The sequence below is a fragment of the Tachypleus tridentatus genome, chromosome 8 (assembly GCF_004210375.1).
Source record: "Tachypleus tridentatus isolate NWPU-2018 chromosome 8, ASM421037v1, whole genome shotgun sequence".
Classification (NCBI taxonomy): Eukaryota; Metazoa; Arthropoda; class Merostomata; order Xiphosura; family Limulidae; genus Tachypleus; species Tachypleus tridentatus.
Window position 1 is genome coordinate 51,150,096 of NC_134832.1, and position 72,089 is coordinate 51,222,184.

General features: G+C 36.0%; 1 protein-coding gene across 1 annotated transcript; it reads left to right on the top strand.

The window, feature by feature from the left end:
• The first annotated feature begins 16,039 nt into the window (after nucleotides 1–16,039).
• Nucleotides 16,040–28,823, top strand: LOC143224148 (homeobox protein orthopedia-like). The gene is made up of 3 exons (XM_076452595.1): nucleotides 16,040–16,146; nucleotides 16,604–16,935; nucleotides 27,846–28,823. The coding sequence occupies exons 1-3, from the start codon at nucleotides 16,110–16,112 to the stop codon at nucleotides 28,470–28,472; spliced, it is 996 nt and encodes a 331-aa protein (XP_076308710.1). The 5' UTR covers nucleotides 16,040–16,109; the 3' UTR covers nucleotides 28,473–28,823.
• Nucleotides 28,824–72,089: the final 43,266 nt, after the last annotated feature.

Here is a 72,089-nt window from a genome sequence, read left to right on the forward strand (position 1 = left end):
TGTTTTACATGGCCAAAGTTAATGTAGTCCATGTGTATATCTATATGTATTATTACACAACAAGAGTTAACTGGCTTAACATTTCTACATGCCAGATTTTACATGGAATACGTATTTATATCTTTACATAACAATACTTTACACGCATTATGCTTGTACATATTTACGTGTTCAGCTTTTATATAAATTATGTATTTACACTTTGACATAACCAAATTTTATTATTCTTATGCATGAAGTTCTCTAAAAGACCAGAGTTTATTTCGATTGTATATGCAGGCATATGTGCGTTTCTTAATGGCCCGGCATGGCCAGGTGGTTAAGGCAATCGACTCGTAATCCGCGGATCGTGGGTTCCAATCCCCGTCACACTAAACATGCTCTTTCTTTTAGCCGTGGAGGCGTTATAATGCTACGATCAATCCCATTATTCGTTGGTAAAAGAGTAGCCCAAGAGTTGGCGGTGGGTGGTGATGATTAGCTGCCTTCCCTCTAGTTTTACACTGCTAAATTAGTGACGGCTAGCGCAGATAGCCTTCGTGTAGCTTTGCGCGAAAAACAAACAAACTAACTTATTCTTCAGTTCCAGTCAATAGTGTAAGTATACTGTTTCCAATAGTCTACTGTTTCCATGAGTAGGATTTAATATGTTTTAAAATCACTCCCTTTCCTTTGCTGTCTTTAATTTGTTTTCTGGATAGTCCAAGTTTTTAGAGTATGAACAAGTGGAACTTTCAGCCAAACTTGGTTGTCTTGGATCCCAGTTTAAAGTGTGATCGTGGAGAAATGTTCTTTATTCCTTGGTAAACACAAAGAGCTGTCTGTGCTGAGCCTACCGCAAGGAATGAACTCCAGATTAAAGCGCTGTAGGTCCTCGCTCTTACTTCTTGACCACCAGAGCTGAGCTCTAGAAATAATAATGGTACTTTATAGATAACGTAGTAATGGTACTTTATAGATAACGTCACAGCTCTCACAAGTTAACCAAAGACTAACGTCCTTCCCCACTTAAGAATGGAAAGATGACACACGATACGTGTAAATATTATATTATAGACTGTAAAACTAATTTGTTATTGAGTTCGCTTATCTCGGATTAATTTGCGTATAAACACACATTAAAAAAAAAGACAACACCATTGATTCTTAAATTTACACGTGGCTCAATGTTTGTTTGGGTTTCAAAACCCACGGTTGGACAGTATTTGTGCTTAAGGTTAGCTTTTCTTTTATTTTTATGCATCTTAAGTAGACACCTAACGGTGGTCCTGCATGGCCAGGTGGTTAAGGCACTCGACTCGTAATCCGAAAGTCGCGGGTTTGAATCCCCGTCATACCAAACATGTTTGCCCTTTTATCCATGGGGCATTATAATGTTACGGTCAATCCCACTATTTATTGGTGAAATAGTAGCCCAAGAGTTGGCGGTGGGTGGTGATGACTAGCTGCCTTCCCTCTAGTCTTACACTACAAAATTAAGGACAGTTATTGCAGATAGCTCTCAAGTAGCTTTGCGCGAAATCCAAAACAACCAACTAGCAGCATTTTATATAAGTCGACTATTTGATTATTTGTATTAATCTCAGTACCAATAACTATTACATGTCGCTTCACTTAAATTTCCTTGTTTTTTGCTATCCGTGCTCCGTCTACCGCAGGTATCGAAAATCTAATCTTTAGCGTTATAAGTTTACCGTTAAGCCGTACAATTCAAATACAGTATGTATTTTATTTGGTGTCTATTGTTTGCGTGTGTGTAAAAAAGTAAGATAGTTACAGTTTAAGGGGAATTGTTTCTTTTTTATCGTATGTAATAGATAAAAATCTTCACTAATGTATTCGTCAAGTTTAATAGAGCAGTACAATCACGTAGACTTGAATGAAAATAAATGTTTTTTTTTGTTTTCTTCATAAACAGCGATGACGTATATTCGACGTAAAACAGCGGGGTATACATCGTACATTGGTTGGTCCGTAGCAATTGTTATAATACGGTTACTATCATTACGTTATCCACAACCACCCTCTTGCCGGAAATTGCTGCTGTCCGCTAGCCCTAATTTCCACCAGGCTTTACAAACTCGTGACGTAAAGAACTAGTTAGGCTCTTGTGGAACATTGAGGATTGATACTCTGGGTGGAGAAGATAGGTCGCCGAATTGTTAAAGTTCCATTCAGGAAGTCACAACCAGAAATATTGTGTTCTCCCAACAGGAGGTCTGTCACATACACACAGCACGTTTACTTAACGTCTGCACGCGCGAGATAAAAATCAGAGGAACTTTACCTCCAAATCTGAGTTTCTAGACTAGTTTGTGTTTCTTCACATAAATCCTTTAAGACTGTATCAGAGAAAAAGCTATTTCAATCACACGTATTTATTAGAAAAACGTACATTAGTAATGATTATTTGCTCTGAATTATACGTTCACACTAGACAGACAAACATGTATACACTACTTTCTGTTCAACTCGATTTAAAAATGTTATCGTTTGACAGACAAACATGTTTTCACTACTTTCTGTTCAACTCAATATAAAAATGTTATCGTTTGACAGACAAACATGTATACACTACTTTCTGTTCAACTCAATATAAAAATGTTATCGTTTGACAGACAAACATGTATACACTACTTTCTGTTCAACTCGATTTAAAATGTTATCGTTTGACAGACAAACATGTTTTCACTACTTTCTGTTCAACTCAATATAAAATGTTATCGTTTGACAGACAAACATGTATACACTACTTTCTGTTCAACTCGATATAGAAATGTTATCGTTTGACAGACAAACATGTATACACTACTTTCTGTTCAACTCAATATAAAAATGTTATCGTTTGACAGACAAACATGTATACACTACTTTCTGTTCAACTCGATTTAAAAATGTTATCGTTTGACAGACAAACATGTTTTCACTACTTTCTGTTCAACTCAATATAAAAATGTTATCGTTTGACAGACAAACATGTATACACTACTTTCTGTTCAACTCGATATAGAAATGTTATCGTTTGACAGACAAACATGTATACACTACTTTCTGTTCAACTCGATATAAAAATGTTATCGTTTGACAGACAAACATGTATACACTACTTTCTGTTCAACTCGATATAGAAATGTTATCGTTTGACAGACAAACATGAAAACACTACTTTCTGTTCAACACGATATAAAAATGTTATCGTTTGACAGACAAGCATGTATACACTACTTTCTGTTCAACTCGATATAAAAATGTTATCGTTTGACAGACAAACATGTATACACTACTTTCTGTTCAACTCGATATAGAAATGTTATCGTTTGACAGACAAACATGAAAACACTACTTTCTGTTCAACACGATATAAAAATGTTATCGTTTGACAGACAAGCATGTATACACTACTTTCTGTTCAACTCAATATAAAAATGTTATCGTTTGACAGACAAACATGTATACACTACTTTCTGTTCAACTCGATTTAAAAATGTTATCGTTTGACAGACAAACATGTTTTCACTACTTTCTGTTCAACTCGATATAAAAATGTTATCGTTTGACATACAAACATGTATACACTACTTTCTGTTCAACTCGATATAGAAATGTTATCGTTTGACAGACAAACATGAAAACACTACTTTCTGTTCAACTCAATATAAAAATGTTATCGTTTGACAGACAAACATGTATACACTACTTTCTGTTCAACTCGATATAGAAATGTTATCGTTTGACAGACAAACATGTATACACTACTTTCTGTTCAACACGATATAAAAATGTTATCGTTTGACAGACAAGCATGTATACACTACTTTCTGTTCAACTCAATATAAAAATGTTATCGTTTGACAGACAAACATGTATACACTACTTTCTGTTCAACTCGATATAGAAATGTTATCGTTTGACAGACAAACATGTATACACTACTTTCTGTTCAACTCGATATAAAAATGTTATCGTTTGACAGACAAACATGTATACACTACTTTCTGTTCAACTCCATATAAAAATGTTATCGTTTGACAGTCAAACATGTATACACTACTTTCTGTTCAACTCAATATAAAAATGTTATCGTTTGACAGACAAACATGTATACACTACTTTCTGTTCAACTCGATATAAAAATGTTATCGTTTGACAGACAAACATGTATACACTACTTTCTGTTCAACGCGATATAAAAATGTTATCGTTTGACAGACAAACATGTATACACTACTTTCTGTTCAACTCGATATAGAAATGTTATCGTTTGACAGACAAACATGTATACACTACTTTCTGTTCAACTCGATATAGAAATGTTATCGTTTGACAGACAAACATGTATACACTACTTTCTGTTCAACTCGATATAAAAATGTTATCGTTTGACAGACAAACATGTATACACTACTTTCTGTTCAACTCGATATATAAATGTTATCGTTTGACAGACAAACATGTATACACTACTTTCTGTTCAACTCCATATAAAAATGTTATCGTTTGACAGACAAACATGTATACACTACTTTCTGTTCAACTCGATATAAAAATGTTATCGTTTGACAGACAAACATGTATACACTACTTTCTGTTCAACTCGATATAAAAATGTTAACGTTTGACAGACAAACATGTATACACTACTTTCTGTTCAACTCGATATAGAAATGTTATCGTTTCTATTTCAACAGCTTTTAGCATTGAATATCTTTTTCATTAATTTACTTATCTGTTAATTTGTTTGTTTTATGTTTTGGGGGAATAATAGTTTTTCATTGGTTCAAGCTCTATGTAGAGTTTTCTCTACCCAAACCAGCCGTTTTTACATGTATATTTTTCTCTACAAGTGGGTTTTCTCGTCATCACGGATTTTCATTGGTTTGAAAATTAAAATTTCAGAGCTGTTTCAGTTTAATTTGATTCTAGAGAATTGTGTTCAATAAAAGTGTTTTACTTTTTGACTTACAAACATTTTTATTGGTAAAAACACGCAAAAGAAGTTTTATAACTGTTTTGATTATTCGTGAGAGAAAGACATAACAACAACTCTTCGGCTCGTTTGTTGTTAAGCCTAAAACTACATAACGAGCTATCTGTGATGTGCCCAACACGATGAAATAATTCTGATTGTTACGCCTAATTAGATAATTTAAATGTTTGTGATACAGTTACGAAAACAGATTTAACGAAACTTATTACAACACAACAACCTTTTATTTTCAACCACATGGGTTGAATTTATCCATGGTTTTCAAGATACTCATTCACTTTGGATCAATAGGAAACACTTGGGAAAAATCACCGAAAATGACCACTTCACTGTTCCACCTGCCCATTACCTGTTATTATGTCCAAGAAAAACGCTTGTATTAACAACAACTCCAAACGTTTTCAAAAAGAACAAACAGAGAAATATGTATAAGATGAGATGTTTGGTTTGTTTAGGCGCACGCGTTTACAAATGGTTGTCGAAGGTGTATCGTAACATGGATTGAATACTGAACTTTAGTGTTGTAAGCCTCCAAGCTTACAGTAGTACTATTTGGAAACATGAAAACATGTCTTACCTTATCACTAAAATAACGTTTATAATAAGATAAAGCACCTAAAAGAGGGTTTTCGATAAGGTAACACATACAAGAAGCAGATTTTTTATAAAATGATACCCGCTAAGATAAGGTTTTCAATAAGGTAAGACACACTAGAAGCAGGTTTCTAATAAGGTAAGACACACTAAATGAAGAATTTTTATATGATAATACACGCTAAATGAAGGTTTTTAATAAGGTAAGACACACTAGAAGCAGGTTTCTAATAAGGTAAGACACACTAGAAGCAGGTTTCTAATAAGGTGAGACACACTAAATGAAGAATTTTTATATGATAATACACGCTAAATGAAGGTTTTTAATAAGATAAGACATACTAAAAGAAGGTTTTTAATAAGATAAGACACACTAGAAGCAGGTTTCTAATAAGGTAAGACACACTAGAAGCAGGTTTCTAATAAGGTAAGACACACTAAATGAAGAATTTTTATATGATAATACACGCTAAATGAAGGTTTTTAATAAGATAAGACACACTAAATGAAGAATTTTTATATGATAATACACGCTAAATGAAGGTTTTAATAAGGTAAGACACACTAGAAGCAGGTTTCTAATAAGGTAAGACACACTAAATGAAGAATTTTATATGATAATACACGCTAAATGAAGGTTTTTAATAAGATAATACACGCTAAATGAAGGTTTTTAATAAGATAAGACACACTAAATGAAGAATTTTTATATGATAATACACGCTAAATGAAGGTTTTTAATAAGGTAAGACACACTAGAAGCAGGTTTCTAATAAGGTAAGACACACTAAATGAAGAATTTTTATATGATAATACACGCTAAATGAAGGTTTTTAATAAGATAAGACACACTAAATGAAGAATTTTATATGATAATACACGCTAAATGAAGGTTTTTAATAAGGTAAGACACACTAGAAGCAGGTTTCTAATAAGGTAAGACACACTAAATGAAGAATTTTTATATGATAATACACGCTAAATGAAGGTTTTTAATAAGATAATACACGCTAAATGAAGGTTTTTAATAAGATAAGACACACTAAATGAAGAATTTTTATATGATAATACACGCTAAATGAAGGTTTTTAATAAGGTAAGACACACTAGAAGCAGGTTTCTAATAAGGTAAGACACACTAAATGAAGAATTTTTATATGATAATACACGCTAAATGAAGGTTTTTAATAAGATAAGACACACTAAATGAAGAATTTTTATATGATAATACACGCTAAATGAAGGTTTTTAATAAGGTAAGACACACTAGAAGCAGGTTTCTAATAAGGTAAGACACACTAAATGAAGAATTTTTATATGATAATACACGCTAAATGAAGGTTTTTAATAAGATAAGACACACTAAATGAAGAATTTTTATATGATAATACACGCTAAATGAAGGTTTTTAATAAGGTAAGACACACTAGAAGCAGGTTTCTAATAAGGTAAGACACACTAGAAGCAGGTTTCTAATAAGGTGAGACACACTAAATGAAGAATTTTTATATGATAATACACGCTAAATGAAGGTTTTTAATAAGATAAGACACACTAAATGAAGAATTTTTATATGATAATACACGCTAAATGAAGGTTTTTAATAAGGTAAGACACACTAGAAGCAGGTTTCTAATAAGGTAAGACACACTAGAAGCAGGTTTCTAATAAGGTGAGACACACTAAATGAAGAATTTTTATATGATAATACACGCTAAATGAAGGTTTTTAATAAGATAAGACATACTAAAAGAAGGTTTTAATAAGGTAAGACACACACTAGAAGCAGGTTTCTAATAAGGTAAGACACACTAGAAGCGGGTTTCTAATAAGGTAAGACACACTAAATGAAGAATTTTTATATGATAATACACGCTAAATGAAGGTTTTTAATAAGATAAGACACACTAAAAGAAGGTTTTTAATAAGGTAAGACACACTAGAAGCAGGTTTCTAATAAGGTAAGACACACTAGAAGCAGGTTTCTAATAAGGTAAGACACACTAGAAGCAGGTTTTTAATAAGGTAAGACACACTAAAAGAAGGTTTTTAATAAGGTAAGACACACTAAAAGAAGGTTTTTAATAAGGTAAGACACACTAAATGAAGGATTTTTATATGATAATACACGCTAAATGAAGGTTTTTAATAAGGTAAGACACGCTAAATGAAGGTTTTTAATAAGGTAAGACACACTAAAAGAAGGTTTTTAATAAGGTAAGACACTAGAAGCAGGTTTCTAATAAGGTAAGACACACTAAATGAAGGATTTTTATATGATAATACACGCTAAATGAAGGTTTTTAATAAGGTAAGACACACTAGAAGCAGGTTTCTAATAAGGTAAGACACACTAAATGAAGGATTTTTATATGATAATACACGCTAAATGTAGGTTTTTAATAAGGTAAGACACACTAAAAGAAGGTTTTTAATAAGGTAAGACACACTAGAAGCATGTTTATAATAAGGTAAGACACTAAATGAAGGATTTTTATATGATAATACACGCTAAATGAAGGTTTTTAATAAGGTAAGACACACTAAAAGAAGGTTTTTAATAAGATAAGACACACTAGAAGCAGGTTTCTAATAAGGTAAGACACACTAAATGAAGGATTTTAATAAGGTAAGACACACTAAAAGAAGGTGTTTAATAAGGTGAGACACACTAGAAGCAGGTTTCTAATAAGGTAAGACACACTAAATGAAGGATTTTTATATGATAATACACGCTAAATGAAGGTTTTTAATAAGATAAGACACACTAAAAGAAAGTGTTTTAATAAGGTAAGACACACTAAAAGAAAGTGTTTTAATAAGGTAAGACACAGTAAAAGAAAGATTCTAATGAGGTGAGACATTTTATTAACTGGAAACTTCACGTGATCGGAGATCGAAATAAAACCGTATTATAGTCACACGGTCTTCACTATATGTGCTCCTTTGTGTTTTGTAAAGCTCACCAGTGGTAGTTAAACTTCAATGTAATTTGCTTGGCTAGTTATGCTCTTGAAGAAACGGCTTAACTATTCATTCCCCTGCGGAACTCCTAGCATTTCCAAATACAATGAATGAGATATCACTGCTCTTAAACAGTATAGTCTGTCTGAGACAATCCAACATGAAAACATTACGCTCTCTATTATTAAAGTATACTTAAACAGTCTAGTCTGTCTGAGACAATCCAACATGAAAACATTACGCTCTCTATTATTAAAGTATACTTAAACAGTCTAGTCTGTCTGAGACAATCCAACATGAAAACATCACGCTCTCTATTATTAAAGTATACTTAAATAGTTTAGTCTGTCTGAGACAATCCAACATAAAAACATCAAGCTCTCTACTATTAAAGTATACTTAAACAGTCTAGTCTGTCTGAGACAATCCAACATGAAAACATCACGCTCTCTATTATTAAAGTATACTTAAATAGTTTAGTCTGTCTGAGACAATCCAACATGAAAACATCACGCTCTCTACTATTAAAGTATACTTAAACAGTCTAGTCTGTCTGAGACAATCCAACATGAAAACATCACGCTCTCTATTATTAAAGTATACTTAAACAGTCTAGTCTGTCTGAGACAATCCAACATGAAAACATCACGCTCTCTATTATTAAAGTATACTTAAACAGTCTAGTCTGTCTGAGACAATCAACATGAAAACATCACGCTCTCTATTATTAAAGTATACTTAAATAGTTTAGTCTGTCTGAGACAATCCAACATGAAAACATCACGCTCTCTACTATTAAAGTATACTTAAACAGTCTAGTCTGTCTGAGACAATCCAACATGAAAACATCACGCTCTCTATTATTAAAGTATACTTAAACAGTCTAGTCTGTCTGAGACAATCCAACATGAAAACATCACGCTCTCTATTATTAAAGTATACTTAAACAGTCTAGTCTGTCTGAGACAATCCAACATGAAAACATCACGCTCTCTACTATTAAAGTATACTTAAACAGTCTAGTCTGTCTGAGACAATCCAACATGAAAACATCACGCTCTCTACTATTAAAGTATACTTAAACAGTCTGCTCTGCCTGAGACAATCCAACATGAAAACATCACGCTCTCTACTATTAAAGTATACTTAAACAGTCTGGTCTGTCTGAGACAATCCAACATGAAAACATCACGCTCTCTACTATTAAAGTATACTTAAATAGTTTAGTCTGTCTGAGACAATCCAACATGAAAACATCACGCTCTCTACTATTAAAGTATACTTAAACAGTCTAGTCTGTCTGAGACAATCCAACATGAAAACATCACGCTCTCTACTATTAAAGTATACTTAAACAGTCTGCTCTGTCTGAGACAATCCAGCATGAAAACATCACGCTCTCTACTATTAAAGTATACTTAAACAGTCTGGTCTGTCTGAGACAATCCAACATGAAAACATCACGCTCTCTATTATTAAAGTATACTTAAACAGTCTAGTCTGTCTGAGACAATCCAACATGAAAACATCACGCTCTCTACTATTAAAGTATACTTAAACAGTCTAGTCTGTCTGAGACAATCCAACATGAAAACATCACGCTCTCTATTATTAAAGAGTGAGGAAGTTTGCTTTTTTTTTTTCCTTAGAAACCATGATCGCCTATCCAAACAATTTTTGTTATGGATTTCACCGATTTTTCAAACACCAGTTTAAAATTCGGTGAGTTCTCGTTATCCATATAGTATTTAGTAACAAATATACTTACTAAGTATCAGCAACTTCTTATCAAGGATATATATTATTTATCAGTTCAATATAACAATAAGCTGACCATTCGATTGTAGAAACGACGCACACTGAATGTCTCAACAAATCTGGGACACACACTAAATGTCTCAACAAATCTAACAAGGAAGAATTATTACAATTATACGTAAACCTTGTTATTTCGTCATTACAGTTTCACTGGGACCAGTCCTGCCAATAGTTGCATGTCAGTTGATGTTAAGTTTATTCTGTACCATTGTTACCATTGTTTCACATTAGGTTCCCTAATTATACATGGGGAGGTTAGCATGAGAGCTTGTAAAGGTAAGAACTCGGAGCTCGATCCTTGCGATAGACGCTAGGTAGTCCAATCGGCACTTCTCTTGTTTCACTAACTGTGAATTAGAGACAAAAATAAGTCAAAGATTTTCATAATAACTATATATTATTCCTGCACATATTTGTATATTATTATAAACCAATTTCTGGACCACTTTCTATCTGGTAAATAATTACTGTGGTGTAATTATTCAAAACATGTTGTTTTTTTCTACATCGTTTCTGTATTTCAACCGTCGTAGACTTCAATAATTAACATCACTCATGGAATGATTGTGTTTGTTATTAAGCACAAATATACACAATAAGCCCCCTGTGTTTTGCCCTCTACATGTATGAAAACCCAACTTTTTTAGGTTTGTAAGTCTCTGGACTTAACGTTGAGCAGTTGGAGCAATAATTGAATAAAAGATGGAATTTGAAAACTGTTTCCGCAATCCTTAAGGACCCTAGTCTGATTACTTATATATTTACCACGTTTTGTTAAATCAGGGTTTATTCTGTTTGCACATTTACTATTGATTGCCACGTGGGTTAGGCTTAACTACATCTACAAGGTTTCCGTTTTGGTTTGCTACTACTTTTATTACGTCAGCCATTAGTAACTTACTTCAAAATATACTACATAAAATTATAGTTATTATTAGTGAGTCATTTTCTATTCTACTGTTTTTCGCAAAGATACGTTTCCGTGTTAAGGTTTCAAGAAAGAAAAATAGCTGTACCAGTACAGGTTTAGGACTTTACATCGAATAATGATTTTATAAGTTGTTGTTTTTGAATTTCGCGCAAAGCTACACGACAGCTATCTGCATTAGCCGTCACTAATTTTGCAGTGTAAGACTAGAGAGAATACAGCTAGTCATTACCACCCACCGCCGACTCTTGGGCAACTCTTTTAACCAACGAATAGTGGAATTGACCGTTACATTATAATGGTCCAACGGCTGAAAAAGCGAGCATGTTTAGTGTGGCGGGGATTCGAACCTGCGATCCTCAGATTACGAATCGAGTGCCTTAACCACCTGGACATGCCAGACCTTCTGAAAATTAAAAGAACAACAACACTTGAACAGGAACTCGAATTGTTAGGTTCATCTTCTAAAGTTCTGTTAATTAAGCTAGCCTGTCTTTGAAAATAAAATAAATGTTTACACATTCTATAATATGAAAAATAAATATTATTTTTCTCTCTATTTTGATTGGTCAATGTATTTGGCTACAGTATCTTTCTAAGTCGTTAAGTACCCTAACACATTACTCTAAATGTCTATTTAATTGTATCTCACTTTTCTGCGTCACTTATCTCTTCTTTGTAACTGCGTAAGTCGTAACGATCTCTACAATATTTGTACAAACAGTAATTACTCTGCTATTTTGTTGTAATCCATCAATTGTCCTAACGTTCATTATTATAATCTCACAAATCAATTTCACTCCTTATTTTTTTATTTCCTCATCATAATTTATTTATTAGTCTTAACCAATAACACACGTTGAATAGGACCTTCCTTGAACTTAGACTTCGAAGTTAAATAATTCTCTTAATACTAAGTTTATTGACAATATTTGTTATTGTGTGGTTATATAACGTCAAGAACTGAATATTGGCCAAAGACACTTTTTTCTCACTTCTCTTAACCAGGGAATAGGTTTTCCTTGTAGTGAATACAAGGCACGATCATGCCAATACTTGTAGTGAATACAAGGCACGATCATGCCAACATTTGTAGTGAATACAAGGCACGATCATGCCAACACTTGTAGTGAATACAAGGCACGATCATGCCAACAGTATGTTTAGTTATTGCTCTAATTTTTAACTTCACAGCATTATTTTCATTAATTAATTATCCACTCTATTTCTCACGTGTATTGATTATTTCGTTGCTTCCTTCTAAAACTCTATTTACTCCGCTATGATTAATTATCTCACGTGAGATGTTTATTTAATCGTGTTAACTATTTTACAAGTCTAGTAAATTGTGTAAAACACAGAGTGAAACAATTTAAAAAACAACCAGTTGTAGTTCAACTTTGACCCGGGTTTGTATAGACGCAGATTATAAAACCGATGGACTAGTTAAACAGAGTCACATAACTTTAAGTACAAAGGTGTAAAAGTCCTCTCTTCAAAGTTTGTTCTTTCGCTGGAAGCCGCTCGAGGGTTATCTCCGCTAGAGAAGACACTTAGTCAACACCTTCCGCCTGTAGCTCTTGGGAGATTGATTATCGCATTATAACGCCACACAGATTACAAGATGAGCGCCGTAGCTACCTGTCTTATTAGAATGTTATCAGTTCTGGAAGTTTGTTTGTCTCTACCTAGGCACAAACCTACACAGCGAGCTATCTAAGCTCCGGTTTCTAGCAGTCCGCAAACATGCCGCTGTGTGATGTAGTAAGCCTTACTTGTAAAATTAACTAATTTCGGACCAACAAAAAATCTAAATACTCGAGCGCTAATAATAGAAAATATTTAATAATATTGTAGTAAAATATTGTTTGAACATTATTATAAATAAAGGAATGCTCACGCATTTTTCATAACAACAACAAAGTTAACAATATCTCGTTGTTCTCACTTTTACATAAATAAAGGAACTCTCACGCATTTTTCATAACAACAACAAAATAAACAATATCTCGTTGTTCTCACTTTTACATAAATAAAGCAACTCTCACGCATTTTTCATAACAACAACAAAATAAACAATATCTTGTTCTCACTTTTACATAAATAAAGGAACTCTCACGCACTTTTCATAACAACATAAAAATGCACAATATCTCGTTGGTCTCACTTTTACATAAATAAACAAATGCTCACGCATTTTTCATAACAACAACAAAGTAAACAATATCTCGTTGTTCTCACTTTTACATAAATAAACGAATGCTCACGCATTTTTCATAACAACAACAAAGTAAACAATATCTCGTTGTTCTCACTTTTACATAAATAAAGGAACTCTCACGCATTTTTCATAACAACGACAAAGTAAACAATATCTCGTTGTTCTCACTCTTACATAAATAAAGGAATGCTCATGCATTTTTCATAACAACAAAGTACACAATATCTCGTTGTTCTCACTCTTACATAAATAAACGAATGCTCACGCATTTTTCATAACAACAACAAAGTAAACAATATCTCGTTGTTCTCACTCTTACATAAATAAAGGAATGCTCATGCATTTTTCATAACAACAAAGTACACAATATCTCGTTGTTCTCACTTTTACATAAATAAAGGAATACTCACGCATTTTTCATAACAACAACAAAGTAAACAATATCTCGTTGTTCTCACTTTTACATAAATAAACGAATGCTCACGCATTTTTCATAACAACAACAAAGTAAACAATATCTCGTTGTTCTCACTTTTACATAAATAAACGAATGCTCACGCATTTTTCATAACAACAACAAAGTAAACAATATCTCGTTGTTCTCACTTTTACATAAATAAACGAATGCTCACGCATTTTTCATAACAACAACAAAGTAAACAATATCTCGTTGTTCTCACTTTTACATAAATAAAGAAATACTCACGCATTTTTCATAACAACAACAAAATAAACAATATCTCGTTGTTTTCATTTTTAGCTCGTTTCAATTGTCAACTTTACATGTATGAGTTTGAACCCGTTCAGAAGTAGCTGTACAAATGTTAATGATACATCAAACTGAGAAATTAAACCACATTTATTACGAAAAGAAACGATTTTATTCGAACCCAACTTTCTGAAGATGTAACTAAAAACATTCTTTTGAATTTTTTTTACTTCTTGAGGCTAATAATGTCTGGTTGACGAGTGAAATGCAATTACCGTTTCTTGTCATTATACGAGTGACGCTTAGAAAACTGAATTAATTATCAATATTTATCCTCATATAAAGTGTCGATTATGTAAAAAAGAAAGTTGATAGTTCTCGAGTTAAAGTGATTACAAGTTAAGATAATATATTTATTGGGATTGCGTTCTGCATTTTCGAGCAAACATTTTAGGTTCAGCTTTTATCTCGTAGAAAATCTACATAGGGGCGAGTGTATTACTTTGAGTTTTGTTTTTAATAGTACTAGTTGGGGAAACTTCGCTTTTAACAATGTAGCATTTAGTTTTTATAAGTAAAAAGTATTGTAAGGATGTTACACGGTATTTTATTTTCGCTTGTTACATGGCACATCATATCCCCGTGGTTAAGGTACTCGACTCGTAATCTGAGGGTCGCGGGTTCGCATCCCCGTCGCGCCAAACATGCTCGCCCTTTCAGCCGTGGAGGCGTTATAAAATGACGGCCAATCCCACTATTCGTTGGTGAGAAGAGTAGCCCAAGAGTTGGCGGTGGGTGGTGATGACTAGCTGCCTTCCTTCTAGTCTTACACTGCTAGGGACAGCTAGCACGGATAGCCCTCATGTAGCTTTCCACGAAATTCAAAACAAACAAATATTTTTATCTTTTTTTTTTTTCTGACGGCTTCATTGTATTCAGTTATACAGACAAACGTTCAATAATGAAGCACAAGTTGAATATTCACTTTAATGAAACGTTTTACGGTAAAAGTTACCACAACTTAATTGTCAATCTATTTTATTTTTCAAAATGGAGTACGTTCGGGTTTCAGTTTTGTTTACTTAATGAAGGGATTTTGTCCCATGGTTAGTCTATTTAAATAGACAAATACATTAATAAGAAATTTGTGCTGAATTTTATAATGTCGAACATTTATTATATTCATTATTTTTATGTGTTGGTTATATATAAAACAAAGCTGTAATTAAATAATTAGCTATTGTTCGAAATCAAAACGTTCATCTTTTCTCCATAACAATTATGACATTCTTAGTGTAAAACTTGACTTTGATAACCAGTAGGCTTCGTTCCTGAGAAATTTGTAATTTTTTTTTAATGTTTTGAAAATCTAACACCAATAAAGTAATATTTCACACGTGGAAGCTTACGGGCTAATCTTGGGTAAACCAGTTTATATCCAACTGTTGGGTCAATTCCACATCGAGTTATATTCGAAAGAAAATAACCCCCACAAACATTGACGTACAAATTTGATGAGATAGGACATATGTAAACCTTACCCTTACGCAGATATATTCGCCACTCTGTTCTTGATATAGGTAGTTTGTTGTCATGTTTCGGATCTGAGTCTTCCATTGTTCGTACGGTCGTGACACGAAAGCTGACTGTCTCACGTCTTTCACGATGTCGACCCACCCACTGCGAGTAGAAAGGCAGCGAAGATCGTGTACTGGAACAGCCGATTGGCTGACGCAAGCGAGTGGTTCTCAAAGAACAGGCTGATTGGTGTTCTAAATGACTGAAAATCCTAGCTTGCAGCGCTTGATAAGCGAACTCGGTACAGAGAACAGACAGGTGAAGTTCACTTTGCTCTGGTTGCATCTCAGAAGAACTAAGTTATAACAAAATGCTAAACCACCTGCATAGCTCCACAACTCCCATAGGTAAGACCTGAGAAGCATCCCAACACTTATCACTAGAAAAGAGCATTAATTGAGTTATTTGACTCTTTCATTAGGCGGTTCTCGTTTTATCGGTATGCCTCTGATTAAATCTGTTGAAAGAGATTAACTAGTTTACTCTCGGCCTATTCTATGCACTCTCCTGCACGTGATTTATCAAGTCCACCCCATTACGTGCTCTCGCGCACCTCTCAGGCTAGCTCCTACAATTACATCCGTATTCTTATTTTCTTACAGTAAACTAAATAAAAAAAAAATTATTCTGACTCTCCTTAGACGTTTCTTGTCTTTTTTTTCAAATTCTCTCCTAAGTCTCGGAAGCAATATATTCGGAATTTCTCAGATTAATAAGAGGTACTTAAAGTGAAACGCAACTTAAAACTAATGATACTAGAATTAACTCGCGGTATAAGACCATGTTCGACTCCTTCTTTTTCAGTGACGAAAGACGACGGAGCAGGAGAGAGCCTTAAACCTAACGGAGGGGTGGACCACCTTTACACGCCCGGTGGATCCACCCTCCAAGTATTGGAGTCGGATAGTATCCAGGGGCGACCCATGATCATCCCAAGCAGTGGAAGTGGCGGCAGCTCGGGCCAAGCTCTGGGTTCTGATGCAGACAAGCCTCTCAAACAGAAGCGACACCGGACCCGATTCACTCCTAACCAGCTTCAAGAACTCGAGCGGAGTTTTTCTAAGACTCATTATCCGGATATCTTTATGAGAGAAGAACTGGCCATGAGAATTGGACTCACGGAATCTCGTGTACAGGTATAATTATTTTCTCTCTTTTGCCAACTAAATGCTAACAGATGATAGGTGTCTCTGTTGTGTATAGTGCACGTTTTAAACAGACATTTTACATGTTCAAATGTCTTTACAGTAAACCTGCATCATTTAACTTAAACAGAGAAGAAAGAAGTCGGGTCAGTACACGTTTTTTGTTTTTTTTTACCTTTGAGTTTTTGTTTTGTTTTTACTGAAAGATCAGTAAAACTTTTCTTCAATATTTTTATTTAACTTCTGTCGACCTAACAAACCAATAAATTCACTAACCGTCTTCTTGAAAGAAAAACGTTATGTTTTAAAATCTGTAACTATTACAAAGTTTTAAACCACATGACTACTCGGTTTTCTTTATTACAGTGAAAAGGCTTAACGGTTCATCTTGTAAAGTTCATTTAGTTTCAGATACATGCGTAAAGAGAAGTCCAGTTGACTGCTACAGTTCTTTACATTGAGAAGACCGGCATAATATATTCACAAAAGCTGTAAAATGAGAGATATAAACGAATGTTTTTTTTGTGTTAGCGAAATATAGCAGTAAACTTTGATCCGAAGTCGTTAAAACGAGGCATACATAAGTATAACGAATTTTTTTTAATGAACGAGACGAAGCATTAATAAACACATTTGAAACCCTTACGATTCTGTCTGTCTGTCTGACATTGCGAGTTCGAGTTCCGTCATTGAACATGCTCGTCCTTTCATTTGTGGGAACGTTATATTGATACGTTCGATCCCGTTATTCGTTCGTAAAAGAGTAGCCCAAGATTTGGGCGGTGTCGATTAGCTGCCTTCTATCTAGTATATCACTTCTAAATTAGAGAGGGCTGGAGTGAATAGCCCTTGAGGAAATTTGCGCGAAATTCAATAGACAAACCAATCAAATCTTTTACGTCTAAAGTGAGCCCAGCTTGGCACCAAGTCTTACATTTTTGTTTTATTAGAACACAGGACGTGATTATGTAATGTCTTGTTCTGATCGGACAACACATTCACTGTGTATTACTTACACAATTTACGTATTGTGTATTCGTGAAACTAAAATTTTGTTGTAAGTTGCATAAATATATATTTTATAGGAGAAAATCCCTCTTATAACCCCCTCACATCGTGTTTAACTTTCATAGTACACTAAATACGTTATATTAGTTCATAGTTTGCTAGTAACTGTTAACTATTCCTTAAACTTTGCTAAGAAATGCTAGGGTTTTGCAGAAATACACGTGTATATCAAAAAGTACATTTCTGTTTTCCATATGGATTATTTGTATTACTTGATTATTTTGTGGCATGGTAAAGCTACATAATTCCGCACTGTCTCAAAAAAGTGATAATATATTTAACACAAGTACTTTAAGTGATATCAAAAAATAAAAAACAAACATATTTTATTAAATACTTCTCCGATGTTTTGTGGCTTGAGACAAAAATCTAAATGATATTACACAACGTAGGTCAGCATTCGTAACATGAATAAAAATGTGAATTTGGTGATTTTGTTAAATGTTACTTGTTTTACACAGTTCAACCAAGTTAGGACCTCTTGATTCCAAGAAATTCTAAATTCATGTCAACTAGAAGTTAGGACTTCTTGACCCCAAGGGATTCTAAATTCATGTCAACTAGATATGTAGTCATCTCTGCTATACAGATCTCTTCATATTCATGTAAACCTAGAGCCATAAGTATCCATGTTACCTCAAGAGCTATAACTATCCATGTTACCTAGAGCAATGAATATGCGTGTTACCTAGAGCCATAAGTATCCATATTACCTTAGAGCTATAACTATCCATGTTACCTAGAGCAATGAATATGCGTGTTACCTAGAGCCATAAGTATCCATATTACTTAGAGCCATAACTATCCATGTTACCTAGAGCTATAAGTATCCATGTTACCTTAGAGCCATAACTATCCATGTTACCTAGAGCAATGAATATGCGTGTTACCTAGAGCCATAAGTATCCATATTACCTTAGAGCTATAACTATCCATGTTACCTAGAGCATTGAATATGCGTGTTACCTAGAGCCATAAGTATCCATATTACCTTAGAGCTATAACTATCCATGTTACCTAGAGCAATGAATATGCGTGTTACCTAGAACCATAAGTATCCATATTACCTTAGAGCTATAACTATCCATGTTACCTAGAGCAATGAATATGCGTGTTACCTAGAGCCATAAGTATCCATATTACCTTAGAGCTATAACTATCCATGTTACCTAGAGCAATGAATATGCGTGTTACCTAGAGCCATAAATATCCATGTTACCTTAGAGCCATAACTATCCATGTTACCTAGAGCAATGAATATGCGTGTTACCTAGAGCCATAAGTATCCATATTACCTTAGAGCTATAACTATCCATGTTACCTAGAGCAATGAATATGCGTGTTACCTAGAGCCATAAGTATCCATATTACCTTAGAGCCATAACTATCCATGTTACCTAGAGCAATGAATATGCGTGTTACCTAGAGCCATAAGTATCCATGTTACCTTAGAGCCATAACTATCCATGTTACCTAGAGCAATGAATATGCGTGTTACCTAGAGCCATAAGTATCCATGTTACTTAGAGCCATAACTATCCATGTTACCTAGAGCTATAAGTATCCATCTTACCTTAGAGCCATAACTATCCATGTTACCTAGAGCAATGAATATGCGTGTTTCCTAGAGCCATAAGTATCCATGTTACCTTAGAGCCATAACTATCCATGTTACCTAGAGCAATGAATATGCGTGTTACCTAGAGCTATAAGTATCCATGTTACCTTAGAGCCATAACTATCCATGTTACCTAGAGCAATGAATATGCGTGTTACCTAGAGCCATAAGTATCCATATTACCTTAGAGCTATAACTATCCATGTTACCTAGAGCAATGAATTATGCGTGTTACCTAGAGCCATAAGTATCCATGTTACCTTAGAGCTATAACTATCCATGTTACCTAGAGCAATGAATATGCGTGCTACCTAGAGCCATAAGTATCCATATTACTTAGAGCTATAACTATCTATGTTACCTAGAGCAATGAATATGCGTGTTACCTAGAGCAATGAATATGCGTGTTACCTAGAGCCATAAGTATCCATATTATCTCAAGTCATACTTATGGATGTTATAACTGTGTTTTCTAAAGCCGTAACTCATGTTGTTACCCAGAATGCCATATGCCCACTTTTCTCTATTTATGTGTGTGTCTCTTCACGTTCCGTTGTTAATTTAACAGACAATTTTGATCGTAGAATTTCAAGGGTGTGAAAGAACTTGAGTAAACACGAGTCGTTGCAGCGAATGTATTGACACGTAAGTTAGATTAAGAATATACACCTTTCTACTCTTAGAAAAAAACCTCAGCGATCATCGAACACTTAATGCACCATCTAACATCTTCAAATTACAAATGTTGTGTCTGTATACACTCGAAAAATGATCAAAAACAAAAAATAAAAGGTGATTGTTTTAATTATTTTCAGTGGTTATAAATTACATTATCTCTAAATCTACATATTTAACTTTTGAAGGTATTAATACACTAAACTAGAAATAGTAAATAGAATGTCATGAACAGTGATAATAATCAACAGAGAGTTACTTTCTAAATAACTGAAGTCATGTCCACTACTGTATCAGTGCTAATTCTGTAAACCTGACGATGACCGAAGAAGGTCGAAACGTTGTTCGCTCTTCTACGTAAAATATTTCTCAACCCAAACGAGTCTATTTGCATATATAATCCACATATTTATTTGTATGTTCTAGATTTTGTGGTGCGAAGTGAAAATCGAAACCGAACAAAGTTCGAACCCCTGATCCTAACAACCAATTATATACTAACCTGAAACTTCTCTGAGAACTCTATTTAATAAGAGAATTTGTTAAAGCAAAAACCAGAGTGAAATATCATTCAGTTAAAAAGTCATCTCTTGAATATATTTGTTAAGGTTAATGAGAATGACTGTTGACTAAAGGTATCACCGATACACAGAATGACTGTTGACTAAAGGTATCACCGATACACAGAAGAACACACAGAATGACTGTTAACTAAAGGTATCAACGATACACAGAAGAACACACAGAATGACTGTTGACTAAAGGTATCACAGATACACAGAAGAACACACAGAATGACTGTTGACTAAAGGTATCAACGATAGACAGAAGAACACACAGAATGACTGTTGACTAAAGATATCACCGATACACAGAAGAACACACAGAATGACTGTTGACTAAAGGTATCACAGATACACAGAAGAATACACAGAATGACTGTTAACTAAAGGTATCAACGATACACAGAAGAACACACAGAATGACTGTTGACTAAAGGTATCACAGATACACAGAAGAACACACAGAATGACTGTTGACTAAAGGTATCACCGATACACAGAAGAACACACAGAATGACTGTTAACTAAAGGTATCACCGATACACAGAAGAACACACAGAATGACTGTTAACTAAAGGTATCACCGATACACAGAAGAACACACAGAATGACTGTTAACTAAAGGTATCACCGATACACAGAAGAACACACAGAATGACTGTTAACTAAAGGTATCACCGATACACAGAAGAACACACAGAATGACTGTTGACTAAAGGTATCACTGTATTTATATTTGCAGAACACGTAGTGCTAATGTTGCTAACTTATTCTTCGCAATTTTTCAGGGGACAAATAAGTAAACTGGTATAACTTAGTGACAACTGGTGAATCAAGTGAAAGGGTAAAGTTGATACTCAGTAGTTTAAACAGCTAGAAGAATAAACTAGCAATGTGTGTGTGAGTTACATAGTTTTTATATCCTATGTAACTGTAAACTTCCCATTGGAGTAAGAGATTACTTCGTTCATTTTACATTACCTTTTAAGAGGTTAAAGTTAACCTCGTATAAATATGGAACTTAATAATCGTTAGGTCCTTTCAGCTTCAATGAACCTCAGTTTATCGAACAATATAATTGGTGGTTGGTTCTTTCCTCTGATTCGAGTCGATGTTTTTTTTTGCCTGCTGCATAACGGCTCATAAAATGGTGTCGAGTCTTTTTCAAGTACAAACTTTTAATTCGTAGCTTCGTCATTTCTTGACCGACTTGAGGTCAAATTGCAGTTTGAAACTTAGGAGGTCAGATCTTTTCGTTTGATATATTTGACCACGCCCAAAAATTAATTTAGTATAATCGTGCGTCAAATAACTTCAATCTAAGAGTTGTCTAAGAGATCGTGATAAGTAATCAAATCGAATCGGATATACGCATGCGTCCCACGCTTGGTGTTGCTGACGCACAAAAATACAATTAATAAAAAAGAAAAAAAAAGGTTTTATAGATTAATTTCCCTAATTCCTAAAAGAATTTTAAAAGCCGCGGCTATTGAACATTCCCTCTTGTTTTTGTTAGTTTTCTTTAGGTAATAAAACAGTTTATTTTTTATATGAATGTACAGTTTATTCAAAAATTATATGTCATACATTTAACTCGAGAGGTGTAATGGCGACGCAGGTGTATGTCTTTAAATGTCATATGTCATACAATGAACCTACATATTGTCACATTGTCTTCATTCTATTTTTAATTAACTTAAACCTCTGTGACACGTTAAAACAACTAAACAATAGACTCTCTTATGACGTCTTAACCCTTTACAGAATTACTGACGGGGTCAATAAGCTAATCGTATATATTTTAATCAGTTTTCTAATCTATTCATACAATAAACTGTTTACCGACCCATGGTATTTTTTGGATAAAGGGCTTCTACAAACGTGTGACTCATACAATAAATGTAAGCCTAAGCACAAATAACATTACAATTAATCTTACTAATTAATGTGAATGAAAGTTTCAGGGTAGACACAAAGTATACATAAAGTAACCTGGAAAATGTTTTATACTGCGTCAGTTTTATCTCTGGAAATGTTGTTTTAGAATATTCAATCATAAAAACGTGCGGATTATTAGTGACGTCATTTCCTGCTCTTCATATCCTGAGGAACTTACAGGTGCTAAAAGTTTCAAACTCTGATAATTGTTGCCGTTATTTTCACCCATTTAATCTTTTTCTTTTTCTAACACTTTTTTTTTACTACAAATGTGTCTAATGCTTACATTTATCTCTCAGTTGACGTAAAAATATTGATTTTATAAATCTTAAAAAGGCCCTAATAACTAACGCAAGTCTCCTCGTGTGGTAAGTTAATGATCCATATCCAGCCATCATTTTCTGCTTGGCAGCGCGTGCCACGAGCGTCGGTCCTCAGCGCCGATACATCACATCAGTAAACTTTCATTTTACGTCTTGTTTTTTTTTCTTACTAAGAGCTTACATGAATTTCATCTTCCATCTTCTTCCACAGTCAAGCCTTGCTCTGTTTCCCTGGACCGAGGGGGGATTACTATTTAATGGAACAGCAGAACTACATTAATATCAAATGCGTATCCTTTGTACTTTGTGCTGTTATATAGCAGCAACTGTGTACGACAAATATGGCAAGCTGAGATTGGCCCTCGTCTAACGGTACTCGGGGGAGAAGACGTTAGCCGAGATGAAAGTCAGTTACTCTGCCGTTGTCGCTTTATGTAGCCGTGAATAATTTACAAGTTGTGGCACGAGCCACGCTAAATGTAAAAGATTTCTCGTGTCCCTCCAGATCGTGGCTACCGACTGAAAACTACGAGGTTTTGGTTCGTTAAATAATCGGCTGTCTATGTCCGAAGTTTCCCCCTCTGGAATTGATAGTAATAACGAACTGTCTAATGATTGGTTATTAATTAATATACGTAATATCCTATTCGTATTGCTGGAGGTAGTCGAATGAAATTGAAGAACTAGCACGCTCTTTTACGTGTAATAGAGTAATATTTAGCAAAAAGTAATAATACCAACAGTCTTCTGTTCCATGAGTTATTCCTGTTTAAGTTGTTATATTTTACTGCGGACAGCACTGAAACTGAAAAACGTCCGTGAGAAGTTATTTACAGGAAACCTGGGATCTTCCAATAATGTTTTTAAAAACACATTTCTGGTTAATTGACAAGCCGTAGTATTTATTTTATTACCTTTGTTTTGTTTGTTTGTTTGTTTTTTAATTTTGCGCAAAGCTACACGAGAGCTATCTGCTCTAGCCGTCCCTAATTTAGCAGTGTAAGACTATAGGGAAGGCAGGTAGTCTTCATTACCAACCGCCAATTCTTGGATTAATCTTTTACCAACGGATAGTGGGATTGACCGTTACCTTATAACGCCTCCACCCTGGCCATGTCGGGTCTTTAATACCTGATAATAAAGAGATTAATTGCATTTAGTTTCTGTAGGGTTTTGTTAAAGGTAAGACTAAACATTGTGATAACTAGACTTCTGATAGTTTTCTGCCTTTCAAACTTGATGAAGTTTAATTGGAGGCTTTTCAAAAATTGTTGGGTAGTCCTAAAAGAGCACCGGACTATTTGGAGTAAAATATGCTAATGATTTGTGAAAAAGAGCGAAGTTAAAAACTTAATGTTACGAAAGGACGTGTTTAAGTTGTTGAATGACTTGTGAAAGGTCCCTTGGTTTTATGTTACCACAATCATGCACCTCGTTTCGAAATCAATTACATGTAACCAATTAAAATAAACGTTAGAGCCTGGCAATGTTTTCTGTTTGTTTTCGTAACGTCGGTAATGTGTACATAAATACATGTAAACATACACAAGGAATACTTATTAATCTAGGCCTACATTCATTATACACTAGTGATTTTTGTGGAGATACATGTAAACACGCACAGCAACTGTTATTAACTTAGACCTACATTCGTTAGACACTAGTGATATATATATATAAAAACACACAGCGACTAGTTATTAACTTAGACCTACATTCGTTAGACACTAGTGATATATATATATGTAAACATGGTTTTATTTATTTAGTTTTGCGGTTCGGACTTACGACGCTAAAATCAGGGATTCGATTCCCCTCGGTGGGCTCAGCAGGTAGCCTGATGTGGCTTTGCTATAAGAAAACATACAAACACACGCGGTATTGTTTTGCTGTCAAAACAAGTGAAAGCGAAATGGTTTGATAAGTGAAAGTCGTCACACAATCAGTCTTTAACCGAAAATAAAACTTAATATTTTCGAACAATTTGATATACGTGCTACGTTCATGTATCAAACTAGCTAGTTGTTTCAAGGATAGTTAGTTGCTTAAGTGGGCTCAGAATCCAATTTGAAGCAATATTCATTGCCGCCAATTAACATCCCTGTATAAATGTTTACTCCGCATACTCCTATGAACTGCAGATAAAAAAAAAAACCTTCGCCCCTGTGGAAAACTTTTTAAGTGTGTTTTTATTAATGTATTTGCTGTTACGCACGAAGCTACACAATGGGTTATCTGAGCTCCGACCACTGTGAGTGTCAAAATCTAAATTTTAGTGTGAAAAGCCTTCAGACTTACCGTTGAGCCATTGTAAGAAGGAGGTAGTAAGAATAGTCAATGATCACTGTTGTAATAAATGTATCTCAGGTAAACAACACATTCTAATACGAATGATTTAAAGTAAACTTATGTCTTTTATATAAGAGTAAACCACGTAAGTTATAAAAACTGTTTTTGTTCTGAATTTATACAAGATACCCATAATATAAAGCTAGAGATATGTAAAATGTGTTTGTAGAAACCGAGAGCTTTAACTGACCACAATTTCACACACTTTTATATTAAAGAATGAAAAACAAATTATTTTAATCATATATTGTTTACCTTTCTTGTCAGTTCTTTCTCTAAACATTTTAAGTTCTTGTTCTCATAAGTAGCATAGCTTTGTTAACATATCTCTAGCTATCAATCCTATCTACCCCTTATTTTCTGCTTTTCTTTCATATCTATTCATCCATAAGCTTTCTTGTCTGCTGTTTTATTTGTCTCTCGTATCAGTTGTCTCTTCTCCTTTTTTTTCATCTGTCTTTCTTTTTTATTAATCCACTGGCCTTCTGTTTATCTATCTGTTCCTCTGAAGTTGTGTATGTTTTCATGTCACGACGTCTCGTGATGTCCCTCCACTTCTTCAGGGAATAATGACACATTATTTGGGTAAATACTGAGTGTACTTTGTTCACAATATCAGTCTCCTTGTTTGTTTTTTGAATTTCGCGCACAGCTACACGAGGACTATCTACACTAGCTGTTAATAATTAAGTAGTGTAAGACTAGAGAGAAAAAAAAACCCGGATAGTCATCACCACCCACCGCAAACTCTTAGGATTAACCGTCACACTATAACGCCCCCCACCCTTGCGGAAAGAGCAACCATGTTTGGTGTGACGAGCAGGACTGCGAGTGGAGCATCCTAACCACCTGGCCGTGCTGGAACCCGCCCGATATCAAAGTAGTTGCCACTTTTGTCAAGCAGTCTCTTAGTGTTCAATTCTCTTTTATCTTACGTATAACTAGCAGAGAGAGAGAGAATTAGAATGAGATAAATTCATGTATACTTCCATAACTAGTTCTTCACACATACCAGCACAACAGCAGAAAACACTTACGTGAAAATATTTGGCTTCACCTAATAATTTTTACAGTCTAATCTAAGTCAAGGTCAAAATGTTTTCAATTATTAAGTCGGGTATTATCAAAGCACTTTTTTAAAATCAAATGTACAAAACTAGGAGAGTCTGGATTTGCTGTAGTTTATTTTCACATATCTCAATATCGATGGGGTTCACATATTGCATATTATTGAAAAGGCGGCTGTATTTGCTTGTTATATTATGAAGAACAGGCGAGAGGAAGCTGACTAAATCACATATTATTTACATAGAGAACAATACAATTAGTGAAGTTGATTGTATTATTGTAGATACTCTCTTATTCAATGTTAAAGTCTTCACAATCAGCAAATACACGAACCCACAATACAGTTCTTGAATAAATACTTTCAAAAAAATGTTTAAAAATTCTGATGTAGTCATGAGGGACCCACGAGATAGCATTATTTGTATATTTTAATACGTTTACTATTCTAATAAAATATTTTTTTCTTTTTGTCTCTTTACAATTAATATTTTTAGTTCGGTAGGCAATAGTTCTACATTTCAAAATGCTTTTTTTTTAAATCTTAATATTAATTGTTCTATTCAAGCCTTGTTATATATAACAGCAAATGTTACCACAAGCAATGTTGTCTTTGAAGCAGTTCTTATAAATGCGAGATCCACAGTAGTGATATCATGTTTCACAAAGATTTGTTACTTTCATTATTCATGCTATCTTACCAATAACGCAGGATAATTAAACAGTGATACAAAATTTGTTACATCAAACTATCTTACCAATAACGCAGGATAATTAAACAGTGATACAAAATTTGTTACATCAAACTATCTTACCAATAACGCACGATAATTAAACAGTGATACAAAATTTGTTACATCAAACTATCTTACCAATAACGCACGATAATTAAACAGTGATACAAAATTTGTTACATCAAACTATCTTACCAATAACGCAGGATAATTAAACAGTGATACAAACTTTGTTAGATCAAACTATCTTACCAATAACGCAGGATAATTAAACAGTGATACAAAATTTGTTACATCAAACTATCTTACCAATAACGCAGGATAATTAAACAGTGATACAAAATTTGTTACATCAAACTATCTTACCAATAACGCAGGATAATTAAACAGTGATACAAACTTTGTTAGATCAAACTATCTTACCAATAACGCAGGATAATTAAACAGTGATACAAACTTTGTTAGATCAAACTATCTTACCAATAACGCAGGGTAATTAAGCAGTGATAAAAACTTTGTTACTTTAAACTACCTCACCAATAACGCAGGGTAATTCTGTGTTTTTCAGGTGTGGTTCCAGAATCGCAGAGCCAAGTGGAAAAAAAGGAAAAAGACAGCAAGTGTGTTCAGAAACCCTGGAGTTCTTCTACCTTCACACAGCCTTCCTCCTCTGGGTTTTATGAGTGATGGGCTGTGTTCCTTTGGAGCCGGATCGGATGCACGCTGGTCCATGGCCACGGGTATGACCCAGATGGGCACACCGCCGCTGACCTTGGGTCCGCCGACTCTCTCCCTTCAATCTGGTCTTGGTCAGTCCTTGTCTACTCCTTCCATGACCGGAATAAACCAACCTGGCGTTCCGCTTAACCACGGTCCTTTGGCCGGCTCCGTCACTACTACAGGATGTAATGCGTACACGTCTCACTACGGTCTAAACACGCTCAATTCGCCGTCCGGAATAGCGACTCCTCACGGCCTCTCCCAAGTAACAACCGGCATGTCGATGGCAGTCGCTTCGCCGCCGATCTCTAGTTCCTCTACGCCGCTGCAGCTGTCCGCCTCCTGTAACATGTCAATAGGAGCACTCGATCCTGGTCTGGGGAACGGTGAAGGAGACGTTTGGCGGGAAACCAGCATCACCTCGCTGCGCCGAAAGGCCATAGAACACTCCGCAACTATGTCGGTGTTCCGATGAAACCTGTCCCAGTTTTTTATCCGATAAAAACCTATCCTGCTTTCTTATCCTTCTGTTGAAACATTGAGAAGAACCTTGATATTACAGTTTAACTTGTAACTGTGAGCGCGAATGTGAAACTGAAGCGTGTGATAAACACTGCTCAGACAACTGTTTTAGACAACCATATTGAACTTCCAGAGCAACCATCAGTTAGTACGACGAGAAAGATGGGTATCGTGGGTAATCTAAGGTATTTACTTCTGTAATTAATAAGAACACTTTGAAGTTTTACTGGTAACTTGTCTACTTGACCAAAGTACTTGTGCACCAACTGGTATAAAATCTACTCGTGTGCAATATATATATAACAAGTGTGCAATATATATATATATATATAACAAGTGTACATGTGTGTAGCAGTTTCTACCTCTCTGAATACGTTAACTTCTTAACACGAGTATCATGACCTGTACGCAGCTTTCGTTTCGGTAACAAAACAATGTCTTAAGACGAACTATAAATAGAGACATCTGTTCGTAACTTTCCTGGTACTTTTTGATCATTTGACTTGAACCCAAGTTATATTACTACGGATATTGTTAACTTACAAATATCGGCGTTGTAAAACATAGCGCTCTGTAAAAATAATATAACAAAACGACAAGGACTATTTAAAAACGCATTTATAAAAATCACTTTGTGAGTCACTAGCGTTGTAAAAAGACAACCATTTATAAAGATCACTTCACAAGACATTAGCGTTGTATAAATAGAACCCTTTATAAAGATCACTCCACAAGACATTAGCGTTGTAAAAACACAACCATTTAATGCACTCACTTCACAAGACAATAGCGTTGTAAAAGTGCAACGATTTATTGCAATCACTTCACAAGACATTAGCCTGGTAAAAACACAACATTTATTATCAACACTAAACAAACATAACACCCGATAACAATCAGTTAACAAGTAACAGCGTTGTATAAACACTGTCCTTTATAGCACTCCCTTAACAAATCATCAATGTTGTGAAAACACAACATTGTGTAGTCACAGCATAATAAATCATTAACGTTGTAGAAACATGACAGAGTATTAATCACTTGCCAAAACTCCGTGGTATAAAAACAAAACCCATTTAGCAATCTCTTAGCGTTGTTAAATACTCAGCACTCCATTAACAATCGCTTCACCTTACGTTGAATTTACCTTTATTCACTAACAATCCATTTCATTGGACTGTTACCATGTTATCGGATGAGAGATTGTTTTGTATTGGCTCTTTTTGAAACAGGTAATTAGGCCTAATCATAAGAAATTAATGACTTTTTATGAAATATCCTGCCTTCACTGGAAGAAACTTTCACTTGATTTATGTACAAGTATTTTATTTATGTTGTATTTCTTAGAATACAAAATGCAGAAATGTTACACATAGTACAAGTCTATGAACCTAACAAGAGTGAATAGCACAATTACGCTGATACAGTAAGAAATCACGTGACACTAGGATAGTCAAGAAACCAGGATCACGTGACACTGCTAATAAATGTTGTTGAGTACTCTTAAAATAATATTTGATGTACTACAAGCTTTCTGAAATCATTTACAAGCAGTGTATTCGTGTATTTGTCATTAGCGTGGGTTTCTTGCACGAATGAGGACTGAAGGAAAATAACCCTGAAAGTACATTCAAGATAATAACAAATAACGTTGTTGGGTTTAAAGGTATAAAGTGTAACTTTTCACAAAAACTTTTCAAATCATAAACTGTTGAAGTTATGTAAACAAACTTTGCTTTGTCTCTAAGTGACGTAGCTATATTGATATCCAATGCAAAAACAAACATAGGGTTTTGATTAAAAACAGGCTATGTGAAACTTAACATGAGACAAGGTTTTGGCCCGGCATGGCCAGGTGGGTCAAGGCGTTCGACTCTGAGGGTCGCGGGTTCGAATCCCTGTCACGCCAAACATGCTCGCACTTTCAGCTTGGGAGCGTTATAATGTTACGGTCAATACCACTATTGGTTGGTAAAAAAGTAGCTCCAGAGTTGGCGGTGGGTGGTTATGATTAGCTGCCTTCTCTCTAGACTTCCATTGCTAAATTAGGGATGGCTAGCACAGATAGCTCTTGAGCAGCTGTGCGCGAAATTAAAAAAAAAAAACAACAAAAAATAAACAAACAAAAATAGACAAGTTTTTATGAATGGATTTATCAGGAATAGATAATATTTTCACCACTACACAGGATTCTTAATTTTGTGTAATTCTACACTATTAATTAGGTATCAGATGACGATACGTGTAAGTTATTTATTTGTCATAATCACCATTAAGAGATTTAGAATGTTCCACACACAAAAACCTGTTCGGTTTTATCCTATAAGAGTTTCACTCATCATCTAGCTTAAAATATTTTATATCATTTCAGACAGAAGATATCTACTCAACTATTAACAGACAGTAGAAATTTACTCAACTATTAACAGTCAGTAGAAATCTACTCAACTATTAACAGACAGTAGAAATCTACTCCACTTTTAACAGTCAGTAGAAATCTACCCAACTATTAACAGACAGTAGAAATTTACTCAACTATTAACAGTCAGTAGAAATCTACTCAACTATTAACAGACAGTAGAAATCTACTCCACTTTTAACAGTCAGTAGAAATCTACCCAACTATTAACAGACAGTAGAAATTTACTCAACTATTAACAGTCAGTAGAAATCTACTCAACTATTAACAGACAGTAGAAATCTACTCAACTATTAACAGTCAGTAGAAACCTACTCCACTATTAACAGTCAGTAGAAACCTACTCCACTATTAACAGTCAGTAGAAATCTACCCAACTATTAACAGTCAGTAGAAATTTACTCAACTATTAACAGTCAGTAGAAATCTACTCAACTATTAACAGCCAGTAGAAATTTACCCAACTATTAACAGTCAGTAGAAATCTACTCAACTATTAACAGTCAGTAGAAACCTACTCCACTATTAACAGTCAGTAGAAACCTACTCAACTATTAACAGTCAGTAGAAATCTACTCAACTATTAACAGACAGTAGAAATTTACCCAACTATTAACAGTCAGTAGAAATCTACTCAACTATTAACAGACAGTAGAAATTTACCCAACTATTAACAGTCAGTAGAAATCTACTCAACTATTAACAGTCAGTAGAAATCTACTCAACTATTAACAGACAGTAGAAATCTACTCAACTATTAACAGTCAGTAGAAACCTACTCCACTATTAACAGTCAGTAGAAACCTACTCCACTATTAACAGACAGTAGAAATTTACTCAACTATTAATAGTCAGTAGAAATCTACTCAACTATTAACAGACAGTAGAAATTTACCCAACTATTAACAGTCAGTAGAAATCTACTCAACTATTAACAGACAGTAGAAATTTACCCAACTATTAACAGTCAGTAGAAATCTACTCAACTATTAACAGTCAGTAGAAATCTACTCAACTATTAACAGACAGTAGAAATCTACTCAACTATTAACAAACAGTAGAAATTTACCCAACTATTAACAGTCAGTAGAAATCTACTCAACTATTAACAGTCAGTAGAAACCTACTCCACTATTAACAGTCAGTAGAAACCTACTCCACTATTAACAGACAGTAGAAATTTACTCAACTATTAACAGTCAGTAGAAACCTACTCCACTATTAACAGTCAGTAGAAACCTACTCCACTATTAACAGACAGTAGAAATTTACTCAACTATTAACAGTCAGTAGAAATCTACCCAACTATTAACAGTCAGTAGAAATTTACTCAACTATTAACAGTCAGTAGAAATCTACTCAACTATTAACAGTCAGTAGAAACCTACTCCACTATTAACAGTCAGTAGAAACCTACTCCACTATTAACAGTCAGTAGAAATCTACTAAACTATTAACAGTCAGTAGAAATTTACCCAACTATTAACAGTCAGTAGAAATCTACTCAACTATTAACAGTCAGTAGAAATCTACTCAACTATTAACAGTCAGTAGAAACCTACTCCACTATTAACAGTCAGTAGAAACCTACTCCACTATTAACAGACAGTAGAAATCTACTCAACTATTAACAGTCAGTAGAAACCTACTCCACTATTAACAGTCAGTAGAAACCTACTCCACTATTAACAGTCAGTAGAAATCTACCCAAATATTAACAGTCAGTAGAAATTTACTCAACTATTAACAGTCAGTAGAAATTTACTCAACTATTAACAGTCAGTAGAAATCTACTCAACTATTAACAGCCAGTAGAAATTTACCCAACTATTAACAGTCAGTAGAAATCTACTCAACTATTAACAGTCAGTAGAAACCTACTCCACTATTAACAGTCAGTAGAAACCTACTCCACTATTAACAGACAGTAGAAATTTACTCAACTATTAACAGTCAGTAGAAACCTACTCCACTATTAACAGTCAGTAGAAACCTACTCCACTATTAACAGACAGTAGAAATTTACTCAACTATTAACAGTCAGTAGAAATCTACCCAACTATTAACAGTCAGTAGAAATTTACTCAACTATTAACAGTCAGTAGAAATCTACTCAACTATTAACAGTCAGTAGAAACCTACTCCACTATTAACAGTCAGTAGAAACCTACTCCACTATTAACAGTCAGTAGAAATCTACCCAACTATTAACAGTCAGTAGAAATTTACCCAACTATTAACAGTCAGTAGAAATCTACTCAACTATTAACAGACAGTAGAAATTTACCCAACTATTAACAGTCAGTAGAAATCTACTCAACTATTAACAGTCAGTAGAAACCTACTCCACTATTAACAGTCAGTAGAAACCTACTCCACTATTAACAGACAGTAGAAATCTACTCAACTATTAACAGTCAGTAGAAACCTACTCCACTATTAACAGTCAGTAGAAACCTACTCCACTATTAACAGTCAGTAGAAATCTACCCAACTATTAACAGTCAGTAGAAATTTACTCAACTATTAACAGTCAGTAGAAATCTACTCAACTATTAACAGTCAGTAGAAACCTACTCCACTATTAACAGTCAGTAGAAACCTACTCCACTATTAACAGACAGTAGAAATCTACCCAACTATTAACAGTCAGTAGAAATCTACTCAACTATTAACAGTCAGTAGAAATCTACTCAACTATTAACAGTCAGTAGAAACCTACTCCACTATTAACAGACAGTAGAAATCTACCCAACTATTAACAGTCAGTAGAAATTTACTCAACTATTAACAGTCAGTAGAAATCTACTCAACTATTAACAGACAGTAGAAATTTACCCAACTATTAACAGTCAGTAGAAATCTACTCAACTATTAACATACAGTAGAAATTTACCCAACTATTAACAGTCAGTAGAAATTTACTCAACTATTAACAGTCAGTAGAAATCTACTCAACTATTAACAGCCAGTAGAAACCTACTCCACTATTAACAGTCAGTAGAAACCTACTCCACTATTAACAGTCAGTAGAAATCTACCCAACTATTAACAGTCAGTAGAAATTTACCCAACTATTAACAGTCAGTAGAAATCTACTCAACTATTAACAGACAGTAGAAATTTACCCAACTATTAACAGTCAGTAGAAATCTACTCAACTATTAACAGTCAGTAGAAACCTACTCCACTATTAACAGTCAGTAGAAACCTACTCCACTATTAACAGACAGTAGAAATCTACTCAACTATTAACAGTCAGTAGAAACCTACTCCACTATTAACAGTCAGTAGAAACCTACTCCACTATTAACAGTCAGTAGAAATCTACCCAACTATTAACAGTCAGTAGAAATTTACTCAACTATTAACAGTCAGTAGAAATCTACTCAACTATTAACAGTCAGTAGAAACCTACTCCACTATTAACAGTCAGTAGAAACCTACTCCACTATTAACAGACAGTAGAAATCTACCCAACTATTAACAGTCAGTAGAAATCTACTCAACTATTAACAGTCAGTAGAAATCTACTCAACTATTAACAGTCAGTAGAAATCTACTCAACTATTAACAGTCAGTAGAAACCTACTCCACTATTAACAGACAGTAGAAATCTACCCAACTATTAACAGTCAGTAGAAATCTACTCAACTATTAACAGACAGTAGAAATTTACCCAACTATTAACAGTCAGTAGAAATCTACTCAACTATTAACAGACAGTAGAAATTTACCCAACTATTAACAGTCAGTAGAAATCTACTAAACTATTAACAGTCAGTAGAAATTTACTCAACTATTAACAGTCAGTAGAAATCTACTCAACTATTAACAGTCAGTAGAAATCTACTCAACTATTAACAGACAGTAGAAATCTACTCAAATATTAACAGACAGTAGAAATCTACTCAACTATTAACAGTCAGTAGAAATTTACTCAACTATTAACAGTCAGTAGAAATCTACTCAACTATTAACAGACAGTAGAAATCTTCTCAACTATTAACAGACAGTAGAAATCTACTCAACTATTAACAGTCAGTAGAAATCTACTCAACTATTAACAGACAGTAGAAATCTACTCAACTATTAACAGTCAGTAGAAATTTACTCAACTATTAACAGTCAGTAGAAATCTACTCAACTATTAACAGACAGTAGAAATCTACTCAACTATTAACAGTCAGTAGAAATCTACTCAACTTTCACCTTACTCCAATAATTCATGTTGTTACAGACCTACAGACAGTTAACCATAAGAATTATGGTGTGAATTACAACACATCTGATAAACAGACGGACAAAATACCACACATAGACAGTGTAAACTGAGACGCAGCTGATAAACAGACGGACAAAATACCACACATTGACAGTGTAAACTGAGACGCAGCTGATAAACAGACGGACAAAATACCACACATTGGCATTGTAAACTGAGACGCAGCTGATAAACAGACGGACAAAATACCACACATGGACAGTGTAAACTGAGACGCAGCTGATAAACAGACGGACAAAATACCACACATTGACAGTGTGAACTGAGACGCAGCTGATAAACAGACGGACAAAATACCACACATGGACAGTGTAAACTGAGACGCAGCTGATAAACAGACGGACAAAATACCACACATAGACAGTGTAAACTCAGACGCAGCTGATAAACAGACGGACAAAATACCAAACATGAACAGCGTGAACTGAGACGCAGCCGATAAACAGACGTACAAAATACCTAACATGAACAGTGTGGACTGAGACGCAGCTGATAAACAGACGGACAAAATGCCACACATGAACAGTGTGAACTGAGACGCAGCTGATAAACAGACGGATAAATAACCAAACATGAACAGTGTGAACTGAGACGCAGCTGATAAACAGACGGACAAACGAGTGAAGGATGAGATTTATAAAAACACCAAATCTGGTTTTATTTACTTTCTTCTAATTTGTTTTTTCACTGGGTTGTTAAGAGACACTTTGAATTAATGCAGACATAAATTATGTCCCAATTACAATGTTCAGTCCTCTCACTATATGTTTATTTATTTATATTTGGACCGACGTGAAAAACATGGAGCGCAAATCAGTTGAAACAGTATATGCTCGAGTCATCTCATCAGAGTAGTTATTACAGGTACCTTTACAATATTTCTAGTCCAGTTCGTTACCACGTAAATAGATAAATCATTCATCCACAGTGCAGTTAATTTGTTACTTAGCAACAGAGACGAAACGTTCCCTTAGCAGCAAGGAAAATGAGCTGGATGTTCCTGATTGATCGGGGTTTAGAATTTTTAGAAGTAAAAAACAAACAAACATATTTTCCGTGTATCATTGTGCGTCGGTGAAACACAAACCAAACAAGGAGCTACAGAGCTTGGGATAATTTATTCTTCCAACTTAGCTGTCTGGTTTATATTCAGACCTTATGTAAATGAAAATGTGCAAATTTGCCCGTTTTTACATAGAAAATAGGTTAATTTCTAAACTTCATTATCCAGGTCACAACTCGTTATAAGAGTTGAGCGCAAATGATCGCTAAAAATATTAAGATACGTTTCGAAAGACCCAGAGTTTCCAGCGCTTTCGTACAGCTATTCGTAATTTACAACAGCTACACGAGGGCTATCTGCGCTAGCCGTTCCTAATTTAGCAGTGTAAGATTAGAGGGAAGGCAGCTAGTCATCACCACCCACCGCCAACTCTTGGGCTACTCTTTTACCAACCAATTGTGGGATTGACCGTAACATTATAACGATCCTACGGCTGAAAGTGCGAGCATGTTTGGTGTGACATGGATTCGAACCCGCGTACCCGAGTAGAGTGTCTTAACAATTTGGCCAGGCCAGACCGGTGGTGCAGTTCCGAAACAGAATAAAAATGCTGTTTAACAGAAACACTTATTTCACATATTACGTGTATCAAACACTGGGAGAGTAATATAGGTACTTGTATTGTGCGATACCTAACGTTAAGTAATTTTCTGGCATGCACGTGCCTAGACACGTGTTTTTGTCTTTTGTAGAAATGGTTTTTTTGTGTCACTGTTAAGGAGAATATGACCTGAGAGAAGACCAAGGGTGACTCAGTTCTCTCCACAAGAACAGACAACCTACGTCACTCGTCATCCTAATAAATGAACGAAACGGAATATATATATATATACTGTATATTGTACTGGAACAAAGAATACAAGGCTAATACAATTTATATTAGACGATTTAAACAGGAAGCCACGTGTTCTCAATCAGCCCCCCACTATTTGACCGTCTAAACTTATTGGCTCCTCAACGCTGGTAACCCTGAAATCGGATTAATCACATGGCGAACACCGTTTGTTGTTTAGCACGTGGCACTTGCTGACAAAGCGCATTCTCTCCACTTATGACCGTGATGGTGTAGTGACGTAGTGGGGTGGATCATTTAGAAGTTTTAATAAAGATCACAGCAGGTTACAATCTGCCTGATTCAAATGTAACTATTTCGTGCCTGTTTACGCCTGGGCTCTAACGCAATCAAAGCACGTGGAGTAATTTTTTGTTGTTTTTATTAACTTATCCAAACATATAGATTCCCATTGTCATCCACAACGTATTTAAAGTAAGAAACAAATTCGTTGTAATAGAAAGTACGACTTTTCTGATTACCAAACATTCCTCTCTTCATAACTTCATGACGATCACAGCATACGTATATATAAATATACATATAAGTTTCTCTTTTTCGGCATTAAAAAGAATTAGTTTTATTGGGTAAGATTTATTTTTCTATAGACTGACACGACTAAAGTTTTTTTAAGGTTTACAACTATTTAAAATATCTCTAATCCTCAAATACTTAAACTAAAAAAAATGAAACACCGAAAAACACGATTAATGAAACAATTTCAAAAAAGATTTCAAGAACTGGAGAATCGAACATTGGATCATAAGTAAATGCTGTAAATATTTATCCACTGAAAAGTTCCTGAACCTTGCCAAAAAAAAATAATGAACTGGTAGCTACTGATAACACTATGTAACACAATGTTTACTATAACACTATGTAACACAATGTTTATTATAACACTATGTAACACAATGTTTATTATAACACTATGTAACAAAATATTTATTATAACACTATGTAACAAAATGTTTATTATAACACTCTGTAACAAAATGTTTATTATAACACTCTGTAACACAATGTTTATTATAACACTATGTAACACAATGTTTATTATAACACTATGTAACAAAATGTTTATTATAACACTATGTAACACAATGTTTATTATAACACTATGTAACAAAATATTTATTATAACACTATGTAACAAAATGTTTATTATAACACTCTGTAACAAAATGTTTATTATAACACTCTGTAACACAATGTTTATTATAACACTATGTAACACAATGTTTATTATAACACTATGTAACAAAATGTTTATTATAACACTATGTAACACAATGTTTATTATAACACTATGTAACACAATGTTTATTATAACACTATGTAACAAAATGTTTACTTTTTCTTGTTCCTGGACAGAAAGTGTTATTTCCCAGTTGTTTATGCCTAAAGTAAATGGAAAAGACCTATTTTTCTCTTTAAACTTTGCTTTTGTGACCTGGGAGTGAATAAGGAAAACATGATGGGAGACTATATTTGGGATCTGATACGTGAAAGTGATTTATTTTACAGTTGCAAATCTCGAAAAACTACTCACTTATAAACATTTTTGTATAACTTTAGTATAAATACATGTAAATCTTGATTCATATGTTATTTTATTCAGACCTTATGTAAATAAAAATGTACAAATTTGTCCGTTTTTACATAGAAAATAAGTTAATTTATAAATTTCATTATCTAGGTCACAAAAGTAAAGTTTGAAGGGAATAATTGTCATTTTCTGTACTTTTACAACATAAGTAATTATAAAATAACACATACTATCCAGGAATAACATATTTGTTACATTGTGTTATTGGATGAACCTTATCAGAAAAAAAAAATGAATTGGCTGAACGTTACCGGAGAAAGAAATGATTGGTTTGTTTTTAATTTCGTGCAAAGCTACTCGAGGGCTATCTGCGCTAGCCGTCCCTAATTTAACAGTGTAAGACTAGAGGGAAGGCAAGTAGTCATCATCACCCACCGCCAACTCTTGGGCTACTCTTTTACTAACGAATAGTGGGATTGACCTTCAAATTATGACGCCTCCACGGCTGAAAGGGCGAGCATGTTTGATGTGACTGGGATTCGAACCCGCGATCATCGGATTACGAATCGAGTGCCTTAACCACCTGGTCATACCGGGCAAAATAGAAATAAACTGGTAAATTGGTAATAACTGGTCGAACCTCATTGGTATTTTTTAAAGCATAAATTCACCTCTCTGAACTTGAGTCATCACGTGTTTATAATGACACAATATTTGTGAAGTAATACAGAGTGTACACCTATGATATAACATCACAATGAAGGCTGATAGTCTTAAACCTGCTTTTTCTTTACTAACCCAGTGTTGGTTTTCCATTAAGAAAAACGTATAAGATTTCAACTATACAGAGTTGTCTATCACTGGCAACGAGGCCTCACACTCGCCAGGCCGGAGATTTCCAGAATGTAGATTACCTCATCCAGAAAATCCAGCAACATATGATAGATATGAATCCAGTAATGTTATTCTACAATCTTACTGCCTGTATCGAATAAAAGTATGGTTTATTTTATATCTGTCAGCTATAGGTAGAGCTTTGTCCACTCTATTACGTGAATTCACTTCAATAATAATTAGTTATCCCACTTACGTAACTTGATTTTACCTGTATAAATTTATAAATAAAAATGAATAAACTCACTTGAGTAACCTCAGGTATACAACAATTAATGTTTTTTCTTGAATAACCTCATGTATACAACAATTAATGATTTACTTGAATAACCTTATGTACTCAACAATAAATGTTTTACTTGAATAACCTCAGGTATACAACAATTAATGTTTTTTCTTGAATAACCTCAGGTATACAACAATTAATGTTTTACTTGAAAAACCTCAGGTATACAACAATTAATGTTTTTTCTTGAATAACCTCAGGTATACAACAATTAATGTTTTACTTGAATAACTCAGGTATACAACAATTAATGTTTTTTCTTGAATAACCTCAGGTATACAACAATTAATGTTTTACTTGAATAACTCAGGTATACAACAATTAATGTTTTTTCTTGAATAACCTCAGGTATACAACAATTAATGTTTTTTCTTGAATAACCTCAGGTATACAACAATTAATGTTTTACTTGAATAAACTCAGGTATACAACAATTAATGTTTTACTTGAATAACCTCAGATATACAACAATTAATGGTTTACTTGAATAACCTCAGGTATACAACAATTAATGTTTTTTCTTGAATAATCTCAGGTATACAACAATTAATGTTTTACTTGAATAACCTCAGGTATACAACAATTAATATGTTACTTTAGTAACCTCATGTATACAACAATTAATATGTTGCATGAATTGGCATGATTTTACTTTAATGTATGCATCGATTTATGAATTATTTTAACAGCCTACTGTTCACAGCGGTATGGAGACTTACTTCTATAGTCAACTGCTATGTGAAACAATACCCGATTTCGCTTCAGGAACTTAATGGAAGATATACAAACGCACCCTCCCACCCACGTATATATATATATATATATTCATATTTTATTTTTTGAACACTAACTAATGTATACATAAGCTGATTAACATAAGTTATTCAACTATTCCTATTTAAAAAACGTAGTTGTTTAAATAATAAAATTTGAGACTCACCCCTGTTACGTGTCATTTCACGGTACCTTTTGTCGCCATCTGTTGACACTCGATAGATGTACTTTATATTTTCACCGTATCAGAGACGAATGAGATTTATTATTGTTAAAAATTGAAGTTTCTAACACAGTTCAGAAACATAATTTTAGATTTTAGCTCAAAGTTTCTTGACGCATAATTGGTATAAACAGGTTCATTATACTTCGCGATTTCTAATTTCATTCTAATTTCAACTACATCAATATATTACGATTTATCTAGGTATCGATTCCCTATTTAATATACTTAGTTTATGAATATTATACCAAAGTTTATTATGAAATCATCTCTCGTGTTTAAAGAGTTTTTCAGTATAAGTTACGTAAGCCTAAATCTAGCATCAAAAACCTTTCTTTATTACGACAATTAATACCCTTGACACCAACAGATTTGGTTCTTTGTTATTAAACACAAAGCTACATATGAGCTGTTTGTGATCTGCCCCTCACGGGTTTCCAAACCATATTTGTAGTATCATAAGCCTGTAGATTTGTCTTCGGGTCAATGAAAGACAATAAAAACGGGAGCTCAATTTTCCAGCTTTTACATTCTGATTGCAGTGGATAGGGTTAGAAAAATAAAGGACACAATAATATAAATGTTTTTGAACTAATTAACAATTCTTAAAATAGTTACATATTTGTTCCGGTGTAATTTAGTACTGTTAAAACGTAAGGTTATTGCTAAAACATGCACAAGACAACAAATCAATCGCATTAAAAATATTTATTTGATGTATTATGTATAATACTTAACAGATGGCGTTACTTTCATATTATCTATACTGTTAGTTAAATATTTAAATAACGTCCTTTGTTTCTGTTTGACAACATAGCAGTAAATCCGATTAGTGATTTATTTTTACTACATTACCTGAGCGATAAAGAGTATTAACTTAATAAGCTCCATGTTATACCTTTTAAATTTAACTTAATATTATCTCAGACACTGAAAGGAAAATCTCTCATGTTACATTTCTTCAACATGTTTTTTCTGTCGTGTTGCCTCCCAGAGAGTAACGCTTATCAATTTAAAAACAATTTTCGAAACTCCAAAAATTTCTCGAAAATTAAAGGACATAATAAATTTTAAGAATCAATCAAAACTACAACAGCCTGCTCTGTTAGTCTTGGCACGACATGGTAGTTAATGTCGTGGGTTCGAAACTGTCATTCGAAAAAAAAACACTAGACGTTTCAGCCCTTGAGATGGTATAATGTGACGGTCTATTCGACTATTCGTTGGAACAAGAGCAGTCTCAGAATTGGCGGTGTGTGTTGATAACTTGCTACCTTTATTTCTGGTCCGGCATGACCAAGCGTGTTAAGGCGTGCAACTCGTAATCCGAGAGTTGTGGGTTCGCATCTTAGTCGCGCCAAACATGCTCGCCCTTTCAGCCGTGGGGGCGTTATAATGTGACGGTAAATCCCACTATTCGTTGGTAAAAGATAAAAGAGTAGCCCAAGAATTGGCGGTGGGTGGTGATGACTAGCTGCCTTCCCTCTAGTCTTACACTGCTAAATTAGGGACGGCTAGCATAGATAGCCCTCGAGTAGCTTTGTGCGAAATTCCAAAATAAACAAACAAACAAAAAAAATAGAATAATAGTGTTTACAAAATACGTTAACGAAACAAAATAAACTATTTGGATACAACAACACTTTATAAAAACAACGAAACAAATTTTAACAAATACCGATAGATTAAATGAAACTTCGGGTGTCACATCTCAAAAAGCAAAAACACAAACTCTTCTGAAATTTAAAAAATAATTATAAGACAGAAACAAAACCATGGGGCACACAAAATGTTTTTGCGCTCCCTACTGCCGAATTTATGTTTAAGTAGTACACCCTCAAACATTCATTAAACACATTAATGTTGCTTTTAGTGTCCCCCCCCACCCTCCAGTGACAAAGCCGTATGCCTGTAGACTTACCGTGCTAGAAATCGGGTTTAGATACCCGCGGTAGACATAGCACAGATAACCCATTCTACAGCTTTGTACTTTGGTTTGTTTTTTAATTTGAGCAAAGCTACACGAGAACAATCTGCGCTAGCCGTCCTTAATTTAGCAGTGTAATTTTATGTTGAAGCTAATTTAAAAAGCATGTTATAGTTTTGTTCACACATATACGCCTACATTCGTCCTGCCATCTATCGGTTACTATCTCAACCTCGTATATTCTAAGTTTCATTTGTAAATATCTGTCAATTTCCTTTTCATGTCACTGAAGGGACACTTTGTATTTTTCTTTCTGTAATAGATCACTCGTAAATTTACAGACTTTACATCACAAAAATCAGACGCTCGATATATCTTGTTAAACAGAGTGCAAAGAGTCCAGTGCACAACTTTGCGCTTACATAAAAACAAACACATTAAAAGTATTTATATCTCAAAATATATGTATTTGATTCACAGCCACCTATATTTATTATTTATTAAACATAATTAATGTCAAATTCTGATGAAAACATGATATTTACGTAGTGAACTAAGTTACTGGAAATAAACTTAGTTGAGTATGTTGTTGTGGAAGATTTAATATTATACTAATAGTTTGTTTGTTTTGAATTTCGCGCAAAACTACACGAGGGCGAACTGCGCTAGCCGTCCCTAATTTAGCAGTGTAAGACTAAAGGGAAGGTACCTAATCATCAACACCCACCGTCAACTCTTGGGCTACTCTTTTATCAATGAATAGTTGGATTGACCATCACATTATAACGCCCCCGCGGCTGAAAGAGCGAGCATGTTTGATCCAAAGGGAATTTAAACCCGCGAACCTCAGATTACGATTCGAGCACCTTAACCCACCTGGTCATGCCGGGCCAGTATTGTGCACTGGGCTCGTAATTCACGTGTTCGAATCCTCGTCACATCAAACAACATACTCAACAGAGTTTATTTCCAGTGACTTAGTTTGCTACGTAAATATCATGTTTTCATCAGAATTTGACATTAATTATATTTAATAAATACTAGATATAGGTGACTGTAAATCAAATACATATATTTTGAGATATAAATAATTTTAATGTGTGTGTGTTGTTATGTAAGCGCAAATTTGTACACTGGACTCTTTGCATTCTGTTTAACGAGATATATCGAGCGTCTCGTTGTGATGTAAAGCCTGTAATTTTACCACTGAACTATTACAGAAAGAAAAATACAAAAGTGTCCCTTCAGTGACGTGGAATAAAATTGACAGATATTTACAAATGAAACTTAGGATACACGAGGTTGAGATAGCAACCGATAGATGACAGGTCGAAGGTAGGCGTATGTAAGTGAACAAAACTATGTTTTTTTTTAATTAGCTTCAACATAAAATCCTCAACTATGGAAACGTGTTACAAACACAAGTGTTTAATAAATAATACCAAAACAGTGACAATATCTAAATTGTTAATTTTTAAGTCAAAATAAATTAACAATAATTTTATAATAAATATTGTTATCAAGTCGGATAAAAATTGCATTTTTTCCTACTATTTCTAGACGATAATTTATGTAAAAGTTTATCTATTTTTATTTTAGCCTAAACTAAAAATTAATTCGTTTTAAAACTATGTGATTTTCACTTGTTGTAATACAACTAATTATTTTGTAAGATAGTAATTTTTAAATACCAGCTATTACTTGTAATACAACTAATTATTTCTATGAGACTGTAATTTTTAAATACTAGTTATAATCCGGGATACATATACTCTGTTCTCGACTTTCAATTCCTATTAATATAGTTAGATACTAACAATTCTATTTCGATGTAATATTGCTAAATATCTCAAAGAATGCTTTATTTCTCCTATGAAATATTAATTAATTGTTTATTTTGAACGTGAGAACTGTTACTGATACACAGTAGTTGTTTCTATTCCCACCTTTAATACGACTTAACTAGAAGTTGCTCTGTTGTATCTGTTGATGGTTCTCACTGTGTATCTGTTGATTGTTTTACTGTGTATCTGTTGATTGTTTTACTGTGTATCTGTTGATGGTTCTTACTGTGTATCTGTTGATGGTTCTTACCGTGTATCTGTTGATGGTTCTCACTGTGTATCTGATGATTGTTTTACTGTGTATCTGTTGATTGTTTTACTGTGTATCTGTTGATGGTTCTTACTGTGTATCTGTTGATGGTTCTTACCGTGTATCTGTTGATGGTTCTCACTGTGTATCTGATGATAGTTCTTACTGTGTATCTGTTGATGGTTCTTACTGTGTATCTGATGATTGTTCTTACTGTGTATCTGATGATAGTTCTTACTGTGTATCTGATGATAGTTCTTACTGTGTATCTGATTATGGTTCTTACTGTGTATCTGATGATGGTTCTTACTGTGTATCTGATGACAGTTCTTACTGTGTATCTGATGACAGTTCTTACTGTGTATTTGATGATGGTTCTTACTGTGTATCTGATTATTGTTCTTACTGTGTATCTGATGATGGTTCTTACTGTGTATCCTATGATGGTTCTTACTGTGTATCTGTTGATTGTTTTACTCTGTATCTGTTGATGGTTCTTACCGTGTATCTCATGACAGTTCTAACTGTGTATCTGATTATGGTTCTTACTGTGTATCTAATGATGGTTCTTACTGTGTATCCTATGATGGTTCTTACTGTGTATCTGATGACAGTTCTTACTGTGTATCTGATTACGGTTCTTACTGTGTATTTGTTGATTGTTTTACTGTGTATCTGTTGATGGTTCTTACCGTGTATCTCATGACAGTTCTTACTGTGTATCTGATTATGGTTCTTACTGTGTATCTGATGATGGTTCTTACTGTGTATCCTATGATGGTTCTTACTGTGTATCTGATGACAGTTCTTACTGTGTATCTGATTACGGTTCATACTGTGTATTTGTTGATTGTTTTACTGTGTATCTGTTGATGGTTCTTACCGTGTATCTCATGACAGTTCTTACTGTGTATCTGATGATGCTTCTTGCCGTGTATCTGATGATGGTTTTTACTGTGTGTCTATTGATGGTTAATACTGTGTATCTGTTGATGGTTCTTAATGGGTATCTGATGACGATTCTTACTGTGTATCTGATGACGGTTTTATCGTTTCATTTGAAGTCTATTATTTAACCCAGTTTTATTATCCAAGGTCTTAACAGTATCGCATTTCACGAAGTGTCCTGTTTTCCACAAGTGGATTAGCTGTCAAGTACTTCAACACACTCTGGTGGCTGAAAAACAAATTTCTTCTCTACTTTTACTTCTGTATGTCATTTTTCTAGCGTACCTTTTCGTGAGGGTTATGTTATTGTAACGTTTTTATTTCGTGTCTGTGTTGCGAAATATTTATTGTCGTAATCTGTTCAAACAATCACATATATCTTCCTTTTTACCTTTAAATATAGGAGTAATTTACAGGTGGGGAACATGTCCCCTTCGCCTTTCGTTAACTGAGAGTTGTCTTCTGCAAATACACTGCTGGCCAAAATCGTAAGGCCAATGAACATTAAGAAAAAATATGCATTTTGCGTTGTTAGACTCAACCATTTATTTGAGTATAGCTTCAAAAGATGAAAATAAGAAAAGGGAAAATAAAAATTAAAATAACTTTTTAACATTTAATAGGGAAAATGTGAACACTATGAAATTAGCCTAAATACTAACTGGTTGGTCAAAAGTTTAAGACCATACCAAAAAGAAGTCCTAAACAGGGTAGGAAATGCCCAACAAGAGGTCTCAGTAGGGAGTTACACGGCCGTCATTGTGAATAACTTCAAACATTTTTAATGGGGTTCAGTTCGGGCGAACAATTGACGTCCATTTCTATAGACTTCCCTTGCCATTCATCCCCAAATATTTTCAATAGGGTTCGGTTCGGGGAAACACGTTGGATGGTCCAAAAGAATCACGTTATTCGCCATGAAAAAGTCCTCTGTCCTGTGGGCATTGTGGATTACAGCATTGTCCTGCTGAAAAATCCAGTCATTTCCACACAAGCAAGGGCCTTACGTCAATAAGGATCCTCTGTCCAACAAGCCAATGTAGCCAGCTGCTGTTTGACACCCCTGTATAACCTGAAGCTCCATTGTTCCATGGAAGGAGAAAGCACCCCAGATCATGATGGAACCTCCTCCACTGTGTCGTGTAGAAAGTGTCTCCGGTGGGATATCCTTATAGTGCCATTAACATTGGAAGCCATCTGGACCATCAAGACAAATTTTTTTCTCATCAGAGAACAAAACCTTTGCCACTTTTCTACGTCCCATGTTTGGTGCTCCTCAGCAAAGTTTAACCGAGCTGTTTCGTGGTGTGGAAGGAGGCATGGCCTTTGAAGACGTTTACGGTTTTTAAAGCCTTTCTCTCGTAGATGCCGTCTTATTGTTCTTGAGCTGCATTCTACGTCCGTAAGGGCCTTAATCTGATTCGACGATCGGCTGGTGTATTGCCGGACAACCCGTCGAATTCTCCTGCTCGACGCCGGCAAAATTTTCTCTGGCCGACCACTTGAAATTCTCGTTCTGTATCCTTCAGGGTCTTTTTGCAACAGCAGTTTTACTGCGCCCAATCTCACCAGCAATGGCACGTTGAAAGAGACTTTGCTTTTGCAGCTCGACAATTCTGCCACAAATTTTTAGCCTTTGCCATGTTTTTATCCAATGTAATACAAGAGATGTCAGTGGGAGATGTTGACAACGCTAATGCTTGAACACAAATGACTACATTTCGTTACGTTTTTACCGATTAACGCTTCGTTTCATTATGGTCTTAAACTTTTGACGAGCTAGTATTTCGGCTAATTTCATAGTGTTCACATTTTCCTTATTAAATACTAAAAAAAGGTTTTTATTTTCCCGTTTCTTATTTTAATCTTTCGAAGTTCTACTCAAATAAGTATTTGAGTCTAACAACACAAAATGTTTAATTTTTCTTTATGTTTATTGACCTTAATAATTTGGCCAGCAGTGTATCAACCGTCTTCTCCTCCTCAGATGTTTGGGACCAGAATTACGCATGCGTATTTTATCTTCTTATTTATACGTCCCTCGATGTTTGTGTACTTGGAATCCTTGAATAAGGGATTCATTTGTTTGAGGTGGACAGAATGCCGCTAGTCTATTGTGCAGTTTTCACTCAGAAAACAACAACTTATTTAAAATGTTTTCCTGTATGTATCAGATGTTTTAGAAAATTTTCTGTCTTTGTAGTTTTGTTTTTCTGTGAGATTCGGGAGAGGTTTGAATCGGTTTTCGAAATATCGCTGATTTATAAACTATTGAAATATATAAATATCAGTTTTTACATGTCAAAATATAAGTAATATTAAACCACCAGAGTTTTGTAGATAAACATATTTATTTTAGGTTTCTTACCGTTGCAGATGGTCAACGTGTCATGTCGTATATTCAAAGGTTCACTGTTCGAGACGTAATGCTGCTGTCTCAGGATACATTATAATTGTGACAATCACTTCTGTTATTTGGATCTTATAGGCAGATCTTTGGCAAAAGGTACTAATAGATGGCTGTTTTCTTTCTAGTCAATAGTTCAAACTAAGGAACAAATGCACGTGTAACTCCTGTTGGTGTTTCACTGACACATGTAACGAAGTAACTGCTGATGGCATCTCACCAACACGTGTAACTAAATAACTCCTGATGGTATCTCACTAAAAGTGTAACTAAATAACTCCTGGTGGTATCTAACACGTGTAACTAAATAACTCCTGATGGTATCTAACACGTGTAACTAAATAACTCCTGATGGTATCTCACCAACACGTGTAACTAAATAACTCCTGGTGGTATCTCACCAACACGTGTAACTAAATAACTCCTGGTAGTATCTAACACGTGTAACTAAATAACTCCTGATGGTATCTCACCAACACGTGTAACTAAATAACTCCTCATGGTGTCTCACCAACACGTGTAACTAAATAACTCCTGATGGTATCTCACCAACACGTGTAACTAAATAACTCCTCATGGTGTCTCACCAACACGTGTAACTAAATAACTCCTGATGGTATCTCACCAACACGTGTAACTAAATAACTCCTCATGGTGTCTCACTAACACGTGTAACTAAATAACTCCTGATGGTATCTCACCAACACGTGTAACTAAATAACTCCTCATGGTGTCTCACCAACACGTGTAACTAAATAACTCCTGATGGTATCTCACTAACACGTGTAACTAAATAACTCTTGGTGGTATCTCACCAACACGTGTAACTAAATAACTCCTGGTAGTATGTCACTAACACGTGTAACTAAATAACTCTTGGTGGTATCTCACCAACACGTGTAACTAAATAACTCCTGATGGTATCTAACACGTGTAACTAAATAACTCCTGATGGTATCTCACCAACACGTGTAACTAAATAACTCCTCATGGTGTCTCACTAACACGTGTAACTAAATAACTCCTGATGGTATCTCACCAACACGTGTAACTAAATAACTCCTGATGGTATCTCACCAACACGTGTAACTAAATAACTCCTGATGGTATCTAACACGTGTAACTAAATAACTCCTGATGGTATCTCACCAACACGTGTAACTAAATAACTCCTCATGGTGTCTCACTAACACGTGTAACTAAATAACTCCTGATGGTATCTCACCAACACGTGTAACTAAATAACTCCTGATGGTATCTCACCAACACGAGTAACTAAATAACTCATGATGGTATCTAACACGTGTAACTAAATAACTCCTGATGGTATCTCACCAACACGTGTAACTAAATAACTCCTCATGGTGTCTCACTAACACGTGTAACTAAATAACTCCTGATGGTATCTCACCAACACGTGTAACTAAATAACTCCTGATGGTATCTCACTAACACGTGTAACTAAATAACTCTTGGTGGTATCTCACCAACACGTGTAACTAAATAACTCCTGGTAGTATGTCACTAACACGTGTAACTAAATAACTCTTGGTGGTATCTCACCAACACGTGTAACTAAATAACTCCTGGTAGTATGTCACTAACACGTGTAACTAAATAACTCCTGATGGTATCTAACACGTGTAACTAAATAACTCTTGGTGGTATCTCACTAACACGTGTAACTAAATAACTCTTGGTGGTATCTCACTAACACGTGTAACTAAATAACTCCTGATGGTATCTCACCAACACGTGTAACTAAATAACTATTGGTGGTATCTCACCAACACGTGTAACTAAATAACTCTTGGTGGTATCTCACCAACACGTGTAACTAAATAACTCCTGGTAGTATCTCACCAACACGTGTAACTAAATAACTCCTGATGGTATCTCACTAACACGTGTAACTAAATAACTCTTGGTGGTATCTCACTAACACGTGTAACTAAATAACTCTTGGTGGTATCTCACCAACACGTGTAACTAAATAACTCCTGGTAGTATGTCACTAACACGTGTAACTAAATAACTCTTGGTGGTATCTCACCAACACGTGTAACTAAATAACTCCTGGTAGTATGTCACTAACACGTGTAACTAAATAACTCTTGGTGGTATCTCACTAACACGTGTAACTAAATAACTCTTGGTGGTATCTCACCAACACGTGTAACTAAATAACTCCTGATGGTATCTCACCAACACGTGTAACTAAATAACTCCTGGTAGTATCTCACCAACACGTGTAACTAAATAACTCCTGGTGGTATCTCACTAACACGTGTAACTAAATAACTCCTGGTAGTATCTCACCAACACGTGTAACTAAATAACTCTTGGTGGTATCTCACTAACACGTGTAACTAAATAACTCCTGGTAGTATCTCACCAACACGTGTAACTAAATAACTCTTGGTGGTATCTCACTAACACGTGTAACTAAATAACTCCTGATGGTATCTCACTAACACGTGTAACTAAATAACTCCTGGTAGTATCTCACCAACACGTGTAACTAAATAACTCCTGGTAGTATCTCACCAACACGTGTAACTAAATAACTCCTGGTGGTATCTCACTAACACGTGTAACTAAATAACTCTTGGTGGTATCTCACTAACACGTGTAACTAAATAACTCCTGGTGGTATCTCACCAACACGTGTAACTAAATAACTCTTGGTGGTATCTCACTAACACGTGTAACTAAATAACTCCTGATGGTATCTCACTAACACGTGTAACTAAATAACTCCTGGTGGTATCTCACCAACACGTGTAACTAAATAACTCCTGGTGGTATCTCACCAACACGTGTAACTAAATAACTCCTGGTGGTATCTCACTAACACGTGTAACTAAATAACTCCTGGTAGTATCTCACCAACACGTGTAACTAAATAACTCTTGGTGGTATCTCACTAACACGTGTAACTAAATAACTCCTGATGGTATCTCACCAACACGTGTAACTAAATAACTCCTGATGGTATCTCACTAACACGTGTAACTAAATAACTCCTGATGGTATCTCACCAACACGTGTAACTAAATAACTCCTGATGGTATCTAACACGTGTAACTAAATAACTCCTGGTGGTATCTCACTAACACGTGTAACTAAATAACTCCTGGTGGTATCTCACTAACACGTGTAACTAAATAACTCCTGGTAGTATGTCACTAACACGTGTAACTAAATAACTCTTGGTGGTATCTCACTAACACGTGTAACTAAATAACTCCTGGTAGTATCTCACCAACACGTGTAACTAAATAACTCTTGGTGGTATCTCACTAACACGTGTAACTAAATAACTCCTGATGGTATCTCACTAACACGTGTAACTAAATAACTCCTGGTGGTATCTCACTAACACGTGTAACTAAATAACTCCTGGTGGTATCTCACTAACACGTGTAACTAAATAACTCCTGGTAGTATCTCACCAACACGTGTAACTAAATAACTCCTGGTAGTATGTCACTAACACGTGTAACTAAATAACTCTTGGTGGTATCTCACTAACACGTGTAACTAAATAACTCTTGGTGGTATCTCACCAACACGTGTAACTAAATAACTCCTGATGGTATCTCACTAACACGTGTAACTAAATAACTCCTGGTAGTATCTCACCAACACGTGTAACTAAATAACTCCTGGTAGTATGTCACTAACACGTGTAACTAAATAACTCTTGGTGGTATCTCACTAACACGTGTAACTAAATAACTCTTGGTGGTATCTCACCAACACGTGTAACTAAATAACTCCTGGTAGTATGTCACTAACACGTGTAACTAAATAACTCTTGGTGGTATCTCACCAACACGTGTAACTAAATAACTCCTGGTAGTATGTCACTAACACGTGTAACTAAATAACTCTTGGTGGTATCTCACCAACACGTGTAACTAAATAACTCCTGGTAGTATCTCACCAACACGTGTAACTAAATAACTCCTGATGGTATCTCACTAACACGTGTAACTAAATAACTCTTGGTGGTATCTCACTAACACGTGTAACTAAATAACTCTTGGTGGTATCTCACCAACACGTGTAACTAAATAACTCCTGATGGTATCTAACACGTGTAACTAAATAACTCCTGATGGTATCTCACTAACACGTGTAACTAAATAACTCTTGGTGGTATCTCACTAACACGTGTAACTAAATAACTCTTGGTGGTATCTCACCAACACGTGTAACTAAATAACTCCTGATGGTATCTCACCAACACGTGTAACTAAATAACTCCTGGTGGTATCTCACCAACACGTGTAACTAAATAACTCCTGGTGGTATCTCACTAACACGTGTAACTAAATAACTCCTGGTAGTATCTCACCAACACGTGTAACTAAATAACTCCTGGTGGTATCTCACTAACACGTGTAACTAAATAACTCTTGGTGGTATCTCACTAACACGTGTAACTAAATAACTCCTGGTAGTATCTCACCAACACGTGTAACTAAATAACTCTTGGTGGTATCTCACTAACACGTGTAACTAAATAACTCCTGATGGTATCTCACTAACACGTGTAACTAAATAACTCCTGGTAGTATCTCACCAACACGTGTAACTAAATAACTCCTGGTAGTATCTCACCAACACGTGTAACTAAATTACTCCTGGTGGTATCTCACTAACACGTGTAACTAAATAACTCCTGATGGTATCTCACTAACACGTGTAACTAAATAACTCCTGGTGGTATCTCACTAACACGTGTAACTAAATAACTCTTGGTGGTATCTCACTAACACGTGTAACTAAATAACTCCTGATGGTATCTCACCAACACGTGTAACTAAATAACTCCTGGTAGTATCTCACCAACACGTGTAACTAAATAACTCTTGGTGGTATCTCACTAACACGTGTAACTAAATAACTCCTGATGGTATCTCACTAACACGTGTAACTAAATAACTCCTGATGGTATCTCACCAACACGTGTAACTAAATAACTCCTGATGGTATCTCACCAACACGTGTAACTAAATAACTCTTGGTGGTATCTCACTAACACGTGTAACTAAATAACTCCTGATGGTATCTCACCAACACGTGTAACTAAATAACTCCTGATGGTATCTCACTAACACGTGTAACTAAATAACTCCTGGTGGTATCTCACTAACACGTGTAACTAAATAACTCCTGGTGGTATCTCACTAACACGTGTAACTAAATAACTCTTGGTGGTATCTCACTAACACGTGTAACTAAATAACTCCTGGTAGTATCTCACCAACACGTGTAACTAAATAACTCTTGGTGGTATCTCACTAACACGTGTAACTAAATAACTCCTGATGGTATCTCACCAACACGTGTAACTAAATAACTCCTGATGGTATCCCACTAACACGTGTAACTAAATAACTCCTGATGGTATCTCACCAACACGTGTAACTAAATAACTCTTGGTGGTATCTCACTAACACGTGTAACTAAATAACTCCTGATGGTATCTCACTAACACGTGTAACTAAATAACTCCTGGTGGTATCTCACTAACACGTGTAACTAAATAACTCCTGGTGGTATCTCACTAACACGTGTAACTAAATAACTCTTGGTGGTATCTCACTAACACGTGTAACTAAATAACTCCTGGTGGTATCTCACCAACACGTGTAACTAAATAACTCTTGGTGGTATCTCACTAACACGTGTAACTAAATAACTCCTGGTGGTATCTCACCAACACGTGTAACTAAATAACCATGGTATCTCACACGTGTAACTAAATAACTCCTGGTGGTATCTCACTAACACGTGTAACTAAATAACTCCTGGTGGTATCTCACTAACACGTGTAACTAAATAACTCTAAATGGTGGTATCTCACTAACACGTGTAACTAAATAACTCCTGGTGGTATCTCACTAACACGTGTAACTAAATAACTCCTGGTGGTATCTCACTAACACGTGTAACTAAATAACTCTTGGTGGTATCTCACTAACACGTGTAACTAAATAACTCCTGGTAGTATCTCACCAACACGTGTAACTAAATAACTCTTGGTGGTATCTCACTAACACGTGTAACTAAATAACTCCTGATGGTATCTCACTAACACGTGTAACTAAATAACTCCTGGTGGTATCTCACTAACACGTGTAACTAAATAACTCCTGGTGGTATCTCACTAACACGTGTAACTAAATAACTCCTGGTAGTATCTCACCAACACGTGTAACTAAATAACTCCTGGTGGTATCTCACTAACACGTGTAACTAAATAACTCTTGGTGGTATCTCACTAACACGTGTAACTAAATAACTCTTGGTGGTATCTCACCAACACGTGTAACTAAATAACTCCTGATGGTATCTCACTAACACGTGTAACTAAATAACTCTTGGTGGTATCTCACCAACACGTGTAACTAAATAACTCCTGGTAGTATCTCACTAACACGTGTAACTAAATAACTCTTGGTGGTATCTCACCAACACGTGTAACTAAATAACTCCTGGTAGTATGTCACTAACACGTGTAACTAAATAACTCTTGGTGGTATCTCACTAACACGTGTAACTAAATAACTCTTGGTGGTATCTCACCAACACGTGTAACTAAATAACTCCTGATGGTATCTCACCAACACGTGTAACTAAATAACTCCTGGTAGTATCTCACCAACACGTGTAACTAAATAACTCCTGGTGGTATCTCACTAACACGTGTAACTAAATAACTCCTGGTAGTATCTCACCAACACGTGTAACTAAATAACTCTTGGTGGTATCTCACTAACACGTGTAACTAAATAACTCCTGGTGGTATCTCACCAACACGTGTAACTAAATAACTCTTGGTGGTATCTCACTAACACGTGTAACTAAATAACTCCTGATGGTATCTCACTAACACGTGTAACTAAATAACTCCTGGTAGTATCTCACCAACACGTGTAACTAAATAACTCCTGGTGGTATCTCACCAACACGTGTAACTAAATAACTCCTGGTGGTATCTCACTAACACGTGTAACTAAATAACTCTTGGTGGTATCTCACTAACACGTGTAACTAAATAACTCCTGGTAGTATCTCACCAACACGTGTAACTAAATAACTCTTGGTGGTATCTCACTAACACGTGTAACTAAATAACTCCTGATGGTATCTCACTAACACGTGTAACTAAATAACTCCTGGTAGTATCTCACCAACACGTGTAACTAAATAACTCCTGGTAGTATCTCACCAACACGTGTAACTAAATAACTCCTGGTGGTATCTCACTAACACGTGTAACTAAATAACTCCTGGTGGTATCTCACTAACACGTGTAACTAAATAACTCCTGGTAGTATCTCACCAACACGTGTAACTAAATAACTCTGGTGGTATCTCACTAACACGTGTGATGGTATCTCACTAACACGTGTAACTAAATAACTCCTGATGGTATCTCACCAACACGTGTAACTAAATAACTCCTGATGGTATCTCACCAACACGTGTAACTAAATAACTCCTTGGTGGTATCTCACTAACACGTGTAACTAAATAACTCCTGGTGGTATCTCACTAACACGTGTAACTAAATAACTCCTGGTGGTATCTCACTAACACGTGTAACTAAATAACTCCTGGTGGTATCTCACTAACACGTGTAACTAAATAACTCTTGGTGGTATCTCACTAACACGTGTAACTAAATAACTCCTGGTGGTATCTCACTAACACGTGTAACTAAATAACTCTTGGTGGTATCTCACTAACACGTGTAACTAAATAACTCCTGGTGGTATCTCACCAACACGTGTAACTAAATAACTCCTGATGGTATCTCACTAACTAAATAACTGGTGGTATCTACGTGTAACTAAATAACTCCTGGTGGTATCTCACTAACACGTGTAACTAAATAACTCCTGGTGGTATCTCACTAACACGTGTAACTAAATAACTCCTGGTGGTATCTCACTAACACGTGTAACTAAATAACTCTTGGTGGTATCTCACTAACACGTGTAACTAAATAACTCTTGGTGGTATCTCACTAACACGTGTAACTAAATAACTCCTGGTGGTATCTCACTAACACGTGTAACTAAATAACTCCTGGTGGTATCTCACGTGTAACACGTGTAACTAAATAACTCCTGGTGGTATCTCACTAACACGTGTAACTAAATAACTCCTGGTGGTATCTCACTAACACGTGTAACTAAATAACTCCTGGTGGTATCTCACTAACACGTGTAACTAAATAACTCCTGGTGGTATCTCACTAACACGTGTAACTAAATAACTCCTGGTGGTATCTCACCAACACGTGTAACTAAATAACTCACTGGTGGTATCTCACTAACACGTGTAACTAAATAACTCTTGGTGGTATCTCACTAACACGTGTAACTAAATAACTCTTGGTGGTATCTCACCAACACGTGTAACTAAATAACTCCTGGTGGTATCTCACTAACACGTGTAACTAAATAACTCCTGGTGGTATCTCACCAACACGTGTAACTAAATAACTCCTGGTAGTATCTCACTAACACGTGTAACTAAATAACTCCTGGTGGTATCTCACTAACACGTGTAACTAAATAACTCTTGGTGGTATCTCACCAACACGTGTAACTAAATAACTCCTGGTAGTATGTCACTAACACGTGTAACTAAATAACTCTTGGTGGTATCTCACCAACACGTGTAACTAAATAACTCCTGGTAGTATGTCACTAACACGTGTAACTAAATAACTCTTGGTGGTATCTCACCAACACGTGTAACTAAATAACTCCTGGTGGTATCTCACCAACACGTGTAACTAAATAACTCTGGTGGTATCTCACTAACACGTGTAACTAAATAACTCTTGGTGGTATCTCACTAACACGTGTAACTAAATAACTCCTGGTGGTATCTCACCAACACGTGTAACTAAATAACTCTTGGTGGTATCTCACCAACACGTGTAACTAAATAACTCCTGGTGGTATCTCACTAACACGTGTAACTAAATAACTCCTGGTGGTATGTCACTAACACGTGTAACTAAATAACTCTTGGTGGTATCTCACCAACACGTGTAACTAAATAACTCTTGGTGGTATCTCACCAACACGTGTAACTAAATAACTCCTGGTGGTATCTCACCAACACGTGTAACTAAATAACTCCTGGTGGTATCTCACTAACACGTGTAACTAAATAACTCCTGGTGGTATCTCACTAACACGTGTAACTAAATAACTCTTGGTGGTATCTCACCAACACGTGTAACTAAATAACTCTTGGTGGTATCTCACCAACACGTGTAACTAAATAACTCCTGGTGGTATCTAACACGTGTAACTAAATAACTCCTGGTGGTATCTCACCAACACGTGTAACTAAATAACTCCTGGTGGTATCTCACTAACACGTGTAACTAAATAACTCCTGGTGGTATCTCACCTAACACGTGTAACTAAATAACTCCTGGTGGTATCTCACCAACACGTGTAACTAAATAACTCTGGTGGTAACACGGTATAACTCACTCACCACACGTGTAACTAAATAACTCCTGGTGGTATCTCACTAACACGTGTAACTAAATAACTCCTGGTGGTATCTCACTAACACGTGTAACTAAATAACTCTTGGTGGTATCTCACCAACACGTGTAACTAAATAACTCCTGGTGGTATCTCACCAACACGTGTAACTAAATAACTCCTGGTGGTATCTCACCAACACGTGTAACTAAATAACTCCTGGTGGTATCTCACTAACACGTGTAACTAAATAACTCCTGGTATCTCACCAACACGTGTATCTCACACAACACGTGTAACTAAATAACTCCTGGTGGTATCTCACTAACACGTGTAACTAAATAACTCCTGGTGGTATCTCACCAACACGTGTAACTAAATAACTCCTGGTGGTATCTCACCAACACGTGTAACTAAATAACTCTTGGTGGTATCTCACTAACACGTGTAACTAAATAACTCCTGGTGGTATCTCACTAACACGTGTAACTAAATAACTCCTGGTAGTATCTCACCAACACGTGTAACTAAATAACTCCTGGTGGTATCTCACCAACACGTGTAACTAAATAACTCCTGGTGGTATCTCACCAACACGTGTAACTAAATAACTCCTGGTGGTATCTCACTAACACGTGTAACTAAATAACTCCTGGTAGTATCTCACCAACACGTGTAACTAAATAACTCCTGGTGGTATCTCACTAACACGTGTAACTAAATAACTCTTGGTGGTATCTCACCAACACGTGTAACTAAATAACTCCTGGTGGTATCTCACTAACACGTGTAACTAAATAACTCCTGGTGGTATCTCACCAACACGTGTAACTAAATAACTCTGGTGGTATCTCACTAACACGTGTAACTAAATAACTCCTGGTATCTCACCAACACGTGTAACTAAATAACTCTTGGTGGTATCTCACCAACACGTGTAACTAAATAACTCCTGGTGGTATCTCACCAACACGTGTAACTAAATAACTCTTGGTGGTATCTCACTAACACGTGTAACTAAATAACTCCTGATGGTATCTCACCAACACGTGTAACTAAATAACTCCTGGTGGTATCTCACCAACACGTGTAACTAAATAACTCCTGGTGGTATCTCACCAACACGTGTAACTAAATAACTCCTGGTGGTATCTCACCAACACGTGTAACTAAATAACTCCTGGTGGTATCTCACTAACACGTGTAACTAAATAACTCCTGGTGGTATCTCACTAACACGTGTAACTAAATAACTCTTGGTGGTATCTCACTAACACGTGTAACTAAATAACTCCTGGTAGTATCTCACCAACACGTGTAACTAAATAACTCCTGGTGGTATCTCACTAACACGTGTAACTAAATAACTCCTGGTAGTATCTCACCAACACGTGTAACTAAATAACTCCTGGTGGTATCTCACTAACACGTGTAACTAAATAACTCCTGGTGGTATCTCACCAACACGTGTAACTAAATAACTCCTGGTGGTATCTCACTAACACGTGTAACTAAATAACTCCTGGTGGTATCTCACAACACGTGTAACTAAATAACTCCTGGTGGTATCTCACTAACACGTGTAACTAAATAACTCCTGGTGGTATCTCACCAACACGTGTAACTAAATAACTCTTGGTGGTATCTCACTAACACGTGTAACTAAATAACTCCTGGTGGTATCTCACTAACACGTGTAACTAAATAACTCCTGGTGGTATCTCACTAACACGTGTAACTAAATAACTCTGGTGGTATCTCACTAACACGTGTAACTAAATAACTCCTGGTGGTATCTCACCAACACGTGTAACTAAATAACTCCTGGTGGTATCTCACCTAACACGTGTAACTAAATAACTCTTGGTGGTGGTATCTCACTAACACGTGTAACTAAATAACTCCTTGGTGGTATCTCACCTAACACGTGTAACTAAATAACTCCTGGTGGTATCTCACTAACACGTGTAACTAAATAACTCCTGGTGGTATCTCACCAACACGTGTAACTAAATAACTCCTGGTGGTATCTCACTAACACGTGTAACTAAATAACTCCTGGTGGTATCTCACCAACACGTGTAACTAAATAACTCTTGGTGGTATCTCACTAACACGTGTAACTAAATAACTCCTGGTGGTATCTCACTAACACGTGTAACTAAATAACTCCTGGTGGTATCTCACTAACACGTGTAACTAAATAACTCCTGTGGTAACTAAATAACTAACTCTGGTGGTATCTCACCAACACGTGTAACTAAATAACTCCTGGTGGTATCTCACCAACACGTGTAACTAAATAACTCCTGGTGGTATCTCACCTGGTGGTAACACGTGTAACTAAATAACTCCTGGTGGTATCTCACCAACACGTGTAACTAAATAACTCCTGGTGGTATCTCACCAACACGTGTAACTAAATAACTCCTGGTGGTATCTCACCAACACGTGTAACTAAATAACTCCTGGTGGTATCTCACTAACACGTGTAACTAAATAACTCCTGGTGGTATCTCACTAACACGTGTAACTAAATAACTCCTGGTGGTATCTCACTAACACGTGTAACTAAATAACTCCTGGTGGTATCTCACCAACACGTGTAACTAAATAACTCTTGGTGGTATCTCACCAACACGTGTAACTAAATAACTCCTGGTGGTATCTCACCAACACGTGTAACTAAATAACTCTTGGTGGTATCTCACCAACACGTGTAACTAAATAACTCTTGGTGGTATCTCACCAACACGTGTAACTAAATAACTCCTGGTGGTATCTCACTAACACGTGTAACTAAATAACTCTTGGTGGTATCTCACCAACACGTGTAACTAAATAACTCCTGGTGGTATCTCACTAACACGTGTAACTAAATAACTCTTGGTGGTATCTCACTAACACGTGTAACTAAATAACTCCTGGTGGTATCTCACGTGTAACTAAATAACTCTTGGTGGTATCTCACCAACACGTGTAACTAAATAACTCTTGGTGGTATCTCACTAACACGGTATCTCACTAACACGTGTAACTAAATAACTCTTGGTGGTATCTCACCAACACGTGTAACTAAATAACTCCTGGTGGTATCTCACTAACACGTGTAACTAAATAACTCTTGGTGGTATCTCACTAACACGTGTAACTAAATAACTCTGGTGGTGGTATCTCTGGTGGTACCAACACGTGTAACTAAATAACTCTTGGTGGTATCTCACCAACACGTGTAACTAAATAACTCCTGGTGGTATCTCACCAACACGTGTAACTAAATAACTCCTGGTGGTATCTCACCAACACGTGTAACTAAATAACTCTTGGTGGTATCTCACCAACACGTGTAACTAAATAACTCCTGGTGGTATCTCACCAACACGTGTAACTAAATAACTCTTGGTGGTATCTCACCAACACGTGTAACTAAATAACTCCTGGTGGTATCTCACCAACACGTGTAACTAAATAACTCCTGGTGGTATCTCACCAACACGTGTAACTAAATAACTCTGGTGGTATCTCACCAACACGTGTAACTAAATAACTCCTGGTGGTATCTCACCAACACGTGTAACTAAATAACTCCTGGTGGTATCTCACCAACACGTGTAACTAAATAACTCTTGGTGGTATCTCACGTGTAACTAAATAACTCCTGGTGGTATCTCACCAACACGTGTAACTAAATAACTCTTGGTGGTATCTCACCAACACGTGTAACTAAATAACTCCTGGTGGTATCTCACCAACACGTGTAACTAAATAACTCTTGGTGGTATCTCACCAACACGTGTAACTAAATAACTCCTGGTGGTATCTCACTAACACGTGTAACTAAATAACTCTTGGTGGTATCTCACCAACACGTGTAACTAAATAACTCTTGGTGGTATCTCACCAACACGTGTAACTAAATAACTCCTGGTGGTATCTCACCAACACGTGTAACTAAATAACTAAATAACTCTGGTGGTATCTCACCAACACGTGTAACTAAATAACTCCTGGTGGTATCTCACCAACACGTGTAACTAAATAACTCCTGGTGGTATCTCACCAACACGTGTAACTAAATAACTCCTGGTGGTATCTCACCAACACGTGTAACTAAATAACTCCTGGTGGTATCTCACCAACACGTGTAACTAAATAACTCCTGGTGGTATCTCACCAACACGTGTAACTAAATAACTCCTGGTGGTATCTCACTAACACGTGTAACTAAATAACTCCTGGTGGTATCTCACCAACACGTGTAACTAAATAACTCCTGGTGGTATCTCACCTGGTGGTAACACGTGTAACTAAATAACTCTTGGTGGTATCTCACCAACACGTGTAACTAAATAACTCCTGGTGGTATCTCACCAACACGTGTAACTAAATAACTCTTGGTGGTATCTCACCAACACGTGTAACTAAATAACTCCTGGTGGTATCTCACCAACACGTGTAACTAAATAACTCCTGGTGGTATCTCACTAACACGTGTAACTAAATAACTCCTGGTGGTATCTCACCAACACGTGTAACTAAATAACTCCTGGTGGTATCTCACCAACACGTGTAACTAAATAACTCCTGGTGGTATCTCACCAACACGTGTAACTAAATAACTCCTGGTGGTATCTCACCAACACGTGTAACTAAATAACTCTGGTGGTATCTCACCAACACGTGTAACTAAATAACTCCTGGTGGTATCTCACTAACACGTGTAACTAAATAACTCCTGGTGGTATCTCACCAACACGTGTAACTAAATAACTCCTGGTGGTATCTCACTAACACGTGTAACTAAATAACTCCTGGTGGTATCTCACCAACACGTGTAACTAAATAACTCCTGGTGGTATCTCACCAACACGTGTAACTAAATAACTCTTGGTGGTATCTCACCAACACGTGTAACTAAATAACTCCTGGTGGTATCTCACCAACACGTGTAACTAAATAACTCTTGGTGGTATCTCACCAACACGTGTAACTAAATAACTCCTGGTGGTATCTCACCAACACGTGTAACTAAATAACTCCTGGTGGTATCTCACCAACACGTGTAACTAAATAACTCCTGGTGGTATCTCACCAACACGTGTAACTAAATAACTCTTGGTGGTATCTCACCAACACGTGTAACTAAATAACTCTGGTGGTATCTCACCAACACGTGTAACTAAATAACTCCTGGTGGTATCTCACTAACACGTGTAACTAAATAACTCCTGGTGGTATCTCACCAACACGTGTAACTAAATAACTCCTGGTGGTATCTCACTAACTTGCGTGTAACTAAATAACTCTTGGTATCTCACCAACACGTGTAACTAAATAACTCCTGGTGGTATCTCACTAACACGTGTAACTAAATAACTCCTGGTGGTATCTCACTAACACGTGTAACTAAATAACTCCTGGTGGTATCTCACTAACACGTGTAACTAAATAACTCCTGGTGGTATCTCACAACACGTGTAACTAAATAACTCCTGGTGGTATCTCACCAACACGTGTAACTAAATAACTCCTGGTGGTATCTCACCAACACGTGTAACTAAATAACTCCTGGTGGTATCTCACCAACACGTGTAACTAAATAACTCCTGGTGGTATCTCACTAACACGTGTAACTAAATAACTCCTGGTGGTATCTCACCAACACGTGTAACTAAATAACTCCTGGTGGTATCTCACCAACACGTGTAACTAAATAACTCCTGGTGGTATCTCACCAACACGTGTAACTAAATAACTCCTGGTGGTATCTCACCAACACGTGTAACTAAATAACTCCTGGTGGTATCTCACCAACACGTGTAACTAAATAACTCCTGGTGGTATCTCACCAACACGTGTAACTAAATAACTCTTGGTGGTATCTCACTAACACGTGTAACTAAATAACTCTTGGTGGTATCTCACCAACACGTGTAACTAAATAACTCCTGGTGGTATCTCACTAACACGTGTAACTAAATAACTCTGGTGGTATCTCACCAACACGTGTAACTAAATAACTCCTGGTGGTATCTCACCAACACGTGTAACTAAATAACTCTTGGTGGTATCTCACCAACACGTGTAACTAAATAACTCTTGGTGGTATCTCACCAACACGTGTAACTAAATAACTCCTGGTGGTATCTCACCAACACGTGTAACTAAATAACTCTTGGTGGTATCTCACCAACACGTGTAACTAAATAACTCCTGGTGGTATCTCACCAACACGTGTAACTAAATAACTCCTGGTAGTATCTCACCAACACGTGTAACTAAATAACTCCTGATGGTATCTCACTAACACGTGTAACTAAATAACTCTTGGTGGTATCTCACCAACACGTGTAACTAAATAACTCTTGGTGGTCCTGGTGGTATCTCACTAACACGTGTAACTAAATAACTCCTGGTGGTATCTCACCAACACGTGTAACTAAATAACTCCTGGTGGTATCTCACTAACACGTGTAACTAAATAACTCCTGATGGTATCTCACCACACGTGTAACTAAATAACTCCTGGTGGTATCTCACTAACACGTGTAACTAAATAACTCTTGGTGGTATCTCACCAACACGTGTAACTAAATAACTCTTGGTGGTATCTCACCAACACGTGTAACTAAATAACTCCTGGTAGTATCTCACCAACACGTGTAACTAAATAACTCCTGGTGGTATCTCACCAACACGTGTAACTAAATAACTCCTGGTAGTATCTCACTAACACGTGTAACTAAATAACTCTTGGTGGTATCTCACTAACACGTGTAACTAAATAACTCTTGGTGGTATCTCACCAACACGTGTAACTAAATAACTCTGGTGGTATCTCACACTAACACGTGTAACTAAATAACTCCTGGTGGTATCTCACTAACACGTGTAACTAAATAACTCCTGGTGGTATCTCACCAACACGTGTAACTAAATAACTCCTGGTGGTATCTCACCAACACGTGTAACTAAATAACTCTTGGTGGTATCTCACCAACACGTGTAACTAAATAACTCTTGGTGGTATCTCACCAACACGTGTAACTAAATAACTCTTGGTGGTATCTCACCAACACGTGTAACTAAATAACTCCTGATGGTATCTCACCAACACGTGTAACTAAATAACTCCTGGTGGTATCTCACACGTGTAACTAAATAACGTGTAACTAAATAACTCTTGGTGGTATCTCACCAACACGTGTAACTAAATAACTCCTGGTGGTATCTCACCAACACGTGTAACTAAATAACTCCTGGTGGTATCTGGTATCTCTCACTAACACGTGTAACTAAATAACTCCTGGTGGTATCTCACGTGTAACTAAATAACTGGTGGTATCTCACTAAACGTGTAACTAAATAACTCCTGGTGGTATCTCACTAACACGTGTAACTAAATAACTCTTGGTGGTATCTCACTAACACGTGTAACTAAATAACTCCTGGTGGTATCTCACTAACACGTGTAACTAAATAACTCTTGGTGGTATCTCACCAACACGTGTAACTAAATAACTCCTGGTGGTATCTCACTAACACGTGTAACTAAATAACTCTTGGTGGTATCTCACCAACACGTGTAACTAAATAACTCCTGGTGGTATCTCACCAACACGTGTAACTAAATAACTCCTGGTGGTATCTCACCAACACGTGTAACTAAATAACTCCTGGTAGTATCTCACCAACACGTGTAACTAAATAACTCCTGGTGGTATCTCACTAACACGTGTAACTAAATAACTCCTGGTAGTATCTCACCAACACGTGTAACTAAATAACTCCTGGTGGTATCTCACTAACACGTGTAACTAAATAACTCCTGGTGGTATCTCACCAACACGTGTAACTAAATAACTCCTGGTGGTATCTCACTAACACGTGTAACTAAATAACTCCTGGTGGTATCTCACCAACACGTGTAACACGTGTAACTAAATAACTCCTGGTGGTATCTCACTAACACGTGTAACTAAATAACTCCTGGTGGTATCTCACCAACACGTGTAACTAAATAACTCTTGGTGGTATCTCACTAACACGTGTAACTAAATAACTCCTGGTGGTATCTCACCAACACGTGTAACTAAATAACTCCTGGTGGTATCTCACTAACACGTGTAACTAAATAACTCTTGGTGGTATCTCACTAACACGTGTAACTAAATAACTCACTGGTGGTATCTCACCAACACGTGTAACTAAATAACTCCTGGTAGTATCTCACCAACACGTGTAACTAAATAACTCCTGGTGGTATCTCACTAACACGTGTAACTAAATAACTCCTGGTGGTATCTCACCAACACGTGTAACTAAATAACTCTTGGTGGTATCTCACTAACACGTGTAACTAAATAACTCTTGGTGGTATCTCACTAACACGTGTAACTAAATAACTCCTGGTGGTATCTCACTAACACGTGTAACTAAATAACTCCTGGTGGTATCTCACTAACACGTGTAACTAAATAACTCCTGGTAGTATCTCACCAACACGTGTAACTAAATAACTCCTGGTAGTATGTCACTAACACGTGTAACTAAATAACTCTTGGTGGTATCTCACTAACACGTGTAACTAAATAACTCCTGGTGGTATCTCACCAACACGTGTAACTAAATAACTCCTGGTAGTATCTCACTAACACGTGTAACTAAATAACTCCTGGTAGTATCTCACCAACACGTGTAACTAAATAACTCTTGGTGGTATCTCACCAACACGTGTAACTAAATAACTCCTGGTGGTATCTCACCAACACGTGTAACTAAATAACTCTTGGTGGTATCTCACCAACACGTGTAACTAAATAACTCTTGGTGGTATCTCACTAACACGTGTAACTAAATAAATCTCACCAACACGTGTAACTAAATAACTCCTGGTGGTATCTCACTAACACGTGTAACTAAATAACTCCTGGTGGTATCTCACTAACACGTGTAACTAAATAACTCTTGGTGGTATCTCACCAACACGTGTAACTAAATAACTCCTGGTGGTATCTCACTAACACGTGTAACTAAATAACTCTTGGTGGTATCTCACCAACACGTGTAACTAAATAACTCTTGGTGGTATCTCACCAACACGTGTAACTAAATAACTCTTGGTGGTATCTCACCAACACGTGTAACTAAATAACTCCTGGTGGTATCTCACCAACACGTGTAACTAAATAACTCCTGGTGGTATCTCACTAACACGTGTAACTAAATAACTCTTGGTGGTATCTCACCAACACGTGTAACTAAATAACTCTTGGTGGTATCTCACGTGTAACACGTGTAACTAAATAACTCTTGGTGGTATCTCACCAACACGTGTAACTAAATAACTCTTGGTGGTATCTCACCAACACGTGTAACTAAATAACTCTTGGTGGTATCTCACCAACACGTGTAACTAAATAACTCCTGGTGGTATCTCACCAACACGTGTAACTAAATAACTCTTGGTGGTATCTCACCAACACGTGTAACTAAATAACTCCTGGTGGTATCTCACTAACACGTGTAACTAAATAACTCTTGGTGGTATCTCACCAACACGTGTAACTAAATAACTCCTGGTGGTATCTCACCAACACGTGTAACTAAATAACTCCTGGTGGTATCTCACTAACACGTGTAACTAAATAACTCCTGGTGGTATCTCACCAACACGTGTAACTAAATAACTCTTGGTGGTATCTCACCAACACGTGTAACTAAATAACTCCTGGTGGTATCTCACTAACACGTGTAACTAAATAACTCCTGGTGGTATCTCACCAACACGTGTAACTAAATAACTCCTGGTATCTCACTGGTATAACTCTGGTGGTACTCACTAACACGTGTAACTAAATAACTCTTGGTGGTATCTCACCAACACGTGTAACTAAATAACTCCTGGTGGTATCTCACCAACACGTGTAACTAAATAACTCTTGGTGGTATCTCACTAACACGTGTAACTAAATAACTCCTGATGGTATCTCACCAACACGTGTAACTAAATAACTCCTGGTGGTATCTCACCAACACGTGTAACTAAATAACTCCTGGTGGTATCTCACCAACACGTGTAACTAAATAACTCCTGGTGGTATCTCACTAACACGTGTAACTAAATAACTCCTGGTGGTATCTCACTAACACGTGTAACTAAATAACTCTTGGTGGTATCTCACTAACACGTGTAACTAAATAACTCCTGGTGGTATCTCACTAACACGTGTAACTAAATAACTCCTGGTGGTATCTCACTAACACGTGTAACTAAATAACTCCTGGTGGTATCTCACCAACACGTGTAACTAAATAACTCCTGGTAGTATCTCACCAACACGTGTAACTAAATAACTCTTGGTGGTATCTCACTAACACGTGTAACTAAATAACTCCTGGTAGTATCTCACCAACACGTGTAACTAAATAACTCCTGGTGGTATCTCACTAACACGTGTAACTAAATAACTCCTGGTGGTATCTCACTAACACGTGTAACTAAATAACTCCTGGTGGTATCTCACTAACACGTGTAACTAAATAACTCCTGGTAGTATCTCACCAACACGTGTAACTAAATAACTCCTGGTGGTATCTCACTAACACGTGTAACTAAATAACTCCTGGTGGTATCTCACTAACACGTGTAACTAAATAACTCCTGGTGGTATCTCACTAACACGTGTAACTAAATAACTCTTGGTGGTATCTCACTAACACGTGTAACTAAATAACTCCTGGTAGTATCTCACCAACACGTGTAACTAAATAACTCTTGGTGGTATCTCACCAACACGTGTAACTAAATAACTCCTGGTGGTATCTCACTAACACGTGTAACTAAATAACTCCTGGTAGTATCTCACCAACACGTGTAACTAAATAACTCCTGGTGGTATCTCACTAACACGTGTAACTAAATAACTCCTGGTAGTATCTCACCAACACGTGTAACTAAATAACTCCTGGTAGTATCTCACCAACACGTGTAACTAAATAACTCTTGGTGGTATCTCACTAACACGTGTAACTAAATAACTCCTGGTGGTATCTCACCAACACGTGTAACTAAATAACTCCTGGTGGTATCTCACCAACACGTGTAACTAAATAACTCTGGTGGTATCTCACTAACACGTGTAACTAAATAACTCCTGGTGGTATCTCACTAACACGTGTAACTAAATAACTCCTGGTGGTATCTCACGTGTAACACGTGGTAACTAAATAACTAACTGGTGGTATCTCACTAACACGTGTAACTAAATAACTCCTGGTGGTATCTCACCAACACGTGTAACTAAATAACTCTTGGTGGTATCTCACTAACACGTGTAACTAAATAACTCCTGGTGGTATCTCACCAACACGTGTAACTAAATAACTCTTGGTGGTATCTCACCAACACGTGTAACTAAATAACTCCTGGTGGTATCTCACTAACACGTGTAACTAAATAACTCCTGGTGGTATCTCACCAACACGTGTAACTAAATAACTCCTGGTATCTCACCAACACGGTATCTCACTCAACACGTGTAACTAAATAACTCCTGGTGGTATCTCACTAACACGTGTAACTAAATAACTCCTGGTGGTATCTCACTAACACGTGTAACTAAATAACTCCTGGTGGTATCTCACTAACACGTGTAACTAAATAACTCCTGGTGGTATCTCTCGTGTAACTAAATAACTCTTGGTGGTACACGTGTAACTAAATAACTCCTGGTGGTATCTCACCAACACGTGTAACTAAATAACTCTTGGTGGTATCTCACTAACACGTGTAACTAAATAACTCCTGGTGGTATCTCACCAACACGTGTAACTAAATAACTCCTGGTGGTATCTCACTAACACGTGTAACTAAATAACTCTTGGTGGTAACACGTGTATAACTCACTAACACGTGTAACTAAATAACTCCTGGTGGTATCTCACTAACACGTGTAACTAAACGTGTAACTAACCTGGTGGTATCTCACCAACACGTGTAACTAAATAACTCCTGGTGGTATCTCACTAACACGTGTAACTAAATAACTCCTGGTGGTATCTCACTAACACGTGTAACTAAATAACTCCTGGTGGTATCTCACTAACACGTGTAACTAAATAACTCCTGGTGGTATCTCTCACTGGTGGTAACACGTGTAACTAAATAACTCCTGGTGGTATCTCACTGGTATCTAAACGTGTAACTCCTGGTGGTATCTCACCAACACGTGTAACTAAATAACTCCTGGTGGTATCTCACCAACACGTGTAACTAAATAACTCCTGGTGGTATCTCACCAACACGTGTAACTAAATAACTCCTGGTGGTATCTCACCAACACGTGTAACTAAATAACTCCTGATGGTATCTCACCAACACGTGTAACTAAATAACTCCTGATGGTATCTCACTAACACGTGTAACTAAATAACTCTTGGTGGTATCTCACCAACACGTGTAACTAAATAACTCTTGGTGGTATCTCACCAACACGTGTAACTAAATAACTCCTGGTGGTATCTCACTAACACGTGTAACTAAATAACTCTTGGTGGTATCTCACCAACACGTGTAACTAAATAACTCTTGGTGGTATCTCACCAACACGTGTAACTAAATAACTCTTGGTGGTATCTCACCAACACGTGTAACTAAATAACTCTTGGTGGTATCTCACCAACACGTGTAACTAAATAACTATTGGTGGTATCTCACCAACACGTGTAACTAAATAACTCTTGGTGGTATCTCACCAACACGTGTAACTAAATAACTCCTGGTGGTATCTCACCAGCACGTGTAACTAAATAACTCCTGGTGGTATCTCACCAACACGTGTAACTAAATAACTCTCTTGGTGGTAAATCTCTGGTGGTATCTCACCAACACGTGTAACTAAATAACTCTTGGTGGTATCTCACTAACACGTGTAACTAAATAACTCCTGGTGGTATAACTCTGATGGTATCTAACACGTGTAACTAAATAACTCCTGATGGTATCTCACTAACACGTGTAACTAAATAACTCTTGGTGGTATCTCACCAACACGTGTAACTAAATAACTCTTGGTGGTATCTCACCAACACGTGTAACTAAATAACTCCTGGTGGTATCTCACCAACACGTGTAACTAAATAACTCTTGGTGGTATCTCACTAACACGTGTAACTAAATAACTCCTGATGGTATCTCACTAACACGTGTAACTAAATAACTCCTGGTGGTATCTCACTAACACGTGTAACTAAATAACTCCTGGTGGTATCTCACTAACACGTGTAACTAAATAACTCCTGGTAGTATCTCACCAACACGTGTAACTAAATAACTCCTGGTGGTATCTCACTAACACGTGTAACTAAATAACTCTTGGTGGTATCTCACTAACACGTGTAACTAAATAACTCTTGGTGGTATCTCACCAACACGTGTAACTAAATAACTCCTGATGGTATCTCACTAACACGTGTAACTAAATAACTCCTGGTAGTATCTCACCAACACGTGTAACTAAATAACTCCTGGTAGTATGTCACTAACACGTGTAACTAAATAACTCTTGGTGGTATCTCACTAACACGTGTAACTAAATAACTCTTGGTGGTATCTCACCAACACGTGTAACTAAATAACTCCTGGTAGTATGTCACTAACACGTGTAACTAAATAACTCTTGGTGGTATCTCACCAACACGTGTAACTAAATAACTCCTGGTAGTATGTCACTAACACGTGTAACTAAATAACTCTTGGTGGTATCTCACCAACACGTGTAACTAAATAACTCTTGGTGGTATCTCACCAACACGTGTAACTAAATAACTCTTGGTGGTATCTCACTAACACGTGTAACTAAATAACTCTTGGTGGTATCTCACCAACACGTGTAACTAAATAACTATTGGTGGTATCTCACCAACACGTGTAACTAAATAACTCTTGGTGGTATCTCACCAACACGTGTAACTAAATAACTCCTGGTAGTATCTCACCAACACGTGTAACTAAATAACTCCTGATGGTATCTCACTAACACGTGTAACTAAATAACTCTTGGTGGTATCTCACTAACACGTGTAACTAAATAACTCTTGGTGGTATCTCACCAACACGTGTAACTAAATAACTCCTGATGGTATCTAACACGTGTAACTAAATAACTCCTGATGGTATCTCACTAACACGTGTAACTAAATAACTCTTGGTGGTACTCCTGGTGGTCTCACCAACACGTGTAACTAAATAACTCTCGGTGGTATCTCACCAACACGTGTAACTAAATAACTCTTGGTGGTATCTCACCAACACGTGTAACTAAATAACTCCT

Excerpts from the sequence above, each read along its gene's own strand:
- LOC143224148 (XM_076452595.1), top strand. The coding sequence starts at position 16,110 with ATGCTAAACCACCTGCATAGCTCCACAACTCCCATAG. Across the intron at positions 16,147-16,603 it reads TAGCTCCACAACTCCCATAG|TGACGAAAGACGACGGAGCA; the intron begins GTAAGACCTGAG and ends CTTCTTTTTCAG. Across the intron at positions 16,936-27,845 it reads TCACGGAATCTCGTGTACAG|GTGTGGTTCCAGAATCGCAG; the intron begins GTATAATTATTT and ends TGTGTTTTTCAG.